The 72,089-nt window shown below is 41.0% G+C and overlaps 1 protein-coding gene across 3 annotated transcripts; it reads right to left on the minus strand.

Moving 5' to 3' along the window:
• Positions 1-29,523: 29,523 nt before the first annotated feature.
• Positions 29,524-53,565, minus strand: LOC147461007 (uncharacterized). 3 transcript variants are annotated; one of them, XM_086508669.1, is made up of 7 exons: positions 53,238-53,565; positions 51,724-51,878; positions 36,917-38,014; positions 35,768-35,816; positions 35,224-35,561; positions 31,888-33,006; positions 29,524-29,920 (listed from the first exon to the last, which is right to left on the minus strand). In XM_086508669.1, exons 3-5 carry the CDS (start codon positions 37,042-37,044, stop codon positions 35,472-35,474), a joined length of 267 nt encoding a protein of 88 aa, XP_086364795.1. In that variant the 5' UTR covers positions 37,045-38,014; positions 51,724-51,878; positions 53,238-53,565; the 3' UTR covers positions 29,524-29,920; positions 31,888-33,006; positions 35,224-35,471. The 3 variants fall into 3 exon arrangements, with proteins under 3 accessions (XP_086364795.1, XP_086364794.1, XP_086364793.1); XM_086508668.1 differs by lacking the exon at positions 51,724-51,878 and adding an exon at positions 48,754-48,972 and having other exon boundaries at positions 53,238-53,561; XM_086508667.1 differs by lacking the exon at positions 36,917-38,014 and adding an exon at positions 48,754-48,972 and having other exon boundaries at positions 29,528-29,920; positions 53,238-53,559.
• Between the last annotated feature and the right edge of the window lie 18,524 nt (positions 53,566-72,089).

Genomic DNA, 72,089 nt, shown 5'->3' on the forward strand with positions numbered 1-72,089 from the left:
TAGAGACTTTGAGTCTATGGAGGAAGTGTTTGACGAGTTTATCGAGGAATTCTCACAAAGGGGGATAGCTCATAATACCGTCTCACAAATCCATAAATTCAAATAGAAAGATGGGGAATCTGTACGAAAGGCAGCCCTAAGACTAAAAAGATATGTTAAGTTCTACCCTATGGAAGAACTGCCAACTCAGTCCAGACTTATACTTATATTCATCCAAGGACTAAGGAATGCAGATCTCCTGAAGGACTTACATATGAAGAGGAGCACGACGTTGAATGAGTTAACCAAGGAATCTCTTTACCTTGTGGACAATTGTGCGGTCTACAAAGAGGGGGAGTTCAAGGACCTTGACGTTGATTCATCTTCACAACAAAGTGGAAGCAAGTCTTCTAAGACAAAATCGAAAGGAGAAGTATCTGTAAACCAAGAGCAGCTAGTAGAGAAAGTGCTAAAAAATATTAACTTGTATGCCAAACCCCAGGCTAAACAGCCCAAGTGGTGTGCTATTGAACAAAAATGGACAAACCATGGGACAGAGGAATGTTATTATAACAAGGGATATGTGAGAGAGAGACCTTACACTCCCGAAGCTCAGATAGCTTCTCCTCAAGTTCCACCAATGCCTAGGTATCAAGCAGGCAACCTACCAGGACCTGGAGGTGTAGAAAGACCACAACTAGTGTTGGGCAACAACCACCCCTACCACGATTACGACCAGTCGGTATAAGATACACACCAACCGTAACCGAATCAGAGGAGAAGGCTTTGGTGCCTATGCATGCATATTATGAAGGTCCCAATGGATATGCGGAAAACTCTGTCTATTATCCACCGGAAGAACCCTTGACACTAGAACCATGGAGCATGATAGGAAGTAAAGGACCACCAACAGTTGCACAGGCAGGAGAAGAAGGAAGATATAGCTTAGATGAACGAACATTGTTGTTCATAGCCAACGGAGGCATGGGTGGACAGAGACATGCATACCAACAAAGGGGAGCTCAAGGAGCACCTCAATAACCCAAGGGACCCTGCTACAAGTGTGGTTGAGACCATTGGCTAAGAGACTGTCCTCATGATGAAATCATTAGAGTCAACGCATATTGCACCGAGTGTGGAGTTACTCATTTGATTCTTGATTGCCCTAAAAACCCGAGCAAAGGAGCAAAAACCACCTTGAACATGCTAGAAACAGCACCTTCCAGTGGAGGGTCAGAAAATGAAACAATCATACCTATTCAGGTGGTGACACGAGCCCAAGCTCAAAGAATGACGAACAAACCCATAATTGAAGAGACAAAAACCGATGCCCCAAGTTCAGAAACGAAAAATCAGAGAAGCACTTGGAAAGTTAGAAAGGCGCGTATGAAAGCCAGGAAAGAACGAGAGCAAACAGCTCTATCCGAGGAGTTAAAACATACAAAGGATAGATTAGAGCGGCTAGAGGATCTAGCTAGCTTAAGCTCACACACCACGGAAACCATAGCACCCAAGGAGATAGCAGGGCCCAAAAGTGCAAGATCAGGAAGATCAGTATTGGCAGACAAGGTAAATGAGCAGTTGGATATACTTCTAAAAGCTTATGAAGCCAGACTCAAAAAGAACCAAACCTAGGAGCAAAGATGGATGACTTACAGATATGCTGAAATAGAAAAACGAAGGCTGGAAATGTTTAGAAGGATGATTGAAACAACTCAATCATTGATGGAATGCCCGCATGGTAAACCTGCAAATTGGCATGAAGTACCAGCTCCAACCCCTATCCAACCAACTTTAGAGGAACAAGTAGAAACGAAGAAAGACTCACGAATGCCTATGAGTCTGGAGGGGAGCCTATCATAGTGCCAAATACAACACATGAGGGAAGTGACGGGTTCCAGCCTAAAACATTGACAGAAATGGGTAAGGACTGTAACGGTCTAGATGATCTGTGGAAGCAAATCCGTGAGGCCAACGAGGCTAACAGGGTGAGTAACCACATGAATAGCACAAGAAAAGAGAAGAATGAGATCTTACCTCCTATTGAAGAATTTGAGGCATGGTCACAAATGAACTTTGATATACATTCACAAGGAGGAGACCATGGATCAATTAGTTCGTGGCACAGCCAACCAGACTCGCTGAAAACTTTACCCTCTTACCTAGGAGATCAGTATGAAGCTAAGTCTGAAGTGAGAGCAATCCCATCTCAAAGACTTTCTTCTAACAAAGTGATGGATTCACAAGGATTGATTGAGTTATTGTCCCATTATTGTCCACCCCGGTGGCATGCACAATCACATTAGCCGAACTCCTAAGGTTACGACCAAACATGTGGACCACAGTAGGTAAATGCCTAGAAAAATTTGGAGTGAAAGACCCCACCTCAAAGCTTCAGGAAGGGATCAGAGAAGTGGATAGGCCTCAACTAAATACTAGGCCAGTACCATTAAACAAGGTTGGAGAGTATTGCGAGGGAGAAGATGGAAACACCACACTACCAGTAGAATTCCAAGGAGTAGTTTCCAAAGCTATTCTTGACAGTGGAGCGGGAGTTTCTATCGCCACCAAGGAAATATGGAAAAAATGGGGAAAACCATCTTTAAAAGCTACCAGAATGAATTTGCAATTGGCAGATGGGTTCAGGGAGAAGCCTCTAGGACTTTTAGAAAAAGTAAGTGTCACTTCGTGAGGAATCGAGTATGAGCATACATTTGCAATAGTTGATTTCGACAAAAAGAACAATTATGAGATCATCTTGGGAAGACCATTCATGCGACAATTGAAGATAGTCCAAGATTGGGGTTACGACCACATATACCTCACACATGGCGAGACAACAACTAAAATACACCTGAGAGACCATAGTTACAAGGATGTGAACCAGACACCACTGGAAGAATTTGATTCAGCTACATTAGCAGGATCGGAACTCCAAGCATGGCTAGGGAAACAAAAGAGCTATGGATGTGCGGAGCTTCACATTGTGGAAGCTTAAGAAGAGAGGAATGCATCTTAGAAAGAGCGATTGAGGACAAGGAGTATGTTCCGGAACCTTTCCCTGAAGATGCCTTGGAACCTCTAGAATGGGAACACATACTAGCAACATTGGATGTCTGTACCATTACAGATAGTCCAACAACAAAATTTTGCGATAAGGATGGCTATGATGTGCTATCCTACTACATGGTAAGCATTATACCAGGAGGAGATGAGACAATAGAACCACCAGAACAAGAAGAGTTTTATAACTCCTCTGAACATCTGGAAGTAAATAATGATGCAGATAATGAGTGCACAGACAACTCAAGTGAGCCTGGGGGGAAAACGAAGAATATCAAGTTTTATGATTTTGCTAATCAACACCCTAGACGCCAAGAACGCTATAGGAGAAAGCGAGCAGAAAACAAAGCGAGAGAGAACCTGATGCCCAGGATAAAAAGTAAAACTCACTATTTGATGCTTGTAAAAGCAGAGGATTGTGTAAAAGATCAAATATCAGGAACATTCTCAAAAGTTCGAAGGGAAAGAATGCGAGAGGAAATAAAACAAGTACAAAATGCTAAAATAGAAACAAAATCAAAAAAATCAAAAAAAGAAACAACAAAAGACCAAAAGTGGACCAAACTGGAGCGTAAATAGAAATACCAAGAACTGAAACGGTCTTTACGTGAGATATGGACTACTGAAGAAGATAGTGATGGTAAAGGGGAGTCAAAGAAGGGAAACATGAATGTATCATCACACTATCGAAAATTTACCATCCAGGACAGAAAAATCATCATGACACCACCAGTTAGAGAAAGAACCAACCAAGGATCTTACGATGGGCCAGAAAATGCAAAAAAGATAGACCTCACAGAACCAGGTGAAAAGCCTCAGTCGATCTATATAGCAACCGATTTAGAGCCTGAAGAAGAAGAACGGCTAACACAACTTCTCAAGAAGTATAAAGATTTGTTTGCATGGTCCTACAAAGACCTCAAAGGAGTTGATCCAGCGATATGCCAACATACAATTCCTTCGAAAGCAGATGCAAAACCTAGCAAACATCATCCTTATACATGTAATGACACATTTGCTAAACGAATCAAAGAGGAGATTGACAAGCTGATGGAAGCTGAATTCATATATGAAATAGAACATACAGATTCCGTGTCACCCATTGTGATAGTCCCCAAAAAGAATGGAAAATTGCGAGTGTGTGTAAACCTCAAAAAGGTAAATGTAGCCACCATAAGGGATAATTATCCCTTGCCAATCACAGAACATGTACTTGAGAGGGTGGCCGGAAAACGGGCTTATTCCTTTCTGGATGGGTTTTCAGGATACAACCAACTGGCAATTGCAATGGAGGATCAACACAAAACAGTGTTTGCCACAAAATGGGGAATATATGCGTATCGAGTTATGCCGTTTTGCTTAACTAATGCCCCAGCTACCTTCTAAGGGTTAATGACGCACGCGTTCAAAGAATACCTGAGAATATTCTTAGAAATATACATGGATGATCTTTGTGCACACTCTCTTCTATGAGAGGAACATATTGACCATTTGCAAAAGGTATTTGAAAAATACAGGACATATCGAATTTGTCTTAACCCGGAAAAGTGTATTTTTATGGTTAGGCAAGGCTGCATCTTAGGACACATTGTCTCAAGAAATGGCATAACCACTGACCTAGACAAAGTCAAAGTCATAATAGACCTACCTAGGTCTACTAATGCGAAACAAGTGCAATCCTTCATGGGACACTGCGGATATTATCGAAGATTCATATATATATGTATGCAGTCACTGCACAACCTCTGTATCATTTGCTAGTCAACTTCGATCGGACCGAGGAGTGTGAAACTTCATTCCAAAAGCTGAAGGAAAACCTTGTATCAGCACCTGTACTTAGAGCACCAGATTGGGAAAAGATATTTCATGTTCACATTGATGCTTCTGCATATGCAATCGGGAGTATTCTGGCTCAACCTGGAGACGGAACAATGGATTATGCAAGCCGATAGTTAAACAGTGCGGAAAAGAACTACATAACCACCGAAAGAGAGGGGTTAGGAATGATTTATGCACTATATGTAGTGCCAAACGACCAGTGGATCACGCAACATTGTTTAAGGTAAACATTGCACCTGCATGGAGTCAATATATCATTGATTTCTTAACCACCAGGACGTTTCCTGAAAACATAACAAGAGCACAGAAAAGGGCTATAGAGCTGGAGGATGGTGACTTTCAGTTAATTGGGAACCAACTCTATAAGCGAGGAAAGGACAATCAACTTAGAGTTTGTGCAAGTGAAAGTGAATACCTGCTGATTCTAGAACATGCACATAGAGGAATAAGTGGAGGCTATTTTTCGGGCGATAAGACGGCAAAAATTGTCTTAACCACAGGAATATGGTGGCCTACATTGCACATGGATGCTGAAGTGTTTGTAAAGCGTTGTGACGCATGTCAGCGCACCAAGGTGCCGATAAAGAGAGATGAGATGCCACTACGGCCAATGATGGGAGCAAGGGCATTTTCAAAATGGGGCATTAATTTTGTGGGACCTATTTCACCCTCTGCATATCGCACCCATACCCAATATATCATTGCGGCTACGGACTATCTCACAAAATGGGCGGAAGCCAAGGCAATGCAAAAAGAAGATGCACGGACCACTGCATAATTTTTGTATGAGAATGTTTTTGTACGATACGGTTTACCAATAGAAATTGTCAGTGATCGTGGAACACATTTTCTTAATGAAGTCACTGAATATCTGCTAGAGGAATTCATGGTCATACATAGGAAATCTGCTCCATACCATCCACAGGCAAATGGACAAGCTGAGGCCACAAATAAAACACTATGCATGGTTCTCACTAAAATTGTGTCAGAGTCAAGATCAGATTGGGATCAGCAGCTACACTCAACACTATGGGCATACAGGGTATCTTACAAAACATCGATAGGAACGACACCGTACAACATGGTGTTTGGCCTAAATACTATATTACCCATAGAGTTTTTAGTTCCAACTCTACGAGTAGGGAAACGCCTAGAATGGACAGGGCATGAGCTCTCTTCAGGAATAGATGATCTTGAAAAGCTAGATGAACTCCTCTTGAGAGCTGTAGCTTCGATCTATGCTAAAAAGAGAAGACAAAAAGAGTTTTTTGACAAGCATGTGCGCACGAAAGAGTTCAAAACAGGTGATTATGTACTTGTTTATACTTTAAGCAACATGCCAAGAAACTTAAAAAGCAAGGGATGGGACCCTTTGTGATTAGTGATCTATTGCAAAGCGGAGCTGTCAAGCTTGCTATATTAGCAGGTGAAGAGATGCCCAATTGGATTAGTGGGGTGTCGATTGAGGAAATATCATTTACCACTAGCACAAGATATGCTTCAATAAATCCATCAAGGAAAACAACGAATGAAGGAGAAACAAAGAGTACGAGAAGAAGCTCAAGCAGAAGCAAAAGAACGCATTGCAAAACGAAGACTTTTGCGACAACAACAACAAGGTGGAGCACCATTGTGAATCAATGCCATTCGACTAACGAAGTTGGATGAAGACACAGTGGAGCCAATAATTGTAGTCAAATTGGATAGCAATCAAGTTGAATCGACGGCATTGCTTGATTCTGGAGCTCAAGTAAATTTGATCTCTTACGGATTATACCAACAGCTCAAGTCCACAGGTCAACTTAATCCTACTCCTCAAGTGCTGGAAAGTAGTACATCACACTCGTTGAAAACATTGGGCTGGACTATATTGCATGTACAAATACATCAATATATTTACCCACACAAATTTTATGTAGTCAAAGATGAAAGCACACAACACCCAATGTTGTTGGGACAACCTTGGCAAAAAGAGTACAATGTGCAGATAGATTGGAATGCGAATGCAGTCAAAATTCAGCATGCACAAGAACAACAGGTACTCAATCGAAGCAGATAGTTCAGCCAAAAACCAAGGGCATAAAACAGATATGGATCCCAAAGAAAATGCTCAGCAATAACCCAAATGTTACTCGCATTTGGATACCGAAACAAAAGCAAAAGGAACTCCCTTCAGTACAAGCAACATTGAAAGGCAGACAATTGCATTTGCAACCGGCAAACAGACTTATGTGGATACCAATAAGCAACAAAACAGTGGCAACCAAGGAAGTAACAAGAAACCTACAAAAACCGGCAAAAACAAGCTACCAATGGAAAGCAAAAGAGATACGTTCCACGGCCATTCCGGCCAAGCCAATCCTCTCCAAAGAGACAACTACGGCCATATCAACAGTAGCGGCAAAGCGACTGCCTTTTGCAAGAAAGACAATTAAACAGAGAGCAGTAGAGTTACAGTTGTTACTTGCCAAGAAAACAGGAAACCTTGATGGCGAATGCCAATAAGCATCTTGCTTATACCCTCCTCTTGCACAACATTAATTTTTCCATGCATTGACCCAGTATGCATAAAATAGGGCCACATTAATCGGCCAAGCATTAGCACAAATTTTTCAACCTATGCACGACACATTCTCTGATTCAATACCTTGTCGTCTGGGAGGACTCCGGCTAGGAGGGGGGGAGGCATTCTCAAATGCGGAACCAATAGCAGAAAGAGCAAAAAAGGGCATGATTTTTGAGTAATTTTAAGGGTTGTTGTTTGATTGCGAAATTTTTTGGACTAACCCAAGTACACATGCCCTTATACAGCATGTATCTATAGGTATATGGGGCCAAAAGCCAAATCAAGCCCCTAGGTGTGTATATATAAGTAGAAATAACCATTTTTCGGACAAAAAATGGAGAAATCCGGACATAAAAATTGCATGTGAGTGTATATAATGTTTTGCGGTGATGTTTTTGATTTATTATGATTTTTGGGGATTTTCTGGGTTTGATTTGCTATTTTCCTGTTAATTTTGCTAATTTTTGGCACAAAAACTTCAAAAATACAAAAAGCAGGTGAAAAACGGTCGTAATGAAAAAAAAAATATGGGGATGATCAGTGACTATAGGAAAACCTATGGTACAGTGGGGGTGCAATTATGAGACTGGAGCGGAAAGCGTGTTTTTGCTAGATTTTGACCGAAATGCCAAATTTCTGGTAAACAGGGCAAATGGAGTCCAAATCAAGAAATTTTTGAGCCTAAACCGCATCTCGCAAAAAGTTGGGAGCACATGTCAAATTTCATGAAAAGTCGTTCAAGGACCTCCATTATAACAAATTTTCACCTCATTTTTAGCTCATTTACACTATTGTCCTTTGAGAGAGAGCTTCTGCCACCTAGAGCGAGCGGAACATCCAGCAGCGTCTACTATTCGCACGACTACCCGATGGGCTTCAGACATGAGAGGTAGGCTCACCACCTTGAGCTTTTCGCGCATGTTTGATGTTTTGTCGCGAAAACTAGCGTAGGGTTCACACACAAAGCGGGCAGTAGAGACCTACAAGTAGAAGCGGCCACCTAACGGCTAACCCAAAAGCAACGAGACTTCATCCGCAGCTTACCCTAGCATAGGAGACCAGTGTTGGATGTCCAAAGGCAGTAGAAAACCATCGGGAAAAACCCTAATTCCTAGAATCCCGCAAGAGGCCACCAAATGGAAAATCGGCGGAAAGGCGCCCAAATGCTACCAAAATTCATGGGTAAGAGCATCTCGACGCTCGACAAGTCCATGTAACCCACATGAACAAAAGGTAACCCGAAGTGGAACTAAACTTCAGAAACGGCATCAAACACACAAAGCGTCAAATAGCTCTCGCGGCCAAACCGCATGTCTGTTTGCCACCGAACTTCATGAGCGACTTTCCTAGACCATCAACAACCAAGTCCTATGGTGGTAGACCACTACAAATCATCGAAGACATGTAAATGCAACCACGAGTGCTTCTAGAGCAACAAATTGCCAAATGAAGCTCCGGTGAAGCCAAAGTTGACAAAAACCATACGGCAAGGATCCCCAAGGGATCAGGAAGCTATGGAGACCAATATCAAGAAATTTCATCGCCGAAAAGCACTCCAAAAGTCAGAAAACGGCTCAGAGGCCCTGAAATCCACACATGGAGTTACTTTCTATCCTTTTGACTTTTTTGTTGAAATTAGGCTTAAAAGGGACTCAGGGGGACTAAGGGCAGGCACTAGTGACAGATTCCATGAAAAACTCATCAGGCGCGTAGGATGTCTCAGGGGCATTTATGGGCACAGATCTCAACATTTCTCATCACACACCTTTTCTGAATGACCTTTACATGCTAACTACCAAGTTTCATCACATTTGGACCAAAATTGACCTCATATGCATGAAAAATCACAAAGTTAGGGCATAGAGGCAATAATGGGTCATAGAGCTACCAAAACTTGTCCAAATCATATGAAACTTGCACAACACATTCACAAGCACATAACCAACCAATCTGTGTGGTCACCTGTAAAAATTGATGGAGTAGACATCCTACGCGTAGGATGTCTATTTGACATTTTTGGCCTACAGAGGGTGTTTGTGCATTCCAGATCTAATCACATCATCTTCAAGAGTTCATATACCAAGTTTGAAGCCATTCTAATCATTTTTGACCCCCAACACCTTCAAGATACACTTTTTAAGCCCAAAAACACTATACAGGGTCTTATCAGCATCAATTCTTGTCCAAATCAAAATCCAAGAGCATGGCCATGTTCCACATGCCAAGGACTACCCACATAACAAATCCCAAGCCATTTTGATGAAATAGACATCGTACGCGTAGGATGTCTCCAACATATTTTTGACCCTCTGTGCAAAGAATGACATCATGGAAGCCAATACCATGGTGCAATGAGTCCATATATCAATTTTCAACCCATTTGGACATCACTTGCTACCTGTTATGGACTTTCTACCCAATTTGTGAACTAAAGCCTGAATCAACCCAAAAATCCGCTTTTTGATGCCCAAATCCAAATCCAAGCACATAGCCATGTTGTACAGGCCAAGGACCACCAACATGTCAAGTATCACCCAAATCTAATGAAAAAGACATCCTACGCGTAGGATGTCTAAATGAAATTTTTTTGGCCAGAATTTCACTGTGAGCACATGCACAATTTCACAAGTTCCTTTTAAGCTTTATTTTCAATTTTCAAGTCATTTGGATAGTTAAAACTCAGTTTCTCAGCTGATATGGAAAAAACGCTAACTTCGGACTACTGAGTGCAACAGGATCTATGGCAGCCGCAAAGTCACCGACAAAGAAGAAAAGGATGACCATAAAAGATTACCTAGAAGAGGTAGAGCCCTTCGTCATACCAGAAGGAACTCTAAAGCCAACAAGCACATGGATCCAAGAAGATCTTCTAGAGTCCAATGATCTAAAGATTTACCAAGGCGTGTTCAAAGACACCGAAGGAAACACGATAGAGCTACCAATGCTACCGCGGGAACTCAATGAGTTTGTCAGAAGCAAGATGGCAGAGTATCTGGAGAAGATTGATATCCACAATTACTTTGAAGCGGTGCCGGCAGGTATTGACATAAAAAGAGTCTGGGAATTTGTGACAACAATAAAAGAAGATGGAGTGGCCCGAGTTATAGATCTGCAGGGCAAGCTAGGCACTGAGATTCTAATCACAGAAAGAGTGGTGGCAGTTGTGCTAGACCTCTCCAAAAAGGGGGATAGTGTAACCAAAAGAAGAGACGAAGTAAAGGTGTACACTGAAAAGAAAGCTAACTATGGGCCTTTGAAGATATTGCCAACCCCAAAGTGGCAATCATGAGTCAACTGTACAATCAATATTTCCAATGTGTACAAAGTGGACACAAAAGTACAGGATGCCACCTACAGCAATTGCCACAACATTCACCTGGGCAATGCAAAAAAGCAAGCCAAAGATCATCAAGTATGCAGCTTATGTACATGATAATCTGGTAAATATGGGAAACAAGAACCCCACATACATTGTGCCGGGTGAGCTAAACATGAAGGTGATTTACGGAGCATTGTACACCAAGGGGAGATGGCTTGATCCTCCATCAAAAAACGATTGGTTGAGGCTCAAGGAAGATAAGGAAGACGAGCAACCAAGAGCACCAAGAGTGGAAACCCGTTTGAAACGCCGGTTAGAAACCGTGCAAGAAGAGCAGCCAGAGCTGAAAAAAGGAAAGAAAGATTCTGCCCAAGTGCCAGCAAAAGAGACAAGATCACAGAAAGTGGCACGTCTAGAGCAGCTGATGGAAAGCTTCAGGGCAGAAAGAGCCCTCAAAGGATATTTATACGAGCTATGGAAGCCGTCTCTAGAAGCAATGTTGGGATCATCCCGAAGGGTGCACAGAGACAGATTCGATGATTACATTAAGAATTTTGAGATTCTTGATGCCACCGCAGAGAATATCCCACATGTACCCTTTACAGAAGAGGAAGTGGAGCGAGTCCGACAAAAACTGCTAGAAGAGCAGGAGGGCCAAGAGAGAGAGAGGAAGACCAAGGCGGACAGATATTTCAAGAAAAAACCGAAAACTCCACCGCCTAGCCCTGAGTCCAGCCCACCGCCCTCACCACCTCCTCGTAGCCCTCCACAAGAAGACAAAGAGGAGCAAGACAAACCAAAAGACCAAGAAGAGTTCAAGCAAGAGCAAAGCCAGGAGCAAGAACCAAAGGAAGAGGCTAAGCCTAAAAGTGGGCAACCAGATCCAAATGAATCATACAACACATTTCTAGACCTGCTAGCTGCCGGATATACAAAAGACAAGGCTGCCACAGTCACATTCGACTTGGCAAGCACGGGGCCCAAAGAGCAAATGCAAAGCATATGGTTAGTAGTGCTAAAGGAGATGGCCACTGATATAGTGGACCTGCACCCGCCCACCAATGATTGGGATGTGGTGATGACAAAGCTAACCGGGCTAAGAGCACATTCAATGGCCTTAGAAAGTGAAATGGCAACTCTCAAAGCCACTGAAGTGTAGATAAAGCTGGAAGTTGACACTTTACAAAAGAAAAGCCAAAGGCAGATAGAGAGAGAAGCAGAGCTGCAAGCCAGTCTGGCAAAGGCATTGCAAAGATGCCAGGAAATGGAAAGAGAAAATCAAGTAGCAGCTCAAAGACTGCAAGGAGCTGAAGAGGAGTATAGACAACTCAGCAAGTCATTGACAGATGCGGAGAGGGAAAGGGATAACCTAACCATACAACTTGCTGAGAAGTCCAAGGAAGTTGAGGCCATGAGAAATGCCAAAGAAAAGGCAGAAATAGACCAGGAGGCTAGCCAGGATGAAGTCCTTGAGCTCAAGGACCAACTTAAAGTTAAAGATCAAACCATCCAGCGGCTACGGGCATCTCCTGCCAGAGTTAGAGCTACTAGCTTGACTCACACCACTACAGAAAGCCAGATCTATGAAGAACAGATTGTTGGAATTAGGGTTGCAGAGAAACACACACAGCTTGGAGAAGACGAAGGAAGCTCAAGGCACACAATTGTGAGTGTGTTACTTAGTGTGCAATGGAAAGATTGATAGCCCTAGAGTGATGGGCGTATATACAATGCACGGGGGAAAAAACCTCCTAGAGAGGGAAAAAATGCCCCGGCGGTCCTAGTGTGTTCACACACAGCATTACCACATGTATATGGTAACAAATCCCCCCTGGAGTGATGCGGTGAACTAGAGCTGGCACATGAGTAAAGGGAAGTGCCATGCCCTGAGGACATGATCAGTCCACAAAGGGGAGTAAGCCCAAAGCTTTGCGGAAAGCTTCAAGCTTTCACGAGACAATGCCTTTGTGAAAAGATCTGCAAGGTTGTCCTGTGTTGGCACATAAGCCAAGCTGATCTCTCCTGCTGAGAGCGGCCTATCCCTGACATAATGGTAATGCACCTCAATGTGCTTTGTGCGACATGAAAAGCAGGGTTCCTCACAACTGCCAATGCGCTCTGACTGTCAGTGTAGATAGTGTTGGCAGTGTCCTGTCCAACACCCAAATCAGCCATAAGGCGTCTGAGCCATACACACTCAACCGTATCTGTGAAGACTGCCCTGTACTCAGCCTCACAACTTGAAGTGGCCATAGTAGGTTGCTTTTTTCTCAACCATGATATACATGAACTGTCAAGCATGAAACAAAAACCACTTGTGGACACTCGCGTGTCAAAACAACCAACCCAATCTGAGTCCGAAAAAGCATGTAAGTCTGGCGGCAATGGGGATAACAATGTCTGATTGATGTACATCCCAACCAAAATAACCTGCCAATGCACATAGAAAACGCACAGTAGTCATACGAAAAGTGGGAGAAAAAGTCTCTTCATAATCTATGTCTTTTTGTTGTGCATAACCCTTTGCAAACAAGTCGAGCCTTATGGCGATCGATCTCACCATCCGGCTTGCGTTTCAACTTGTAAACCCACTTCGTACCAATAGCCTTTTTGCCAGGAGGCAAATCACATAAAGTCCATGTGTCATTTTCTATAAGTGCATCATATTTTGATTGCATGGCAGCCATCCAATTTTCTGAATTTTGTGCTTCATCAAACGACAGAGGCTCCTCAACATCATGTAAACTAGACACAGCCAAAGCATAACAATTTGATGCATAAGATGCATGGCGAGAGCCTGAACGAGTACGACTAGACAAAGGTGCATCCAATTTACTGTCACGCAAGGTGTGCACCGGCCATTTTGGCATACCTCTAGCCTGCTCATTTTCAGCCCTTTCCTCATCAAGTACATCATGTACATCTACATCAGTAATAGGCTGATCTAGAACATTTTCAGAAACCCCCATAGGTTGTACATTTACCTCATTGGAACTTACATTCGTATTTCCACCACTGAAAAGAGGCAACAAAGTGTCATAAATGTCTTGTAAGCTTACATTACTGTCTCTAGTACATGACAGCAAGAGAAACCAGAATACGTTCTGTTTGCGGATGATACAACCTGTAACCTTTGCTTTCAGCACTATAACCAACAAAAATACATTTGACAGCCTTATCATCCAATTTTTTGCGTTGCACTTGTGGCACCAAAGCATATGCCAAACAACCAAAAACATGCATGTGCTCAATAGAAGGCTTTCTATCATGCCATGCTTCAAATGGATTAATAGACTACAAAGCTTTCGTAGGACACCTGTTAAGTACATAAGTGGCACACATAATGGCCTCAAGCCAAAAAGAATGCGGCAAAGCTTGACTTTTGACCATACATCGTGCCATTTCCGTCAGTGACCTGTTTTTCCTCTCAACAACACCATTTTGCTGAGGTGTATAAGGCACTGTACATTGGTGTTTTATCCCACGACTAGCCAGAAATGCATTAAATTCATGAGACATATACTCCCCCCTCGATCAGAACGGAGGGTGCCCATAGTACATTTCGAGACATTTTCAGCCATAGCCAGAAATTGTTTGAAGCACATAAAAACTTCGAACTTCGCTTTAAGCGGAAATACCCATGCATGCCTGGAGTAATCATCAATGAAAGTCACGAAGTACAGGTAAATGCCCAAGGACGCAGAGTTTGCATGGGCCCACAAACATCACTATGCACAAGCTGCAACCTGCATGTGGCCCAAACTGAACCATCCTTTGGAAACTTAGAACGTTGCATCTTACCCAAAATACAACCTTCACAAACATGTTTGACAGGTGCTTCAAGAGGCGGCAAAGAAGCAACCATATCAGATTTCTGCAAACGCAGCAAACTGACAAAATTCAGACGACCAAAACGTGCATGCCAAAGTTTTGCATCTGAAATAGCCCTTGAATCTGCAAGAGCATTTGCAAAATTTTGTCCACACTTGTCATACAAAGTGAGCTTATACAACGCACACCACAAAAGACCAGATGTAACAATTTCATCACCAAAACTGAGATCATGAATTGTACATCTGTCATCCACAAATTTGACTACAAGTCCAAGTCTAGCAAGTGCGGATACAGACAAGAGATTCTTCTTGATCCCAGGTACATAAAGTGCATCAACAAGTGTGAAGGAACTGCCATGAACAGCAGTGAGCACAATCTTTCCAACTCCTTGAACTGGATAAGAGGCATTGTTGGCACAAGTGACTGAATTCCCATGAGGGACAGACTCGAGAGAGGTAAACAATTCACGATGTGAGGTAATGTGCTTTGTAGCACCACTGTCGAAATACCACACATGTGAATCTGCAGCAACTGACAAGCATGCATCATGGACAGCAGGATTGTAAGTGCACTTTGCGCTAAAAGCCCATTCTGCATCAACATCAGCATTACAGTCTCCTTTCACAGGAGACTCAACAATGGCTGCATTTGTAGTGGAACCAGCATTTGCAGTGGAACCACCCTCTTTCTTCTTAGCCTCTTTGGGCTTCAACTTAGGACACGACTTGACCAAGTGATCATTGGCTTTACAATAATTGCAACGCATCTTCTTTTTGCCCTTATCACCAGAATTGCCAGACGAAGTGCTGCTAGCAGAAGTATTAGGAAAAATTTTTTTGCCACTGGCAGCAGAACCATAAGAAGTGGCTGCATTACTGTTACCACCCTTTCTTTGAGAAGCAATAAAAGCCTGTTCAACTGCACGCTGCCTAGTCCTGTTTTTTCTGGAAAGTGACTCTTGCAACAACAATGTGCATAATGCATCAAACTTGACAACTTCAGGATTTCCTTGGGTCATAAGTCTCCAAGTACTAGCAAAATTCTGGTAGGAATCTGGTAAGGCATCAAGAACAGTCTGCACAAGGGAACTATCTGAAATGACTTCACTTGCAGAAATAAGCTGCTCATTAATATCCTTGACACTAGTAAGGAAAGTGTCCATATCATCTTCCTCATGCATAATCTTCGACTCCAACTCTTTACGCAGCAAAGCAATTCTAGCCTCATTGCGGCTTGCATAAAGACCTGCTAAAATATCCCAAGCCTGTTTTGCAGATTTTGCTGAACGGATGTGAGGAACAATGGTGCGCTTCACAGACAACGCAATCAATGCATGAGCTTGTGCATCCTTAACATCCCAACGAGCTTGTTCTGCCGTAGGCAAAACAACTCTAACAGCTGCAATCCTTGCAGCAAGACCTGCAACATCCTCAACATTGCCTACATCCTCAGAACCAGGACGTACATCAATGCCTTGCACAATGTTCCAGACACCCTTTGACACAAGAACATGTTGCATCATATAAGCCCACATAGGGTAGTTGTCCCCATCCAACCTGTCCTCAACAGCAAACATCTTGAACACATCTGTGTTGTTGTTGTCAACCATGGTAAATGTTGCACCTGATGTGAAAACTGCCCGAAAATAGGAGAAACGGAGCGGGAACAACCTGTGCTATATAGCACAAACCGTAGAAGACTATAAGGCACCTGTTATGCAGAAAACGGCACTGATAGAAATTCTGCACAAAATGATGAAATAGCCTGTGCAGTACTGCTTGTAGTGGAAACGGAGGCCGAAATGAGCCCAAATCAACATTCTGAGCAGACCAAACTCTTTGAGCTCTCCCAAGATTTTTGTCGACCTGCGATCGCTCGCCAAAGCTCACTGAAATCGGAGAAAGTGAGCAGGCGTGTGCTGGAGCAGCTGGCGACTAAGCCCGGGGGGACGTGACGTGCTCTGATACCAATTTTTGGAATTAGGGTTGCAGAGAAACACACACAGCTTGGAGAAGACGAAGGAAGCTCAAGGCACACAATAGAGAGTGTGTTACTTAGTGAGCAATGGAAAGATTGATAGCCCTAGAGTGATGGGCGTATATACAATGCACGGGGGAAAAAACCTCCTAAAGAGGAAAAAATGCCCCGGCGGTCCTAGTGTGTTCACACACATCACTACCACATGTATATGGTAACACAAAGGAAAGAGCTTCAGAAAGAGTTGACTGTAGAGAGAAAGCAAAGGTTGATGATGGCGGAAGGGTCGGTGGTTATGCAAACACGCATGGAAGAAGAGCAGAAAGCAATGCAAGATGAGCTAGAAATTATCAAGACAAAGCTCGAGGAGGCGTAGAAGGTAACGCTGAGTTGAACGACCTCCTCGTGAACATGGGAGAAGAAGCTGAAGCAGAAAAAAAGACACTCGTAAAGCAGATAGAAGAGCTGAGAGAATAGCAGGCAAAAGAGCAGGCAGGTACAGGGCCGACAGCCATGGAAGGCATAGACCTAGTCAATGTGGCAGATCCTGTGGACACACCCATGCAAGAGGAAATCCTAGTAGGACCCTCTCAAGAGCCACAAGATCTGACACAAGAAGAGGAAGAGAAGCTGCGCAAGGCCATAGAGGCAGAAATCAGAGAAACGGCTAAGGAAGCCTTGGAATGGGAGAAAAGGGTTTTTAAATCCATGACCATTCAGAAGATCGATGCCAGCAACCTCCGGCGTGAATGGCTACAGCCCTCTCTCCCATATCCTTTGCTAAAATATGAAGCCACCACCATCAAAAAGAGGATTAGAGAAGAGCCAATAGTGCCACTCTACACAGCAGATATCTCTCAGCTTGAAGGGGCAAAGTTGATAGTCGACTCCCAGCCTAGGTGGAGAAAGGCATGGTGGCTGACAAAGTATCCAGAGTACCTGGTAGAGGCACCCAAACTAATGAAAGATAACCTAAGCTTCTGCCCTCTACCAAGGATACGGATGTGGAAGGCCCAGGAGATACTACAAAGAAGCTAACCCACTTGGCTGAACTATCCGAAGCTGCGAGGCTTGAAGGCAGGTGAGAGAATAAGTGTTCAATACATGGTGAAAACCCCAACGGGCGCCATCAAATTGTTCACTGGCTCACCTGACTTTTCTTGCATAATGATGAGGAAGATCTGCAAAACCCTTTTGGCAGTCTTCGAGACGTTCAAACCTTGCCAGGTGACAGACAGTATCCTCTTCTTTCAAGATACTTACAGATGTGCATATGATCTATCTGGTCAGCTTTCCAAGGAGGTGATACATGCATTGTATCAACGGATAATGTTTCTACGATCCTATCACCTCTAGGCCTTTGAAGAAGTGTTCTACACCGGCTTCTTCACAATCAACACTACTGGATTTACATGCAAGATATGAGTCCTTGCTCAAGATGCGCGAAACCATAAGATGAAGAAGCAGCTCAACAACCATGTCGGGGACGACATGAGCAAGGAGGGGGGGAGTGTTAGAAACTGGACACACCCTATGGAAATTGACTACTCGGCAGATTATCATTTTTTGTAATTAATCATTTATTGAGAAAACTCGACATTTCACCTTGTAAATATTGAGGCTTACAGAAATTTCCAGATTGTATCCCAGTTTTGACAGTTAGATTGAGTAGATGGTTGATTTGGAACTTTAGGGTTTGAAAATTGTAAGGTATTTATACCCCTTTTTGACCTTAATGAAAAACCTTTTGTCATTTTTAAAAAAGTTTTGAAGTCTGTGAGTGAGCATACTGTGTACGAGAGAGAGCGTGAGATTCATCTTGACGCTACATGTGCACCGATGGTCAGAATCGAGTGAGGAGAAGTGCAACGTGTTGCCCCCGACGAGAGCTACGCGCCGATACCTATATTGCATGCGTACGGTCCGGATTTGCCAGCTCCATCTACGAGCTTCATCTGGTGATTCGGTGAGCATATATTGTGTGATTTTGCATTGCAGCATATCCATGCGTTCACATTGAGTAGAGCTACACATTAGGCACTTTAGATTTTGGAAACGAAGACCTGCAAATTTCAGCCAGACATCCTACGTGATTTTGCACCGGGTGTTTTGGGTTGGGGTTTTGGTTCAAGGACCTTAGGGAGAGCGACTTATTGGTGTTAGTAGGATCTCCTTCAAGTTCTGTGGTGTTTCGAGATTGTTTGATGGGTGTTCGGCTCTAGAAAGCGTTGTAGGAAGTTTCCTCTTATGCACTCTTGAAGGCTGTGACTTAGACATTGGGTAGAGACATCTGTAGGAATTAGTTAGGAGTCGGTCTAGTGTAGGTTGACACCTTATTCTTGCTTCCATGCGCTTGCGGGTCGAGCTTCATCCTTAGCTGACAAATCTTGTTAGGTGAGTTCTCGCTGTGCTGACGTCCGTCGCAGCATATCCGTCCAAACAGGTGGTAAGATCAAGCTTTTCCATCTTCACGTCACCTACAATAGTGCCATTAAGAGTCTCATTCTCCGTGGTTGAAACTACAAGCAACTTCGGCTTATCTTGAATCTTAATTCTGGGGTCTTCATTCTTAACCTGCACCTCTTTTGAAGGTTTCTTAGACTCTTTGCTTATCCCACCCTGGTTCCTCTCATTGTCACCAACCTCCTCTACAAGCTTGTGGGAGGTCATAGGAGGCAGGATATCCCTAGAAACATGTCTCCATGTCATCTTGCCCACCGATATATGGGCCACCTTAGCCTCAAGATGCTTCCTTGCATAGTGACCAGCTCTTTGATATTTATAGTAGGCATTAGGGAATTAGGGAACGAGGTGAAAGACACCTCACCTCTTGCCAAAAGGACCCATACTCTCCTATACTAAGATCCAGATATTTGGGGATTGGTCTACCCATGTCCCACAAGATGCACACTTTCACATCCAAGCCTAGCCTCACCTGTGCATCTTAGGACAAAATAGCAGTTGGCCCATAAGATTGGCAATAGTATCCACATGATCTCAGATCCAGAAAGGAAGGCTTTTGAGTGTAACCCATATTGGAAAAAAATTCATAAACTCTTCATCTAGGTAGAACTTAGGTGGCATAGCATAAGTAAGGAAAGAGGTTCCCCAAATACCTCCTCTAATGACTAGATTCTAAGCCGTATTCTCGGTCAAGCTCTCCACAACAAAGAACCCCTTGCCAACCAATTTGAAATGGAAGATTACGTTCATGTTGCTCGTCACTACTTCCATCGAGTCCCATAATGTAAGAAACCTTGGAGATTTCTTGGGAGATCCTCCTTCCTACCACCACCCTTAATATAGACCCTAAGACTCATAGTCCTTGTCCATGTGGATCCCCAGTCCTCCTTCCAAGATGTCTAGGCCCTTGGCCTTACATTACTCCCCCCCTTGGATAAGCGTGTTTTGTCCTCAAACTAAAAAATGGGAAACTTATTTATCAGAATACTAATGTTTTCCGAAGTGGCACCTTTCTTAGGTTGATTTTCCACTTAATTAAATCTAGTCGACATACATGATGGCAAGTTTGCAAATCATGGTAGCCTAAGATGCATTTAGGTTCATGCAGTTGGACTGGAGGTTCAATGAAATCAACCAACAATCTATTGGTCAATGACATTGTTGTCCCCATGCAAGCATTTGCATGAACGACTAACATGGAACACCAAATGGATACGAGAGTGCATAGGTAATGAGAGTTTGTAGGCACAACTTGATTGAGTATCTTGAAAAGACCAAAATATCTTGGAGATAATTTAGGTATTGGCCCTGTTGTCGCACTTTTTGAATTTTTTGGTACGCACAAAAAGACCTCTTCCCCTTTTGTGAAGGTAACCTGCTAACGTTTCTCATCATCATACTTCTTAAACCAATCCTGTGCTTACTGTACATTTTGACGAGCGATTTTTAGTGATTTTCAACATTTCCAAATGGTTGTGGAGAAAATCCTTGGCCTGTTGGAGCTTTTCAATTGCCAACTCCACTGTAACTAGTGACCGAAGCTCAAAATCATACATGATCATGAAAGGACTAAATCCAGTTGTTGCATGATTTGCACTATTGTAAGCAAACTTGAGAATAGGAAGATAATCTTGCCAATATGATTGCTTCTTGCTAACATATGCTTGTAGTATATCCTCTAATTATTGATTGATTCTTTCAGTCTGACCATCTATTTTAGGGTGATTTGCAGTACTTAGGTTGAGTTGTGTGTCCAATTGTTTAAACACAGCCCTCTAGAAGTGATTGTTAAACTTTAGATAATGATCACTCCACTATGTTACTTGTGGCAATCCATACAAATGGTACCGATTGTCCCAAATAACTTAGCTAACTCTGGAGTCTTAATGGTTGACTTAGTTGGAATAAACTTGTGTAGATTAGTCAACCAGTCTAGAACACCCATACTTGTCTTTGATGCAACCGGGCTTGTAGCACTGCTTTAACAAAGGCTCAATTGCATATGTTTTTGGCTCCTCAACAGGTAGCTTGTATGACCACTTGGCTAGGACGGTTGACCATGTTCTTGTCTTACTAGTGTGCTTGTGGGCTCAACAATCCTTTTCTGGGAGTGGAGGGATGTGGACGAATGCCAAGATTTGCTCTCATTTCCACTTGATGCACAAATTAGGCCACTATGATCTTCTCACATGTATGGAGTCCTTTTGAGGAGCTGTTGGGGATGTCAACCCCCTTCAAAGTCACCTCATGAACCATTTTGGGTCCGCAAGCTAAGGTTACATATTTTGCACATTATTTGTCTTCCAATGGAGAAAAATATTAAGTCCATAAGCCTCTTTCCCACAATATCCCTACGTCTTCACCTTTTGCTGCTTCTCTACCAAGATAATGATGAAGAGAATGTGAGAGCACTTGAATCACAATAGTTTGGCTTGGGGGGGTCACTAAAAGATATGTAGGACAACATGTGAGTTCTCAATATAAGCATTAATTGTTTCTTTAGATTTTTTAGAAATAAGAGGATTTTCTTTTGAAATAGTGACAATTTTGATACATGAGGGGTTCTTTATTATGAAAAGTGCTACATAAGAGGGATTTTCAAAACAAAACAATTTTATGGGTAAGAAGGTTTTTAAATATTCCCTTAGTGAAAGTGATATAAATGTTTTACATATAGTGACCCCTTCCCCGATGAAAAGATCAAGGCAAAAAGGGCTAAAAACCATATTTTGGCAAAAACGACCATAAATCAAAAATTCTAAAACTTTGATGGTAGAGGCGTGAAAGCTAATCAAAACTCAAAATTTGGTGCAAATGGGGACCACCAAACTCATAGGAAGCAAACTAAAAATTTTCACCCAGTTTTGTGGAGGAACATGGATCGCGATCCATGTAACTCTGAGGCTGTTTGACCAGAAACTGACACCAATTGACAGAGGGTGCTTCCAAGCAACAAAAACCAAAACTTGCAGTGAAATTGACACCAAAAATACACTCAAAACCAAGAGTTTGGACAAAGCATGCAAAACCTTGGAAAATTTGAAGTTTTTTAACTTTTAGTGATCCAAAATCAAAAAACGTTGGGCATTAGCATTTACAAGTCATAGAGAACCAAGTGACCGAGCTTCATGCCAAAATGTTGTCAAACAGGATCTTTATCCATGTACCTTTTCATGATTTTGAATAAAATTAATTAACGGAACACATTTTGCAAAATAAACACCATGTACACCTAAACCACATGATTATGAAGTAGCGATTGATTTGGAAAAAGGGAGAGAGTACCCAACCAATATAGCTTTGTAGTGATTTTCTAATGAAAAATTCCAATAGCAATGTAAATGAATCCTACCACTCTTAGTCAACTTTGACCTAGCTATGGAAGGTAGTGGATCAATTGCATTTCACCAAAAAATTTCCCTTACATAGTAAATCAAGGAATTGAGTAAAGAGTGAATGAACCTAATGGATCTAGTTTCATTACTAAAGTGCTATCACTATAAATATCTAATACAAGCTGCTAGGGTGATGGGGCATAACTAAAGTAACATTCATGGTGAATGAAGGAAAATACATCAATTGCCAACTTAAATATCATTGATCTAAAAACAATAGATGTCTTTGATACCAGCCTACAAACACACAGTGAGTATTCAACACAAATAGAAACTTACCATCCCCGCCCTTTACACCACTCACATTGTCATTCGGATGGTGAAGTTGAGGCACACATGGGAACCTAATGTGACACCAACTGGCATGGACACATCTAAAACAACATTGAGAAGGGAGCAAGCCTAGAACTAAAAATATACAATTACCAAATATAGATATTTTGAAAATCTACCAAAAATGGAAACAAAAATCCATAATTACTAGCAAATGGAAAGGGTGAACCCAAATGGATGTATACCTAGGTTCCAATAGTGGGTGTAGAGCTAGATTCCAATAAATATGTACATTCTTACACACCCACACCACCCATGTACACACATGCGAGCATACATCGATACAAAAAAATGTGTACTAATTTGTTTTCATAGTTCTAGAGATGGACGTCAGACTCAGCCATAATAAAGCCTATCATTGAAAGAAGCATTAAATAGGAAGTGTTGGTATAAAAATAAGGTAGTTGGTACAACATGCACACCACGGGAGGTTGAAATAATTAACTCAATAGTAGTCATTTGTAACTCAAGTAGAAACATCACAATGTGAATTCTACATGATCAAGAGTTATAGCTAGAGATTCCTAGATTCACCTTTAAAGGTAAGTCCAAGGTATAGAATCATGGTAGTCATCTGTATGTCTATACAAGAAGCACCCAATTCAATGGTTATGATCCAGAGGGCTGTCTAGAATGCTATGAGTTGGAACCAAGTTAAGAGGGATACGAGAAGAGTTAATGATTCTATCCTTTGAGCAGCTAGTGAGTTCAAATTTGAAGGAGCAGATTCAAGAGCTTACTAAAACTTGCAATGACAATTGGGAATATTTCAACAAGTAAGTGATGATCATGATGCAAGATATCAAGAACAGATTCCAAGTATACCAACTTATTCAGATATTCGAGAACAATTATGATCAAAATTAGAAGCTATGATTGATGAGTGTCTTCTACATGATGCTACTTTCTTACATGCTAACGATGAAGATATAGTTAAAACTGTGTTTTGAAAAGTTTCATTTTGCATATGCATTTCATGAAGTAGACATTTTTGAGGGTTAGGCTATATAGCCTCAAGATACACAAGGTGAAATTTGCAAGAACCTATACATGCAATACAAGGGTAAAAGAAATTAGGGGATCAAAATGACAAAGTGGTTAAAGCTCAGGATAAGATTGTGCAAGTGTATGAGTGCAATCATATTCAAGTAGACATGCATCACAATTTGGTTATAGCTGATGCTTTTGCTACTAAATTAGAATTAGAGCAAAATGTTTGTGGTGCAGATTCTACCCTAGGTCAAAGCAAGGCTGTTGTTGAGAGCCGCAGGACCATGGACTTGGGTATACAAGATTTACAAGGTTTGGATACATCAAATTTTGAAGGCTTGGATGTGCAAGAGTATGTGTTTGAAGATATGCAAAGTGGTGATTTAAAGGGGTTTCATACTCCTTATTTATCAAAATTTTGTGACATAGGGCTCACACTATGGGAGAACAATCATGAGTCTGATGATGCTTATTTAGAGGGGGTGTAGAATGCAGTGAAATCTCTTGGTGTTGCATATGATTGGTGGCATTGTACCGATGATATGAACAGGAAAGTAGATGCTATTTTCAATATGCATGCTGGATTTTGTGCAACAGAATTCCAAAGATATTTGAATGAGGGAGAGAAACTCGAAGAGCAATCTACAGCAGACGTGTCTAATATACATGCCATATGTGGGGAGGCTAGTTTGCAGCCTGAGTTTATGTGATCATTGGACAAAGCTTTGGAAGGATTTTCAAATCCAGATGCTAAGGGTATCAATATCTAGATGTGGTTGATACTGACCTTATGCAGTTATTAGATTAGGCTCTACTAGATTTTGAGCATGTGCAAGATAGGAAATGTTTTTTGAATCATCTTGGGAGCCCAATGAAGAGATTTTTGTCAGGGCACTCATCTACTCAGATATGAAATACCACAATTCCAATGCTAGAGGGGGTGAAGGTGCATTACAAATGCTCATACCCTTGATTGATGATCAACGATTGGATGAGCAAGTTGCACAAGGGATATGACAATAACTAATGACACCTGATGCTATATGGGATATGATGTTATCCTATGATGTAGGGGATTTGAGCTAACTTTTGATCCAGAAGGAGACAATTATATGCATGGTCTAGGGAAATTGATTGATTTACCATTTTTCCAGGCGATTTTCATGATAATGTATGGGCTAATTCATGCGTATGCTCTACTGATTAGAAAATATTTTGTTTTCCCTATGATCCTGGAGGAAGCCATATTCTAATAAGGCCAAAAGTTGGAAAAATTTTCAAAGCATGCTCACAGTGGGGCGGTGCTTATAGATTTTCAATTGAAGACTGAAGACTGGTTGGCACAGTCTGGAGGCTGTGCAAGTTCAGAGTGGTGGATGTCACGCCGCTCCACTTCCATGATGAGAAAAAGAGAAAAGGGATGCAAATAAAATATATTTGAGAACTATATGATTATTGATTAGTGATCAGGGCTTGATAACAAGTTAGCTCAACGCCAAATGTATGTCAGATGCGGCTTTAATGGGCCGAAAACTATCTTATTGATGCTGAAAGTGGAGATATTTGAAGTTATTGGAATTGGAAGTTTATGTACTAGAACAATAGTACTCAAAGTGATCTAGAGGCCAGTATTTACGGCTTGTCAACTAGAGGTATGGTGGGGAAGTTATGACAATTTGAAGCTCAAATGGATTTCAGATATGTATCGGATTGGGTAGCTGCTCATGAAGGGTCAAAGTTGGTATGACTGCATAGGCCTAAAAAGCTCATCTTGTGGAGCACCTAGGTTTTTTTAGATTGGAAATTGGAGTTTTGGTTGCCAAGATATTGCTAGTTGAAGTTTCCCTAGCGGGGGCCAATTCTATGCCAGGTTGGTTGCCTTGGTCAGTGTGCCATCTGGGAGTTTTTTGGTTTCTACCGAGTTCTATAATACAGTGCAATTATTAGGGCAATAAGTGCTCAAGGAGAATCTTGTCCAGGATGTCATCTTGTGCAGTGCATTGATAGTAGGGTATGCTGCTAGAGTTGTGCTCAACACTATGATGGTCGAGATATATGCCAAATGTGTTCTGTTTGACAGTGCTTGATTGATAAGTATGTCAAATGTGGTGTACTTCAAAAAGCCAAAGAGAGTTCAAGGATCTTCTTGTACGGAATGCTGACTCTTGCAATGCATTCGTTGTGAGAAATGCCCAACATGGTAGTGGCAAGAAGCAACAAGATGTGATTTTCTTAGAAATGCTTGGGTTGATGTATATGTTAAATGTTGGAAATGATTAGTCAACATGTAATGAAAATGTGGTGTCCATTGAGGGGATGGCCGCTCCTAAGCATCAAAGGCCACCCACGAGGATCCGACCGCCCATGATCTCAAGACCAATGGTTCCCCAAGGGGGGGGGCCAAGGCTTAATGTGTGTGGATGGGAAAAAAAAGGAAAAAAAAAAGGAGGCATGGTATTGGCGCGAACCAGAGGTGCAAGGAACAGAAGAAATGCTTGTAGCAAGCTGTACAAAGCTCGGGTGTTGACGAGCATGAAACAAAAATCACTAAGGATGGTATCGTGCCTCTATTTGGTATTGATCCCATGGGTTTTTGTGGAGTCGTCATGCCAGTGTTCCACATTAGCCACCCCCGTTCCCACACAACAACATCGTTGTCATTGTTAAATAAGGGAGGGGGGCTATTTTCAGAAGCTTATTTTTTGGCATGCGAGGGGGTCCAGGTAAGCCCATGATTAGGAAGTCAAGAAGGAATATCAATGAGGAGGAGAAAAATCCAATGGTTTTGTTGGGCATGAACGTAAAGAGGAAGTTTGAGGGTAAGCAAGAAAGGGATGAAGCCTGTGGTTTGAAGGAATGAAAGGAAGCGAGGAAGTAAGCTCGGGCTTGGTGAGAAATAGAAAAGGAAGGCAATTAGAGAATTTTTAGAGAGCTCTTGGTGATAATCAGAGGAGAGAGAGTCGGAAGATTCTTCTTCTTGGGGATTGAAGTGAAAAGCAGAACACAAAGAGAAGGACTTTTTGCATGAATATAGTAGGATATTTGAGAACTCTTGACAGAAATTGAAGGAAGCAAGAGCAAGGCAGTTTGCATTCCAACAACCACACGGAGAGGGAGCCTTAGAGAGTTCTTGAGGGCTATTGAAGCAAGGCAATTTGCATTCCAACAATTACAAAGAGGGAGCTTTAGAGAGTTCTTGAGGGCTATTGAAGCAGGAAAATAAGGACATGGAGGAGATCTCCATCACCATCATTAGTTTAAACTTTGTTAATCTTGTTGATAAGTTATGGTGCCATTGTTAACAGATTGCTTAATCTTTGTAAGGAGATTAAACTCCTTAGTCCTGATGTAAATCAACAGATGGTGCCGTTAACAGCCCACCTTGGCTAAGTTTATTGGTGTTAATGGTGATTGTCAAAGCTTCTTGTGTTTGTTGTTCTCTCTCTCACACACACACCTCTCATAGCTAGAGGCCCCACGCCTTCCTACGTTTCAAACACATATCCCCCGACATCTTTAGAAATTAATTTGTCAAAGTGTGCAGCTCTCAAGGGTTGAGTGGGAAAGCATCGGGCTTTTGGCTTTAGATGGATAATCAACCAAGGCACAAAAAAGTGAAACACGTACAACTAGGAGTGGTTTTGTGTTAGTAAGAGTATATAGTGACACTTAGAAAGAAATGGTGTAAGAAAATCGCAACTCGGAACAAAAATAATGGCTAAAAACAAATTGAGAGAAGTCAACGGAACTTAATTGATGCTAACAATCAACAGATGCTAGCAATTTTTTATCTCCAATATCCCTATTACAAGTGGGTTGCATACGCCATCATCAATATTCCTTTTGATTTGCAAATCCTAACTAGGACCCAATTTGATGGAAGCAACCTGTGTTCTCCAGGCAAAATCCCAACCTCTTTAGCTCCTTTGATTTTTAGTTTCCAAAATTTCCCCTTCTGTCTTATCCTTGATTAAGTTTTTATTACTCTCTAACTTGCAGGACAATCCCTTTGCACTACTTGATTTTCTCCATTATGGCCGCTGGGAGGTCTCCAAGTCGGCTAAGAGAGATCCCCTCTTGTTGTTTCTTGCTTTGCCGGTGGGTTCCAAGCAACAAAGAGATAGATAATTGCCAATCCTTTGTTGAAGTCGAGAGAGAGAGAAAGTCTGACTTTATTATAAGGCTTTCTTCCCAACACCAAGAGTGAGAGAGTATATATCTGCTTGAATCCAAGATCTCCCCTCCCATGCTGCTCAGCACCACAATTTTTGAATCTCATTGATGCTTCTTTCCGACCATGCCCTCTCATTTTTTCCCTCCTCTTTTAATAAGAGTTGAGAGATAGTTTGAGCCTTTCTTGATACCCTTTCCTTCTCCTCCCTTTGATATCTTCTCCTTCCCTTGAACTTCCTCCCCTTAAATGCCAAAAAAACCCATTCTTTTCTCCCTAAAATAGCCCCTCATTTTTTTTGGTTTAATCCCCTTCAGCAACGACGATGTCGTCATTGCTATTGTGGGAAGGAGGGTTTTTGATGACGTGGTAGGTCGACCTTTGCAGTGGCACCAAGTGCAGCAAAAATAGGCCCAAAAAGCAACGTCATGGCCTGCTATGTAGTTTTCAATTCATGGGCGAGCCCATCCAAGCAACACACAGGCCGACACGAGTCCACCTCTCCCTCTTTAGCGTTGTCGTTTGCTACCCATTCACATTATGAAAAAAATAACCCTAAACATTTTGATCAAATGGGCGGACATAATCCTTGTGCTTTTGGGCAATCGGACGCCCCTCTTGGGTGGATGCACCCTCAATGGACACCACATTTAGCATGCACAATGACCAAGGCATCACCAACACTACATTCCAGTCACATGTTGGGAATTTCCCACAATCAATGATCTCCATGAGATGATATCTTGCAGTGAAACCTCATCAAGGACTTTATGCTTTCATAAGGGCACTACATGTGACTACATATCAATCAAAGCAATGCCAAGCATAGCATTCAACTCCGACGGCTTCTAGCATTGGTGTTAGAAAATCTGAACCTACCTTGCCCTATTTTGGCATAATCTTGCAATCAATAGCTCCTCAAGCTCTTACTGATCTCTTGATTGCAACATATTTGATATACCGACCAGCCTAGTATCGAGCTCAATTATTTCCAATCGAGCATACCCAGCTATCAATGCAGCTCGACTTGCACGTAGGAAATTCATTTCTAGGACCAAAGCCCACATTTAGCTTACATTCTAGCCATCCTGGTGTCATATTAGATCCAAGCATAAATCATAATTTTGGAAAAGTTTGAAAATGCATGTAGCTACTCATCTTTCACCCATGGCCGCAATTTGATGTCATAGTTGTAGAGTTGGAGGTCAGACTTGGCCAGAGTGAAGCCTAGCATTGAAAGAAGCATTAAAGGGGAAATTTTGACATAAAAATAAGGTAGTGGTACGGCATGCACACCATGTGAACTCAACAGAAATTGGTTGTAACTCGAGCAAAAACTTCACAATGTGAAGCCTATATGACAAAGAATTATAGCTAGATATGCCTAGATTCACCTTTAAAGGGAAGTGCAAGGTATTGAGTCATGGTATTCATCCGTATGTTGATATAAACATCACCCAATTCACTAAATATATCATGCTTAGTGTTTACTAAAAATACTATTAACATCGCAGCTTTTCGAATAGTGGGTGTAAATCTAGGTTCAAATATATGCTTTCACACAGCCAAACCACTGCGTGCACACACACATAGGCATACATAAATACAAGGTTTGAGAACATAAACGAAGAATAAAATTATAAAAACAACAAAGTCACATAAAGATTTTTAGAGGACTTTACATGCTTCTCATAGCCTTCATCAATTTGATTTTGCATGCAAGCAAGGCGTTTCTTGATGATTGAATGACAGGCTTCCATGCTCTTCTTCACAATCTTGTTGACAGGTTCATCCCTAGGCATTATTCTAAACTTGAGATTCAAATTATCTCATTTCTCCTCCACTCGCCGACGATTGAGGTTCTTTGTCTTTCTCACATTCAATGACCATTTTCTTTCTTTTGTTTGCAAAACGTGCCTCCATGTGCCTCCTACAGTCCAAGAAGCCTTGCATCCTTGTTTACATAGAGGGAAAACAAGGACCAGTGATACCTACAACAAGTTGGAATGGTTAGTTGCACCGCTTTGCAACTGGTAAAATAGAGGAAAGCACACAAATATGTACACACAACCGACTAGAAGGAGAAGATGAGCCCAGACATGCGGATGCCTGTAAATTGTTTCTAGAGAAATTGGTTGAGCACATTGGTGTCCATGGTATACCATAGTAAATCAATGATGCAAACCTTCTTTAGGATGGGTGCTAGTAATCTATGCTCAACCCATGTGCAAGCAAGTGCAGAACACACACCAAGTTAACATAAAAGATCTTCGAGCAAGACTCAAGAAGAAGTGACAATACATCAAAGCAAGACATTATCCATACTATGAGAATAGATTCAAGGCTTGGGATGATGCATCCCAATGTAGTATACTTGATAGCAACACCTGGTCCATATCAACTACCAACTTAAATCTAATTGATCTGAAAACAATAGATGTCATGGTTGCTAGCCTAGAAACACACAATGAGGTCTCCCCACAAAGATAGCGATATATGGACAACAAGCATATACAAAGAGAAACAATGTCCACTTGGGGTACAAAAATGGCAAGGGAAATGTTTTCCTGTGTGGTAGTAAACCTACCATCCCCGCCCTCTACAACACTCCTATTGTCATTTTGAATGGTGAGATTGAGGCACACATGGGACCCTAATGCAACAACACGTGGTGTGGACACATCTATAACAACATTGGGCTTTTTATTGGTTCAAATAGGTAGCTTTTTGCGGCATCTTAGTGAAACCATGTGCATCAAAATGAGCAATGGAATTTGCAAGAGAGAAAGGTTCAACTTTAAAGGGAAGTGCAAGGTATAGAGCCAGGGTAATCATTTTTATGTTGATATAAGCATCAGCCAATTTACTAATGATATCTTGCATAGTGTTTAGTAAATACTATATCCCCACTAATATTGCCAATTTCCCAATAGTGGGTGTAAAACTAGGTTCAAATATATGCTTTCACACAACCAAACCATGTACATGTATGCACACACAGACATAGGTATACATAAATACAAAGATTTGCAAGCATAAACAAAGAATATAATCAGCAAAACCACAAAGCCACAGAAAGAGTTTTAGAGCACTTTACATGCTTCTTGCGGTGTCTTGGTGACACAACCTTCATCAAAATGAGGAGTACAATAAGCAAGAAAGCAAGTCCATAACTAAAAATTTGCCAATAACAAGAAATTTTTTTGGAAATCTAAAATTTGAAAATCTACGATCAACTGGAAATAAAAAATTTGTAATTACTAGCAAATGGAAAAGGTGAACACATAGTGGGTGTAGAACTATGTTCTAATATACGTACATTCTCACACACCGACACCACACATGTACACACACATGAGCATACATCAATACAAAAGTTTGTGTATTGATTTGTTGTGATAGTTTTAGAGATGGAGGTGAGACTCAGCCACAATGAAGCCTAGCATCGAAAGAAGCATCAAACAGGAAATGTTGGCACACAAATGAGGAAGTTGGTATGGCATGTGCACCATGGAAGGTCGAACAAATTAATTCAGTACCAGTTGATTGTAACTTGAGAAGAAAATTCACAATTTGAAACCTACATGACCAAGAAATATAGCTATATATGCATAGATTCATGCTTAAAGGGAAGTGCAAAGTATAGATTCATGGTAGTCATCAGTATGTCTATATAAGCATCAATCAATTTATTAAATATATCATGCTGCAGTGTTTACTGGTTACTATATTCCCACTAGCATCTCCACTTTCCCAATAGTGGGTGTAAAACTAGGTTCAAATATATGCTTTCACATGCCCAAACCACCCGCATGCATGCACACACACACACACACACACACACACACACACACACACACACACACAAGAATACATAAATACAAAGATTTACAAACATAAACAATGAATATAAACAACAAAACAACAAAGTTAGAGAGAGATTTTTAGAGCACTATACATGATTCTCATAGCCATTGTCGATTTGCTTTTGGATGTGGGCAAGGCGTTGCTCTGTGGTTGAATGATATGCCCCCATGCGCTCCTTCACAATCTTGTTGAAAAATTCATCCTTAGGCATTGTTCTAAACTCGGGATTTGACTTGTTCCATTCATCCTCTGCTTGCCAACGGTTGAAGCTCTCAGTCTTTCTGACATTCAATGACTATTCTCTTTCTTTGTTTGCAAAATGTGCCTTCATGTACTTTTTCCATAGAGAGTGAAAGTATAGAGAGTAACTCGTCTTTCATGGTAGTCCAAGAAGCCTCAAACCCTTGTTTACATAGAGGGAAAACAAGGACCAATGGTCCATGTAACAAGCTGGAATGGTTAGCTGCATTGCTTTACAATTTGAGAAATAGCAAAAAGCAAATGATAAAGCAAACAAAAAAATGCACACAACCGGCGAGAAAGAGAAGACAAGCTCGTATATTTTGATGTGCGTAAAATGTTGTGAGACAAATTGGCTGAGCACATTGGTTTCCATGGTATACCACAATGAATCAATGATGTGAACCTTCTTTAGGATCGGTGTTGCTAATCTATGCCTAACCCACCTGCAAGAAAGCCAAGAATACACAGCAAGTTAAAATGAAAATCTTCCAACTAGACTTAGCACAGAGTGACCATACATCAAAGAAAGACATTATCCATGGTGTGCATATAGATTCAGGGCCTGGGAGAATGCCTCCCCATGTAGAGTACTTGATAGCAATGCCTGGTCCACATCAACTACCAACTTAAATCTAATCAATCTGAAAACAATAATGTCGTCGATGCTAGCCTAGAGACACACAATGAGGACTCAACACAAATATAGTGATAGATAGACAACAAGAAGATATAAAGAGCAACAATGTCTACTTGGGTTACAAACTTGACAGCAGCAATATCTCCATAGGATGGTAGTAACCCTAGCACCCCCGTCGTCTATAACACTCACATTTCCATTTTGAATGGTGAAGTTGAGGCACAATGGGGTCCCTGATGCAACACCAGGTAGTGTGGACACATCTAAAACAACATGGGTCTATTTGTTGGTTCAACTAAGGAGATTTTCATGATGTCTTTGTCAAACCACCTACATCAAAATGAGGAATTCGAATTAGCAAGGGAGAAAGCCCAGAATGGAAAATCTACAAATACCAAAAATAAAAAAATTGAATAACTAAAATTTGAAAATCTACCAGCTAATGAAGACAAAAAATCTATAATTACTAGCCAATGGAATGGGTAAACCTATCGTCAATGTAAAACTAGGTTCTAATACTGGTTGTAGAACTAGTTTCCACTATATGTGCATTCACACACACACATACACCACATGAGCATACATCAATACAAAAATTTGTGTAGATTGTTGGCATAGTTCTATACATGGAGTCAACAGACTTAGCCACAATCAAGGCTAGCATTGAAAGAACCATTAACACTAGAATGGTAACCTAACAGGACATAAAAGCGTCCTTTCAGGATTTTGGGAAAAATTTCCAAAACCATAGTAGATCCACTCATTTTGAAAAATCCTTTCATGAGCTTATAGTTCAATAACTACTACATATAGAAAAAATGAGAAACTTGTAATTTTTCTCATCCCTTGGTCACTACAAGCCTCCAAAGTTGATGGACCAGTGCATTTTGCCCAAAACACCAATTTCTTATGGTTGATTGCATATAAATAAGAGTGGGGATTTTTGTAGAACATGAGATAAAATGCCCCGTTAACTTCAATGGGTTGGTGACCAAAACATATGGTTGCTTTTACCTCACTAATTTTTTTTTGGGCAAAAAAATAGGTACAAAAAAGTTGCATTTTTGCCATTCTGCGGACCTATCATCAAAGTTTCTATAGTCACGCTCAATATAGATACTATATACATGTTTTCTTAGTTCCCTTTGGGCCGTTGGACTCAAAAGGAGCCATGGAGCATGTCAAAAGGATAATGTATCTCTTACAATTGGAACTTTGGGGGCAATGATAAAGTGCTAAATACAGCAAACATGAAAAAACTAGGTTTAGCATTATCACCTCTAGAAACCCATAGAAACTACTCAATATCTAGCCAAGTTTGTAGTCTATGATTAGATATAGTTACTACCTACAAAATACACACAATTGGCCTAAGAAACTAGCAATATTGAGAAAGTTATACTTGCTACTCTAAAATGTATCGTATTCTTCAGCAAAATCAAAAAACTCAACCATCATCATATACTATGCTATATAGCATATTAGGTCCCCCAAAACTCAAGGAAGATTAGCTTTATGTTATACATTACACTTACACAATAAAAATTGAATTTGGATATCAAGAAAGCCACCAAAAAATTCATAAAAGTGCTAATTTTGGCCAAAAAACAGGATTATGCAATTCTTGTAAATTGGTCATAACTTTCAATTTTAACACTTAGCTCTCCGTAAAAGCATCAAAACATGTTGAGAACTATGAAGGCCTAACCTCTAGCCATCTAAACCTCAAAAACATGAAGTTTAGAGTGGTATAGTTGCCAAAAATTGAAAAAAAAGCCAAAAACAGGACCCGTTTTTGCACACAGTTTAGGTTCAAAAATGTTGTGCAAGAGTAAGGTTAATGGTGAGATCGATACTCCAAAAAAAAAATGCTAAGTTTTTTTCAGCTCATAAGGCAACTTTGTGGATATATAGCACCTAGAAATTCATTTTCATACTCTTCAAATAATTCAAGCAAAATGGTCACTTAACAGGACACAAAAGTGTCCAAGGACATAAAAGTGTCATGTTACCATTCTAGTGTTAAATTTGTGTAGATTGTTGTCATAAGAGATGGAGTCAGACTTAGCCACAATGAAGGCTAGCATTGAAAGAACCATTAAATAGGAAATGTTGGCACACAAATTAGGTAGTTTGTAAGGCATGCACACCAGATCAGGTTGAAAGAATTAACTCAATAGTAGTTGGTTGTAGCTCAATCAAAAACTTCACAATGTAAAGCCTACATGACCAAGAAATATAGCTAGATATGCCTAGATTCACCTTTAAAAGGAAGTGCAAGGTATAAAATCATGGTATTCATCCGTATGTTGATATAAGCATCATCTAATTTACTAAATATATCATGCATAGTGTTTACTAAATACTATATCCCCACTAACATCCCCAATTTCCAAATAGCACAACCAAACCACGTGCATGCACACACACACACACACACACATAAGCATACATTATTACAAAGGTTTGCAAACATAAAAAAAGGATATAAGGAGCAAAACAACAAAGTTAGAGAAAGAGTTTTAGAGAAATTTGCATGCTTCTTACATCCTTTGTCTATTCACTTTGTGGGTGTGTGCAAGGTGTTGCTCAACGATTGAATGATGGGCTTCCATGCGGTCCTTCACAATCTTGTTCACAAATTCATCCCTAGGCATTGTTCTAAACTCAAAACTCAAGTTATCCCATTTATCCTCCACTCATTGATGATTGAGGTTCTTAACCTTTCTTGCACTCAATAACATCTTCTTTATTTGTTTGCAAAACATGCATCCTTGTGCTTTTTCCATAGAGAGTCAAAGTACAAAGAGGAACTCTTCTTTCCTGGTAGTCCAAGAAGCCTCACATCCTTGTTTAAATTGAGGGAAAACAAGGAAAAGTGGTGCCTGCAACAAGATTGAATGGTTAGTTGCACCGCTTTACAATTGGTAAAATAGTGGAATGCACATGATAAAGCACAAAAATACGTGCACACAGTCAGCCAAAATTAGAAGATGAGCTCAGACATGCTAATGCCTGTAAATTTTTGCGAGAGAAATCCGTTAAACACATTGTTTTTCATGGTATACCACAATAAATCAATGATGCAAACCTTCTTTAGGATGGATGTTGGTAATCGATGCTCAACCCACCAAGTAATCCTAGAACACACACCAAGTTAGCATCACATATCTTCCAATTGGACTCAACACAAATTGTCCACACATCAAAGCAAGACACTATCCATACTATGAAAATAGATTCAAGTTCTGGGATGATGCCTCCCCATGTAGTATACTTGATAACAATGCCTAGTCCACATCAACTTCTACCACTTAAATCTAATGGATTTGAAAAAAATAGATGTTTTCGATGCTAGCCTAGAAACACACAATGAGGATTCAACACAAAGATAGCGGTAGGTGGACAACAATAACATACAAAGAGCAGTAATGTCTACTTGGGGTACAAACGTGGTAGCGGTAATGTTTCTAGGCATGGTAGTAACCCTACCATCTCCACCCTCTACAACACTCACACTATCATTTTCAATAGTGAAGTTAAGGCACACATAGGACCCTAATGCAACACCATGTAGTGTGAACACATCTATAACAACATGGGTATTTTTGTTGGTTTGAATAAGGATAATTTTGTGGAGTCTTGGTGAAACCACCTACATCAAAATGAGGAGTAGAATTAGTATTGATTTGCTGTCATAGATCTAGATATGGAGGTCAGACTCAGCCACAATGAAGCCTATCATTGAAGGAAGCATTGAATAGGAAATGTCGGCATGAGAGGTTCAAAGAATTTGCTCAATAGCAGCTGGTTGTAAGTCAAGAAAAAACTTAAGAATCTAAAGCCTACATGACCAAGAAATATAGCTAGATATTCTAGATTCACCTTTAAGGCCGGGGAAGTGCAAAATATAGAGTCATGGTAGTCATCTATATGTCGATATAAGAATCGATCAATTTACTAAATATATCATGCATAGTTTTACTAAATACTATATCCCCACTAGCATTGCCACTAGGTTCAAATATATGCTTTCATGAACACACCCAAACCACACGCACATGCATGAACACACACGCATATGTATGCATAAATACAAAGGTTTGCAAACATAAACAAAGAATATAAGTAGCAAAACAACTAATTTAGAGAGAGAGTTTTAGAGCACATGGTGTGATGTCTTCTTTTGATCTTCTTCAGTGATGCTAATTTGGATGTAGCCTGAGTAGCCATTACATACCGTGTTACATGCTTCTCGTAGCCTTCATCAATTTTATTTTGGATGGGGGCAAGGCGTTGCATGACAGTTGAATGATAGGCTTCCATGTGCTCCTTCACAATCTTGTTGACAAATTCATCCCTAGGCATTGTTCAAAACCACGTTCTAAACTCGAAGATCAACTTATCCCATTTCTCCTCCGCTTGTCAACAATTGAGGCTCTCATCCTTTCTCATATTCAATGACCATTCTCTTTCTTTTTTTGCAAAACATACATCCATGTGCTTTTGCAATAGTAGAGAGTCAAAGTATAGAGAGGCTCTCAGCCTTTCTCATATTCAATGACCATTCTCTTTCTTTTTTTGCAAAACATACATCCATGTGCTTTTGCAATAGTAGAGAGTCAAAGTATAGAGAGTAACTCATCTTTACTTGTAGTGCAAGAAGCCTCACACCCTTGTTTACATATAGGGGACAATGACTAGTGGTGCTTGCAACAAGCTGGGATGGTATGCTGCATCACTTTACAATTGGTGAAATAGCAAAAAGCACATAATAAAGCACACAAATAGGTGCACACAACCGGCTAGAAGGAGAAGATGATCTCACACATTTGGATATTGGTAAACTATTGCGAGAGAAATTGGCTAAGCACATTGGTGTCCATGGTATACCATAATAAGCCAATGAAGCGAACCTTCTTTAGGATGGGTGCTAGTAGTCTATGCTCAACCCACCTGCAAGAAAGCCTAGAACACAGACTAAGTTAACATCACAAATCTTTCAACTAGACACAGCACAAAGTGACCAGACATCAAAGCAAGTCATTATCCATATTGTGCAAATAGACTCAAGGCCTGAGATGATGCCTCCCCATGTAGTATACTTGATAGCAATGTGTGGTCCGCATCATTTTCCAACTTAAGTGTAATGGATCTAAAAAAATAGATGTCGTTGATTCTATCAAGAAAAAGATAGTGATACATTGTCATTTTGAATGATGAAGTTGCAGAACGCATGGGACCTTGATGCAATACCACGTGGTGTGGACACATCTATAACATGGGTCTTTTTGCTGGTTCAAATAAAGAGATTTTTGTGGCATCCCAGTGAGACCACCTACATCAAAATGAGCAGTACATTTAGCAAGGGGGAAAGCCCAAAATTGAAATTCTATAGTTACCAAAAATATAAATTTTGAAAATAAAAAAGGTTAAAATATACCATCAAATGGAAAGGGTGAACATGTTGTGGGTGTAGAACTAGATTCCAATATATGTGCATTCTCACATACCCACACCACACATGTACACACATGCACAAGAATACACTAATACAAAATCTATGTACTGATTTGTTGTCATGGTTCTAGATATGGAGGTCACACTCAGCCACAATGAAGCCTAGCATTGAAAGAAGCATTAAATAGGAAATGTTAGCACAAATATAAGGCAGTTGGTACGACATGTACACCATGGGAGGTTGAAATAATTAACTCAATAGTAGCTGGTTGTAAATTGAGCAAAAACTTCACAATGTGAAGCCTACATGACCAATAGCTAGATATGCAAAGTGCAAGGTATAGATTCATGGTATTCATCCATATGTCAATATAAGCATCAACCAATTTACTACATACACCATGCAATGTGTTTACTAGATAGTATATCCCCTATAACATTGCCAATTTCTCAATAGGTGTAAAACTAGGTTTGAAAATATGGTTTCACACACCCAAACCACCTGCATGCATGCATGCACACACACACACACACATAAGCATACATAAATACAAAGGTTTGCAAACATAAACACAGAATATAAACAACAAAACAACAAAGTGAAAGAAAGAGTTTTAGAGAACTATACATGCTTCGCATAGCCTTCATTGATTCTCTTTTGGATGCGGGAAAGGCATTGCTTGATGGTGAATGATAGGCTTACATGCAATTCTTCACAATCGTGTTGACAAATTCATCCCTAGGAATTTTTCTAAACTCAAGATTCAACTTATCCCATTTCACCTCCACTCACCGACGATTGAGGTTCTCTACCTTTCTCACATTTAATGACCATTTTCCTCTTTGTTTGCAAAACGTGGCTTCATGTGCTCTTGTCATAGAGAGTCAAAGTATAAAGAGTAACTCTTCTTTTTTGGAAGTCCAAGAAGCCTTGCACCATTGTTTACATAGAGGGAAAACAAGGACCAGAGGATCCTCCAACAAGCCGGAATGTCTAGTTCATTGCTTTACAATTGGCAAAGTAGCAGAAAGCACATGATAAAGCACACAAATACCTGCAGACAGCTGACCAGAAGGAGAAGACAAGCTCAGGCATATTGATGCTCATAAATTTTTGCGAGAGAACTTGCCTAAGAGCATTGGTGTCAGTGGTATACCACAATGAATCAATGATGTGAATCTTCTTTAGGACGGGTGCTAGTTATCTATGCTCAATCCAATTGCAAGCAAGCCCATAACACCAAGTAAACATCGCAAATCTTTAAACTAGACTCAACACAAAGTGACCATACATCAAAGCAAGACATTATTTATACTATAGAAAATAGATTCAAGGCTTGGGACAATGCCTCCCCATGTACTATACTTGATAGCAATGTCTGGTCCACATCAAGTGCCAACTTAAATCTCATCAATCTGAAAAAAAAGATGTCCTCGATGCTAGCCAGGAAACACACAATGAGGACTCAACACAAATATAGTGATAGATCGACAACAAGAAGATATAAAGAGCAGCACTGTCTACTTGGGGTACTATTTTGGCAGCAATAATGTTTCCCCATGTGGTAGTAACCCTACAATCCCCACCCTCTACAACACTCACATAATCATTTTAAATGGTTAGGTTGAGGCACACATGGGACCCAGACACAACACCAGCTGGTGTGGACACATATATAACAACATTGATCTTTTTTATGGTTCAAATAGGAAGCTTTTTGTGGCGCTTCATTTAAACCACTTGCATCAAATTGACCAGTAGAATTAGGAAGGGAGCAAGCCCAGAACTAAAATTCTACAATTACCAAATATAGATATTTTGAAAATCTAAAATTTGAAAATCTACCACAAAATGGAAACAAAAAATTTGTAATTACTAGCAAATGGAAATGGTGAACCCATAGTGAATGTAGACCTAGGTTCCAATAGTGGGTGTATAACTATTCCGATAAATATGTACATTTTCACACACCAACACCACACATGTACACACACAAGCATACATCAATACAAAAACTTGTGTATTGATTTGTTGTCATAGTTCTAGAGATGGAGGTCAGACTCAACCACAATGAAGCCTAGCATTGAAAGAAGCATTAAATAGGAAATGTCGGCACAAAAATGAGGCCTTTGATATGGCATGTGCACCAAGGGAGGTTGCAAGAATTAACTCAAAAGAAGCTGGTTGTAATTCGAGCAAAAAATTCACAATGTGAAACCTACATGACCAAGAAGTATAGCTAGATATGCCTAGATTCACCTCTAAATAGAAGTGCAGGTTATAAAGTCATGGTACTCATCCATATGTCAATAGAAGCATCAATCAGTTTACTAAATAAATTATGCATAGTGTTTACTGAATATTATATCCCCACTAACGTCATCAATTTCCCAATAATGGGTGTAAAACTAGGTTCGAACCCAGGTTCGAACCCAAACCACCCACATGCATGGATACACACACATAAGCATACATAAGTACAAAGGTTTGCAAACATAAACAACAAAACAAAAAAAAGTTTTATAGTACGGTTTTCCAGTAGCTCAAAATTGAATTTTGAAGTTAGAGGTGTGTTAGTAAGCCTAAGAGCAACCCCTCCCTTGATTTTAGTCATCATTGGATGCCCCGACCCAGTGTAGGGATCATTTTTGTGTGCAAGCCAACCTAGGTCCAACCTGTCAGAGTCCATGATGCGGAAGCATAGAGACCAAGGAGAGAGAGAGAGAGAGAGAGAGAGAGAGAGAGAGAGAGAGAGAGAGAGAGAGAGAGAGAGAGAGAGAGAAAGAGAGAGAGAGAGAGAGAGAGAGAGAGAGAGAGAGACAGAGAGAGAGAGAGAGAGAATCTCCTGAACCAATCAATCTTGGCAAAATATTTGAAATGTGTATACAATGGAGGCAGGGGGTTGCTTATATAGCAACCTCAAGAAATTTCCCTACTTAAACATTGACAAATAAGTAGAATAAATACCTAAAATCCAAATAAATAATGGGATCACATTGGGCAGTTCACTCGAGATGCCAAAACACTAACACCCTCTCTATAGCTCATAGTGGACATCAATAGTGAGACCAAGTCAATGAAGAAGCTACCATGCTTGGGGGGTGCACTATGTAATCATGTTAATGTATAACATGAGTTTAAAAGGAGGGGTTTTAAAATACAAAAAATTTAGGCAATTTAACAGAGATACATTAAAATAAGGGGTTCTTATATTCAATTTTGGAAAAAATCATAAAATAAGAGGTCATTTTATTCATTTAGACATGTTAAAAGAGGGGTTTTTCTAATACCCCACTAACGCACATTATATACGGGGGTACTAAATGGTGAACCCCTTGAGCTACCATGGATACCCCAGCAGTGGCCACCAACTAGATAAACCTTGGTTTTGCTAACCTCAACTTTGTACTTGATAATAATGCCATCTTCAGCATCGGTTGCCTTTTTAGAAGATTTGCACTATAGACCACAATACATCCAAAATCCCCATTCGTGAACTATGAACACATCACGTTCAAAATATAATACTCCAAGATAATGAATTGTGTAGCACATATGTGCATGATTTGACTAGCAACAATGTATTGGTGCACTCATCCATAGTGTTTTAGATATGTTTGATTGGTTCCCTACCAAATTTGCCTACCCATACTTTGACAAATAAGTAAAATAAATACCTAAAATCCAAAATAAATAATGGGATCACATTGGACTGTTCACTCGAGATGCCAAAACTCTAACATAACCAAGCTTTCCCATTATTGATTTTGACATGCATTTGCATCAAATGATTGTGTACTAGGCAGAGAACCTACCTCTCATGTCTGATGTCAAAGCTAAGCATGTAGGGCATGGGAATTGCGAGAAAATCAGCTCCAAAGTAGCTTTCTCTCTCTCACACACACACAAACTCACAACTAGAAATGATAATTCAAATGCGGCTAGACTATACATACCTAGGGCCCTCGAGTCATTTTTTGTCCCCACCTCACAGTTAGTCCTACCTCATGTGTTTGATGAGTATCGTGTCAAAAATTTCCATAATCGGACACCATATGACCCCAATCCGTCCATTTTGCCCGACCAAGCTTTTTCAGTTTAAAAGCATTTTTAGCAACTTATCTGAATTCAACCATAACTTGATCGTTGTTACCCCATGTCTCTTTCTGAAGTCCATGTACTTGAATCTCTTGTTTTTGGTAATTTCTTGCTTTTGTCATCATTTATTGCTTAGAAAAGAAATAAAAGCAATAAAAAATAAAGAAAAATATCAAATTTGACCAAAAGGCTAAAAAATATCTAGATAATTAAGTAAGGTCAACTCTTAAAGAAAGTCTTTATTTGCAACTTTTTGGTGGATTGCTCCACTTCTTATTATTATTTTTAGCAAAGAACCTTATTATTTGCGTATTTACACACACCTAAGGGCTCATTTTTAATGTTTGACCTTTGCTCTTGAATCTCTTCATCTTTCCAAATACAAAATCAATAATTGTAGCAAAAAACAAGAAATCCACTGTGAATTATAACACAAAAGTCAAGGAAACAGTGCTCTTTTCTTTCTAATATCAAGATTTGCATTCAGAATGCTTTAGAATGCCTCCCCCTCCTAGTCGGAGTACTTCCGGTCGATAATGTGTCATCTATGTTGAGTTGTGCATGGGATGTAAAGTGGTGCCTTATGCAAGGCCATGTAAGGGGCCCTACATATGCACACTCAGCTAATGCATGGAAATTTTGATGATGTGCAAGATGCAGGTCTTAAGCAAATTACTTAAGGGCATTCGATGGTGAAGTTCACATGTGTAGATGTTAATGAGTGTTTACCATGTAGTAAGCATTGTACCTCAATAGCTTGTTGATGAATTAATGAATGGTTGTTTCTAAAATTGTGGTTGAGGGATAGGCCGCCATACCTTGATAGTGGTTGTAGATTTGGAAGAGTGTTCGGGTGGTTGTGGCACATCTGAATTGGATGTTTCTTTTGGCAATTCTTGTTGCTTTGGAATCCACTTTTATTTTGATGATTGTAGAATGTGCTTGGGTTGTGGTATCCACTTTGTTTTGTCTTGGAATATCCGTGGCTTTGGAAGTGAAGTAGTCCACCTAACATTTTGGTTTTTCGTAGTTATAATTGTTGCCACAAGTTTTGAAGCTGTAGTTAAACCTTTGGGATCCAAACAAAGTTTCCTTGGACATGTGGGTTCCTTTAGGTATCCAATTCTGCTTTGTAGTTTGTGGTCTGGTTGACTTTGTCTTTACTAGAGCACCTTGCCATTTAGGTATCCACATTTACTTCAATTTTTTGTTGTGCAAATAAGTAGGCTATTTTTGAGGTGCACTTGATGATAGGTGGGTGTGCATTCATGATTTTTACTAAAGAGAGGGGACAATTGGAAGATGTAGTTTCAAGGCTATCACTAGACCCGATAGCTATAGTGGCTTGAATTGGTTGTTGTGTCTCTAATGCGGTCACACTATTGGATTCATTTTTGTTTTTGACGCAGACCTTCTCGAAAAGATACTTGTTCTCTTCCATGGAAGCAAAATTGGCATACATTACTTGGTTCCTATTGTAAAATGCACCTGATTCTTGGACCATTGTATATACACGTAGTATTTGCGTTGCCATGGTGTGCCCAGTATTAACTGATTATTGGAGGCATCTGGTGGTAGTACAAAAAAGATATGGGGAAATTCATATCCATTGATGTGTATTGTGAGCTCCACAAAACCTGTAGCAATACTGGTAGCTCCATTGAATCCTATAGATGTTCGTTTCAAAGGCTGCATGACCAATTATGGAATTTTTTGGTACAGATTCCAACTGATTATATTCAAATGAGCATCAGATTCAACCAACACATGAATAGGTACTCGTTTTGCTCCTAGATTTGCAAAAATATATGGCTCCATATTTTCTTCATCCTCCCCGATGCTTGTAATCTAATGCATCCGCATAGTATTATGAGTCTCAAGCTGTCCTTTTCTTTGCTTCCTTTTCGTTGCGTGCTCTTTTGGCTTCTTATTGTGCCTATTGAATCTCAAGCATTTGCTTTTCTTTCTTGCTTCTAGCTGCATGTGCCCTTTCACGCATCTCTTGCGTCAATGGCAAGTGATACTTTTAAGCATGCAACCACTTATCCATTTTAGCATTTCATGTCAATCCAATGTCACAAGATTAATGGCCCCAATCGATGATATAGAATGAATCATGAATGGTTCCATTCCTCGCTTTCTAAATTTCTTTTTTTCTTCCTTAAGAGTATAGACAAGAACATAATCCCATGGTGCAAAGTCTTTGGATTTTATATTCTTGTCACGAAACTCTTTCATGTGTTGTTTTTGGACATATATTGTGATTATTGTCTTTAATCTAATTTCATCCAACTTTTTGTCATCCAGGCGGTCAGATCATTCATGTCCAATCCATTCCATTTTGTTGGCTATCTGCATGGTTAAAATTAAAAACTCTATGTGTAATATTGCATTAACACTAGAATGGTAACCTAACAGGACATAAAAGTGTCCTTTCAGGGTTTTGGGAGAAATTTCCAAAACCATAGTAGATCCACTCATTTTGAAAAATCCTTTCATGAGCTTATAGTTCAATAACTACTACATATGGAAAAAATGAGAAACTTGTAATTTTTCTCATCCCTTGGTCACTACAAGCCTCCAAAGTTGATGGACCATTGCATTTTGCCCAAAACAGCAATTTCTTACGGTTGATTGCATATAAATAAGAGTGGAGATTTTTGTAGGACATGAGATAAAATGAGGACATGAGATAAAATGCCCCGTTAACTTCAATGGGTTGGTGACCAAAACATTTGGTTGCTTTTACCTCACTAATTGTTTTTTGGGCAAAAAAATAGGTACAAAAAAGTTGCATTTTTGCTATTCTGCGGACCTATCATCAAAGTTTCTATAGTCACGCTCAATACAGATACTATATACATGTTTTCTTAGTTCCCTTTGGGCCTCTGGATTCAAAAGGAGCCATGGAGCATGTCAAAAGGATAATGGATCTCTTACAATTGGAACCTTGGGGGCAATGATAAAGTGCTAAATACAACAAACATGAAAAAACTAGGTTTAGCATTATCACCTCTAGAAACCCATAGAAACTACTCAATATCTAGCCAAGTTTGTAGTCTTTGATTAGATATGGTTACTACCTACAAAATACACACAATTGGCCTAAGAAACTAGCAATATTGAGAAAGTTATACTTGCTACTCTAAAATGTATTGTATTCTTCAGCAAAATCAAAAACTCAACCATCATCATATACTATGCTATATAGCATATTAGGTCCCCCAAAACTCAAGGAAGATTAGCTTTATGTTATACATTACACTTACACAATCAAAATTGAATTTGAATATCAAGAAAGCCACCAAAAAATTCATAAAAGTGCTAATTTTGGCCAAAAAACAGGATTATGCAATTCTTATAAATTGGTCATAACTTTCAATTTTAACACTTAGCTCTCTCTAAAAGCATCAAAACATGTTGAGAACTATGAAGGCCTAACCTCTAGCCATCTAAACCTCACAAACATGAAGTTTAGAGTGGTATAGTTGCCAAAAATTGAAAAAAAAGCCAAAAACAGGACCCGTTTTTTCACACAGTTTAGGTTCAAAAATGTTGTGCAAGAGTAAGGTTAATGGTGAGATCGATACTCCAAAAAAAAAATGCTAAGTTTTTTTTCAGCTCATAAGGCAACTTTGTGGATATATAGCACCTAGAAATTCATTTTCATACTCTTCAAATAATTCAAGCAAAATGGTCACTTAACAGGACACAAAAGTGTCGAAGGACATAAAAGTGTCTTGTTACCATTCTAGTGTTAAGTCCAAACACCCTCTTATAAGGTGTAGTCCCTAAAACAGTTTTGTATGCAACTCTATAAGCCCAACAATAGAGTGCAACTTTTGATAATCCGATCTATTTTCCTTCACAATTTAGCGAGAACTGTGCACAAGACTTTGTTGGTGCTCTTGGCTTGATCATTAGCTCGTGGATGATACATGGCCAATTTTCTATGTAAGACCATGAATTCATCAAGCAAGTACTCAATTACTTTGTTAACAAAATGTGTCCCTTGATCACCTAACAATCTTGATAGGCAAATTGTACCGTGTGAGAACATTTTCATACAAGAATTATGTCATGGTGCACGCATCAAATTTTTTTGTGGCTTTAACTTCAACCCACTTGGTCAAATAGTATGTAGCTACTGTGATATACTCTACATGAGTTTTTTAAGAGAACGGTGCTATGGGGCCCACAAAATCTAGACCCCACTTGGCAAATGTTTGTGCTCCTATCATTGGTCTTATCGGCATTTCCTCCTTTGTTATTGGAACTTTTATCCTTTGATACTCATCACACTGCTTCACAAATGCTTCAACATCCATAAAGAGTGTAGGCCATCTTTCAGCTAAAAATTGCCTTCTTCTTGCCTTGAGTGTGCTTCCTACAAGATCGGTATGTGATCACTTTTTGATGCACAAAGTTTAAGTTGATTATCTTTGCAGGATTTTTACAGCTGGTTGATAATTAATTCATATGATTGTGCTTCAGTTTTAATTTCTTTCATCCTTGTTTTGGACATGTTTGCAAGGAAAGGAACCTGGTTCAAAAAATCCACAATATACTTAGTTCAATGTGGTGCTATATTCACCTGGAAATTATTGTGTACTCCTTAGGGGTGTTGCATGTACATGATTTGCAATTCTTAACACAAATGTGTGCATCAAACTTCATACTAGGCTAGAAAACTCCCATCTTTGTCAAATTTTGATATGTTTTGGTTTTCCCATGATGAATAAAGTCCATTATGACATGTGCTTCCTTTAGGTACAAAGGAATGTCAGAGGCTTCTATGCATAATTTCAAGATGCCATCTAAACCCCTATAATAAAGTCGTTTGCTAAGCAGATGAAAAGGAATGATTTGCTCGATCAAGCTCCTATCAACTAACTTTCCCAATCTATCAACAATTGTCCTGTAGACAAAAGTGGAATTATAATCTCACTCCATCGAGGGATCCTTTCTAGGTTAAATAGGTATGCATCTAGCAAATCATTTTCAACTCTATCTAGGCTCTTTCTGTTTAGTAACCTAGAAAGGTGATCAGCTTGTTGATGAGTTGTACCCTTTTTTACCACAACTATGAAATCAAATTCAAGGAAGATGATGAACCATCTAACTATTCGACTCGTGTTGTGTGACTTGTTGATGAGATACAATAGTGCTTGGTGATCCATAAAGAAAATGAAGTGGTGTTCTAGGAGATAATGCCTGAATTTCTTCACGTCATAAGTAGTTGTGTAGTTTTGTTCAGCACTGTTTAGTTGACGACTGACATAGCATATCAAAAGGTCCATAGTGCCTTCACCAGGTTGTGCCATGACATATCCAATGGCAAAAGAAAAGGCATCTAAATGAACATGAAAGATTTTGATCCAATCTAGTGCTTTGAGGATTGGTGTTGATACCAATGTGTATCAATACTTGCTTCAACATTTGCAATGCTTCCTCACAATTTTTTGTCCACCCAAAGGTTACAATCAGACCATAGAGAGGCTTAGCTATGATTGTGAACATGTAGATAAATTTTTTGTAGTATCCACAATGTCTCATGAATGATTGAACCTCTGTTATTGTTTTTGGACGTGGCATGTCCGCAATCACCTTGATTTTATCCATATCCGTGGATATTCCATTCGCAAACACAATATGACCAAAGATCTTGCCTTGTCTAACCATGAAAACACTTTCTTTTTTAATCCAGGTAGATTCGATAGGTGCAGAATTTCCAAAAAACTTTTTTTAGAGGCTCTATACGGTCTCCCCGTAATATGGAGTGCACACATAAGTCGCCCATAGGATCTCTTTTCACATGATTTTGCACTATAGGGTTCAACATCATGAGCTACTACTCAAGAGGGAGCGCATAGCTAGGTGCGACAAGCATTTTCCTACTTCTAATCGCACTTAGTAAGGTATGCACTTTCTCCATCGCAACAGCTCATGATATTGTCGTAGATTGCAATGTGGAAATTTTAGTCACAAGTTCTTTAAAACTTATTGTAATAAGCATTGAGAGTTATTAAAGCTCTCTTGAAGTAGAGATGTAAAGTGGTCTTGCCTCCCCTCAATAGTATCTAACATAGGGTATTGAATGAAGTATAAGTGGTGGGATCTAGGGCGCTGAGGTGAAGCACATTCAAGGGGGTCACTATGTATAAATTGTGTATATCGCGTGCATTCAAGGACCATTTTTAATACTCTTTATATTCGTGAATTTTTTGTGAATAAAATACATCCTTTTTTTATTCAATTTGTAATTTTTTTTCCAATTCTATCTTATAGTACCCTTCTTATGTGAAAATGTGAGAAAAAATGAAATTTAATAACCCCTTTTACTGCACTCACGCGATAGTCACATAATTATTGAGTGACCCCCTCGAGGAAGCACATTTCTCGCAAAGCATAAACATTGTCTGATTTTTTCTTGTTTACTTTTTTGTCCATGTTTACTTTTTTGGTCCGTGTTTACTTTTGGCCCTGTCCAAGTTCACTTTATGAGACAATGGCTTCACCTTGGGGACAAGCAAACCCACGCGGGCGTGTGATTAGGGCGTTGGGATGCCAACAAGGAGGTCTTGGGTTCGAGTCGTAGACGTGGGGGGTTGTGGATCAATGCGTTGATGTTTTTTCCTCCGTCCATTCTCCTCAAGATCTCTGCAGCCCGTCCACAATCGCTGATTTCACCGCCTTGGGGTCTTAATGACCCAGTGTTAGATAGTTCTAAGTTCAGTCTGCACCCAGAAATAGAGCTTCAGAATTGCAATGAGTATATCAATTTAGACATTGTGATTATGCATGTGCATAGCTGTCAAATGACATATTACTGATGCCAATAATATTGGCATAATTACAAACCCACTTGCATAAATTCATATAAGACAAATAGCTACATGCATGAGACCATGCAAGAGAATAGTTTCAGAAAGTGATTAGTAACTTTATATCGTTTGACATTGTCTTAGACGACCAAACATGGTCGCACACAGCAGATATATTTCGTGTGTTCTTGAGGCCAATAATCTCTTTAAAGAGAGTGAATGAAGGTAGCAACAAGGTCTCTATTTGCACCGGCTCGTCCTCATACATCCTTGGTGCATGGCGTCAACAGGCAAAATCTCTCTCTCTCTCCTCCATGTGCCTTGTCCACTCATGGCCAAATGGAGCAACTCAAGAACACACACACTTCACTAGGTCATTTCATCTACTAGACGACTTGCTCTTAACGCAACAAGCCATCACTACTGCAATTTCCCATTGCGTCGCCAACATCTCACACCTCGTGTTGTGAGAACCCACAAAGAAAGCCTTATTCAGTCAGTCTCTCTCTCTCTCAAGAAGATGAGATAGAGAGAGAGTGTTGCCCACCTACAGACCCTCTTCCTTCCCTTGGTAGCCACATCTCTCCTGCTTGCATACTCACATAGCACCCTACCCTGCGCTTGTCATTGCTCCCTTTGCATCGCCCATTAGCAGCCCTCGAGCACCTCCCTTCGCAACTCCGATTTCTGGTACAATAGAGAGAGAGAGAGAGAGAGAGAGAGAGAGAGAGCTAGGGAAGACCTCGCGATGCTCAGATAGAGAGAGTATTGGAGCGCGAAGAGAGCGTGCCTTGCATCGCAATGCCTTACCAGACATAGAGAGAGGGAAAGATTGTATTGTGTTTCCAACCAAGATCATGACACGAAGAGAGAGAGAGAGAGAGAGAGAGAGAGAGAGGCTTGCCAACGAGGTTCCAAATCATCAAAAATAGAAAAAACCTAACCATCCCCCCTCGCGCATCAGTCTGCGTCAATATAGGAAAGTACTAGTACGGCCGTCGGCGGCTTCTTTATCGTGCCCAGAGAACTTTTGGACTGCAGCCTTCAACTCGCAGCTCTCGACAATGTCTTTATAAAATACATATAGAATTGATCTCTAAAGTTAAGGTAGGATTCAAGCTTTTTCCTTTTCTTTCTCCAAAGCGAGGTATCTTGTGAGATGCCAATTAATGAAAACGTTTGGCTCCCCTACTTAGAGGAATTAGTCCACTCTAGTAGTAGAAATGAAAATTTTACGCCTTATATTCATGAAAGTTTTTAGTCCGAACTTTAAAGCATAGATGTAAGCACTCGTGCATAAGCTACATCTGTGACTAGAAGTAATGTAGGTTTTGAGATTTGCCAAGTAATGCACGCCTCAATGATACTTTCTTGACCTACAAGAGTTCACTCACTAATTTTACGATCACTTTCCAAATCAATCTTGTGAAGTAGGAAAATACACCATGGGCATATACTTTGCTAATTTGTTACACTCATGAGAGCCTTTTTTGTGCATACATAGTTTCTTCGATTCACACAATGAGAATAGCAAAGTGGGATATTAAGAGAAAAAATTGTTTTCTATTATTAGTCCCTGATTAGCACTAGTTTGTTAATCTAATAGGACATAAAAATGTCTTTTTAGTTAGGGTTTAGGAAAATATAGCAAATACTCTTATCATATATATGTGTTTGTAGAAGCCCTTACTTCAGCTCAAAGCTACAAACACACTCTATGTGGGAAAATAAGAAACACTTACAAATCTTGAGTGTATGGTCATGAGGAGCTCTCAAAGCGAGAGGAGTGCTCCATTTGACTAGAAACAACATACTTGCTCGGTGAACCCCATTTCACACGAGGTACAAAAATTTGGAGGCAATGAGCTGATTTTTCTCATAAAAATCAATTGAGTTCTTGATCAAAATCTATGGTCGCTGTAGGCCCAAAAAAAAAAATCGACCATAAAATTAAGTATAAAACTGCACATTCTTTGCATTCCACTCACTTATCATCAATGTTTCTATGTTTACACCTATCATCACCTTTGTATTGCATTCTACTAACCTATCATCAATGTTTTTATGTTTACACCTATCATTACCTTTATAAATTCTTACACTTTACACACTTCCGTCCTTTACTTTCAAGTCCAAGCTTGGGCCATAGCATCCAATAGGTAATTTTTCCATTTTTAAAAGCATAATATCAGCTTTAGAATTACCTATGCTATCTATGTAGCACTTTAGAGCTGGTCAATTACCTATGCCAGCTACACAGCACTTTAGAGGTCCACTAAGCTATGTTTTAGGGTGATCTAATGCCCAATTCATGAACATTGACAAAAAAATAGTACACATTTTTGGATAGTTAGTCTGGATAGTTAGACTTAAAAATGTTATTCAAACCCAACTCTAAAGGAGAAATTGATAGCTAAGAAAATTCCAAGTTTTTTTCGCGTCACAAGCTAGCTTTGTGGATATAGTGCACTTAAGAACCTCCTTGGTCTATCAAGAAAAAGTTGTTAAGAGAACACAAAAGTTTCCAAGGACATAAGTGTTCTGCTATCAATCTCATGCTAAGACCGTGTGTGTGTGTGTGTGTGTGTGTGTGTGTGTGTGTGTGTGTGTGAGAGAGAGAGAGAGAGAGAGAGAGAGAGAGAGAGAGAGAACGCCAATTAAAACCTTTCGATCGTCTTCATCAATGTATGAACCATGTAGCAATTCCTAGTTTAGAGATAGCCTTATCAAACCTCTCTATTGTCGGAGGTGTTTCTAAGAAATATTAGGTGTCTCTAAGAACACAAGATAATGCTCATCATCTTTGAGTTGAGTACCGTCTACAAGCAAGAAAAAGAGAGTTTATGAATAAGGCAGAATCTCATTAAAAAAAAACGTCATGATTAGCTAGAACTATTTGTAAAGTATACACGTGCCCTTATTCACAAGGCATGTATGCACACATTAGCATACATGCGATTATGTTTAAGAAATGTTCTTGGTACATAGATTGGACTATGGTTTACAAATAAGGAATCAATACGAGTTGGTTCACAAGTGTTCAAGTGGTACGATGGTTAGCACATTACAAACATTCACCTACAGGAGAGTAAGGTTACAAGTGCGTGAAGGTCTTTACTTATAGCCTTAGGTGGTATTTTGTGACCTACATCATTACACAACAAGTTTGTGACATTTTCCAATGTGAGAAAGGAGCTCTTTTCACATGATCTTTCACTATAGGGTTCAACATCATGAGCTACTACTCAAGAGTGAGTGCATAGCTAAGTGTGGTTGGGAGCAGAAGAGTGCGGGCCCTCACCCATGACGTGCATTCCCCTACTCCTAGTCGCACTTAGTTAGTGCATGCGCTTCCTCCCTCTCAACACCTCATGATATTGTAATAGGCTACAATGTGGGAATTATAATCAGAATTTCTATAAAAATTATTGTAATAAACATTGAGAATTATTAAAGCTCTCTTGAAGTAGAGAAGTAAAGTGCGCCAGCTCCACCCAAAAAAAAAAGCTTGAGAATTGCAATGAACACATCAATTAAGACATTGTGGTTATGCATGTGCATCAGCTGTCAATGCAAATAATATTGGCATAATTACAAACCCACTTGCATAGATTCATATAAGACAAATAGCTACATGCATGAGACCATGCAGCAGGCACAACTAAATAGTTTCAGAAAGTGATTAGCAACTATGTATCGCTTGACCGCTGTCTTAGACGACCAAACATGGCCGCACACAACCACAAGAAGTTTTGGACAAATTCTCACAATAATTCCCACATTGCGACTAACCTCAACATCATGAGCTTTTGTGAGGGAGGCACCGAATACCTAGCTAGGTACAATTACCGCTGGCCCGGTGGGGGGGCCGGGGTCCCCTGCCCCCAATCATACCTAGCTAGGTATGAGGAGCCTCTATCGCAGAAGCTCATGATGTTATGCATTGTATTAAAACACTAAAAAAGACTCCGTTTCCCTACATGAGAAAATTTCCAAATCTTCTTGTGAACAGATCCAGTGCGCTTGGCCATATCTTGTGCGTTCTAGAGGCCAGTAAGCTCTTTGAAGAGAGTGAACGAAGGTAGCAACAAGATATAACAGTGTGGAAAGGAAAGAACCATTTTTACGGCAAATGAAGGCTTTAGAAAGAAAGGGATTCATGGAGTAGATTTTGATACCTTGTTAGACGTACGAGGTAAGTGGCCTGGTTCGTTAGGTTGAGCTCAGAGCATGGGTGATATCGCCATGCACGTACAGACCCATCTTCTGGATGACGAAGAAGAGCGCATCGACCCTTAGTGTTGGGCCACTGGGTGCATGCAGCTCGGCACAGCCCTGAGAGAGAGAGAGAGAGAGAGAGAGAGAGAGAGAGAGGGTTGTGCCGTGGCCACATGGCACCAAGTGGGCAGAACCGTACGATTAGGGTGCCGCAGTGGTGCGGAGTGGAGAGTGGAGGTGAGTGAGCACGACGTTGTTGTTGTTGTTGATGATAGCTGGTACCGCGTATGGACACTCTTATATATAAAGAGGTCAGTGGCACGTCCCTCCATCCTTATCCTCTTCAGATTGAAACATGGGTCCTCCAAAAGAGAGAGAGAGAGAGAGAGAGAGAGAGAGTACGTGTCATGTGTGAGTACGAGAGAGAGAGAGGGAGAGAGAGTCCATACAGGCCCGGCCAAATCATGCAACCCTTTTTTGGAGCTGAGTGCGAAGCCCCTTTTTCCACCTTTGACTCATGATCTCCTTCTCACCACCATGAAATGTTCACGTCCTTTCCCACCATCCCATCCCTTGGCCCTTTCGCCTTGGCCAACAGCCACACCTTTTACCCCCTATATCTTCAACATCTCCATAGCCTTTTTCCTTGTAAAAATCTTGATAGCATATCATCCTCTACTTTCAATTGTGTCGCCTCTCTTCCTTCTCAGAGTGACCAACCATCATTATTCTGAATCTTACTACATTGTTCTCGATCTTTCTCCCCTCAAAGTGACAACAAAAGCTTCTCTTATTCACAATATTCAAAAGCGCAAACCTCTGATTTGACTTGTTCCATGTCCAAGGATAGACTAGACTCGAAGAGATAAACTCATTCACTGAGTGTTGCACTACAAGTTTTCGATCTTTTCACAAGTTGTAGTGTTGTGTGCTCAACAATAATGGACATCTGTCGGGAAGTCTTTCTCCTCACCAAAATTTTGACCAAGAATCAACACTCTACATGGCTATAAACATGATCAATCCATCACATAACGACAAAAACGTTTTATCGAGTACATAGTCTATGCTCACATGACTTCATCTTCAAACCTCAATCACTGTGGAAGTTATAAACAATTTATCAATTCTTTGCATCAGGATAAGTAATAAACTATCTCAAGGTCTTTTGCATCACCAAATTTAACCTAAAAGAAGTCTTTTACTCATTTATGAAGATTCAAAACATTGTAAGGTATACTAACTACACATTGGCCAATTGATAGTGTTTTTTTCTTTCACGATTGAAACGCTAAATGAATTATTACAAAACCATAAGTAATGTAGTTTCTTGATCAAAACATCATTTGATTATTGATTCAATTAACTTACAATGAAACTTTGTGGTCTAAATAACAAACTTTACTATAATCAAATGATATCCAACCAAAGAATCAATTTTAGACTAGTAATTACTAGCATCAAGGGGACGTGATTATCATCAAAGTCTATGGAATGATTATAATTTATATGAGATAGTAACTTTATGGATAGTCGTTGTGATTGATGACCATCATACGAAACTGTTGGAATTAGGGTTGCAGAGAAACACACACAGCTTGGAGAAGACGAAGGAAGCTCAAGGCACACAATAGAGAGTGTGTTACTTAGTGTGCAATGGAAAGATAGATAGCCCTAGAGTGATGGGCGTATATACAATGCACGGGGAAAAAACCTCCTAAAGAGGGAAAAAATGCCCCGGCGGTCCTAGTGTGTTCACATACATCACTACTACATGTATATGGTAACAAATCCCCCCTGGAGTGATGCGGTGAACGAGAGTTGGCACATGAGTAAAGGGAAGTGCCATGCCCTGAGGAGAGGATCAATCCACAAAGGGGAGTAAGCCCAAAGCTTTGCGGAAAGCTTCAAGCTTCTCACGAGACAATGCCTTTGTGAAAAGATCTGCAAGGTTGTCCTGTGTTGGCACATAAGCCAAGCCGATCTCTCCTGCTGAGAGCCTCTCCCTGACATAGTGGTAATGCACCTCAATGTGCTTTGTGCGAGCATGAAAAACTGGGTTCCTCGCAACTGCCAATGCGCTCTAACTGTCAGTGTCGATAGTGTTGGCAATGTCCTGTCCAACACCCAAATCAGCCATAAGGCGTCTGAGCCATACACACTCAACCGTTGCTGTGAAGACTGCCCTGTACTCAGCCTCACAACTCGAAGTGGCCACAGTAGGTTGCTTCTTGCTCAACCATGATATACATGAACTGCCAAGCATGAAACAAAAACCACTTGTGGACACTCGTGTGTCAAAACAACCAGCCCAATCTGAGTCCGAAAAAGCATGTAAGTGTGGCGGCAATGATCCCCCCCTTGGGATAAAACAACACTATGAGAGATCGTGGTGTTTACCGCGGACCATTACCGCAAAACAAGAGAGAGGAATTCAAAATGAGGAGAGAGAATCGTTTTGATGCAAAAGCGGCACTTTACCGCACATATTACCGCGCAAATATCCGCGATTATTGCCGCAAACAGTACCGCTAAGACAAGCTGGACCCCCTTCCCCCTTCCTCTCCCGCCGGTTTCCATTTAAATCCAATACAACTCCTACACTCTCCAGAATGCTTGCTCACTTCACTTAATCTCTCTTTCACTCTAAAATTCTATACATAAATCATTGAACTCACAACAAAACCATTACAAACACTATTCCTAAGCACATAACGAAACATTTGCAAATTAATCATATACTACACCAAGTGAAAGAATGGAGAGTTTTTTTAATTCTCATCTTGTATAAGATCTCTACAAGCACTAGGATCCATATTTAGACCCATAGTATTCAAATCAATAAACAAATTTAGAGATTCTTCCTCCTCTCCATCACCTCCTGTAGAATCATCATCGCTTTCTTCCTCTTCCTCCTCCTCAAGATGACTATTTGCAAGGCTTGGATGACCTTCTTCAACTTCTACTACATCTTCCTCTGCATCTTGTGGTGATGGTATGATGGGATCAATTACTGGCTCAATGTCCGTCTCTGCAAAGATAGATCTACCCCGCAGCGTGACTGGAATGACATACCAAAGTCTTCTTTGAAATATACATGGCACGTAAAAGACCTGTACGTCACACACTAAGAATAAGCTGATATATATAACTTAAATGTTTAATTTAAGTTAATTGCACATAGCCTAAATTACTTGCTCGCAACTACTAGGATACACCAAGTTGTCAGTTTTTCCCCGATGGAATTGGGCGGAATCCACCATAATGAGCCCATTTTCATGTCTTTTGACCTCACCCGCAAACCATCGACACTCAAAGAGGATTTTGTGAAAAGATCTGAAATCCACTTTGATTATTCTCTCTATAGTACCACAATATCTGACCTCATCTGTTGTTGTGTCAAAGTTTCCCATCACGCCACAATCATTAGTGGTCCGACGCTCATCTATCTTGCGGGTGCGAAAATGTCGGCCTTCGGACCAAATGGAGTTGAAAATGAGACCCTACAATCACAATGCATAAGAGGTTACATCGCATTTCATCAAGTGATTTGCATACATGCATACATAACATATACACACTCACCTTGCGCAAGCATCCTCACGCATACTCCCATTCTTTAGGGCTTATTTGTTCTCCTTGTGCTTTGGCATTGGTCATGGCATTATGGATCCACTCTACTTGAATCAAGTCAGGATATTTTGCAAGCTCTTTAGGAAAAGGAGGTGCACGTCTACCTCCATGGGACCTCTTCCATGCATCTCTATCCCTTTCTCTAGCTGCGCGGGCTTCCAAGTACATATTGACCCATTTGGTCATGATAGTGGCATTGAGTAAAGAGTAGTTGTTGACTATGGCATGAAACTCTCTATCCATGACCAAGAGTGAGCCTTTTCCACTGGGAATGGTTGAGTGCTTCCTAGGATCCTCTTCTTCACTCCACAAACGAGGCAATGATGGATCCACTGTGATGAGATACTGTGAGACATACACAAATGCCTCTTGCATCACCCAACCTTCTGCCATGATCGCCTGAAAACATTAAAACCACATATTTTTATTAGTAACTCCATAGCGTTTAAATGCTATCTATATTGTATTTATTTTGCATACCTCTAGTTGTGACCTCAATCTAACAAAATCCTTTAAATTCTTCAAGAATCTCTCCAAGAAGAACATCCATCTAGAGTGAACCACCCCACAAATGGCAATCTCCTCAACAAGGTGAAGCAATAGGTGTATTTGGCTAACAAGGATTGTACGTGGGAATGCATCCTCAATAGCACACACTACCTCTACTGCTAGCTGATGGGCTACTGGTATGGCTTCTACTTCTATCTCCTTGGAGCTCACAAATCTACAGGGCAAACGTTATATAGTAGATGAAAAAAAATTCCAAAGTTCATGCATGCACAACATGATATAGTACTTGAAAAAAACCCATTACCTCACAATCTCACCCACTTTGAATATTGTAGCCTTCACCTTAGTGTCCCCATAACCACTAATAGTTATGGGAAGTACAAACTACAAGCAATAAAACATCTTAGTGAATGTCAACCTATATATAAGGACACATAGACACCACAAATTTTTCTACTCTTACCTGAAGGATTTTATGCCAATCATGGGATTTCAATCCATACAATTGAGTGGAGCCACCCTTTTTGGTTTTTGTGAAAGCACCTTTGAGTGACCGCATATATCCCGTTGGAGTTCTGATGGATGCAATAACTTGCTTCGTCCGCTCTTGGTCTGCCTTTGACATTATCCATGGTGCTTTTGGAAGAATCATCTTTCCCCGCTTCCCCATGCGGGGCGTGGCTGAAGGGGGGAGATGTCTAATGGCTCTTAAATCTTCCCTAGCACCCAATGAATCCTTCTTGCCAATTATGTGATCCCATATAGCTTGCCCAACATTTTTGAATACATGCATAGGATCCAATAAGTGCTGAATTTTCAACGAAGCCCAATAGGGGAGCGACAAGAAGATTGAGTACCTCGACATACCCTTTGGCAACCCATTGGGAGGCGGTGAGGTACCATGATGCTCCTCCCAATGCTTCGCCCAATCAGTCATGTTCCAATGGAACGGCTGTACTCCATTGATAGGGGGAGCATATCTACGATGTGAAGGAGGTAGGAAGCGATGGTTGTTGGGATAGATCACCTTCCCAAGAAGAGGAGGTCTCTCTGTCACAAGGGAAGGGCCACAAGTGGGACACGCACTATGTCCAGATGTTGCCAATCCTGCCAAGAGGTAAACAAACGTTACACATGAGACGATAAACCTAAAGCAAAGAGTACAATTAACATGTGCATACTTACCAATTACCTCTCCAAATCCTGGGTAATCATGCATGGTCCACATGAGGATGCACTTGATGACGGCATTGCGGTCTCGTGGTGGCCATGAAATGTCAATGACATCTATGCCTCTCCATAGTTCTTGAAGCTCATCAATAAGAGGCTGCAGATATACATCCATGATTTTTACCTTGTGCTTTCCGGGAATGAGAAGTGATAGTAAAATGTTTCCCTTTTTTATTGCCTCCCAAGGCGGAATATTGTAGTTTACAACAACCACCGGCCAAGTGCTCCATGAAGTAGAGCGGTGCCCAAATGCATTCACTCCATCACTAGCTAACCCAATCCTCAAGTGACGAGGCTCATCCCTGAACTCTGGCCATGTGTCCTCTATGTGCTTCCACGCTAGTGAGTCAGCTGGCACTCTCATAATACCATCTGTGGAGCGGTTTTTTGCATGCCAACTCAAAAGCTCGCTCGTACCCTTCGATCTAAACATGTGTTGGATGCGAGGGATGAGTGGAAAATGCCTCAAAACTTTACGTGGAATTCTGTTGCTCTGCATTCCTTCTGTGAACCTAGGCTCCCCGCACGATGGACATGTGTCACAATCGGCATGCTCATTACGAAAGAGCACACAATCGTTCACGCAAGCATAAATGTGATCATAATCCATCCCTAATGCAGTCACCACTTCGCGGGCTTTTCGTCTGTTCTCTGGCATGTGATTGCCAGCTGGCAGCATCTTTCCTAGCAACCTATCACAAGAAGAAAGTACATTAGAAGCTAATTTATGCACTCCACAAGCATCCTTCACAATCTGTAAACATACCTCAAAAGTGCGTCGATACTAGCATTGCTCCATCCAAACATCGCCTGAAGGTTAAAGACTTCGAGAGAAGCCGTTAAAATGGAGGAAGAGCATCTATCATATAGTGCGGTGTGTGCCGAATCGAGTAGCTCACTCCTCGTTCGCTCGGAAACTTCTTCGCATGCACACTCTGGTTCATGCTCCTCCTCTCGTGCAAAGAGATCCTCAACCATTCTATGCAAATGGTCGTCTTCTGCATCCACGTAAGGAGATGGGATGTGGTCACTCGGATAAGAGGGAGCAACAGTACTTGGCTGATTTGATGTGCTTCCTCCCTCTCTAATGGATTCCTGGCGCATGCGCTCTTCCACCCTCCTTTCCCCTCCTCCACCAACCACACGCCAATTTGGGGTGACGTTAATGGCCGCAACAATTCGTTGATCGTTTGTTTACATCCGTGCACGCTTGCGAGGATCGTCCCATAGTCCATAATCTTCTACATGGCTCAAGCATATCCGTCGAAGTCGAGCAATGGCGCATTTGCACCACACGCATGGGCATGGTAATCGCTCGGCCAACCACCGTGATCTATCCGGTTCAGTGGACGGGCCAAAATCATCCCAAGCAACTTACATTAATAAATTACATACACTAATTAAAATCAAATTACCAAAGAATGTTAATAAAATATTAGTAAAAAGTAAAAATTAACCATTTAGGTAAAAATGTCAATTTCAAAGTACTAGAAATACTTTCATTTTATATATATTTTATAAATAACATAGTACCAATAGATTGTGAGGATCAATAGTAATAATGTCAGAACGTGGCCATCTGTTTATTTGGCCCGAATTTACGCCGCGATAATATACGCGGTAATGTTTGCGGTAAGAGACGCGGTAATGCTCGCGGTAATAGGAGCGGAAAATCAAATTTCAAATTTTTTTATAAATAGGGGCACCCGCGTGCCCCGCGAAGTTCAAAGCCCTAAAATTCGAATTTCATCGTCTTCTCCACAGAAGCCGAGAGCGCGAACCTCACAACCTTGAGCTCTACCTCCATCTCTACTCTTCTACTCTCCACCATCTCTACTCTTCCACTCTCCTACCCTCTCCCAACAAGCGCTTCAATTCCATGTAAGTTTTGTTGTTATGTTTTTTGATTTTTTCACACGCATACACACACATGCATATACACACACGTATACACACATGCATACACTCATACACACGCATGCACACTGTTAACCCTCACGGCACACGGACACCCATCACCTACGATGGACGCGTATTATGTATTTGGTAGAGTCAGGTACCGGGCTTGTCGGACCAATAGGGAAAGGTAGAGTGATCGCCGATGAGAGGCGCACTTTAACTTGGACATTCAAGGGATTAGTTGGTTAAGCATGGGCGCCCAAGTGTGAATGGGGTGAGCTCCTATAAAAGCCAACTAAACCTAATTTTTACTCATTCTCTCATTTGTGCAATTGAAGAGTGCTCTTGCTCCATCTCCATCTTCTTCTTCTTCACCTCCTTGTGTGTGTGTGTGTAAGAGAGAGAGAGAGAGGGAGAGTGTGTGTGCGATCGAGCATTACGAAGGCACGACGGCGGCGAAGCGGTTGAGCGCGGCACGACTGCAGCTTCTTCTTCATCGCGGCGAGGAATCCACCACGAAGGCGAGCGTAGAGCGGTGAGTGACACACCCTTTGTTTTCTTGAGCTTGCTAGTTTAGGCTTGTTGTGTGCTTGGAGCCGTTTGTGGCTCGCATACGGTGTATTGGCAAGTCCCTTGCTTCGACAGTGCGGCAAGGAGCGCACATTTTTGGCGCCGTTGCCGGGGATATGCCCTACACTAAGCTCGGTTAGCACTTTACGCTTCCTTGTGGTGCAATTTCTATCATAGGAAAGGCAGGGAAGGAGTGTGTGGAAGATTTCTGTTTTTTGCGTTTTCTACAATTGTTGTCAAGTTTCAATTTCTGCTATTGTCTGCGTTTTTCCAATTTCTGCAATTTCTGCGTTTTCAAGATCGGCGTTTTCAATTTCTGCAATTTTCCGTGTTTCTGTCAATTTTTTGCAATTTCTGCGTTTTTTCTGCATTTTCTACAATTTCTGCGTTTTTTTTGCATTTTCTGCAATCTTCTGCAATTTTCTGCGTTTTTCCTGCATTTTCTGCATTTTCTGCGTTTTTTCTGCAATTTCTGCGTTTTTCTACGTTTTCTGCATTTTCTGCGTTTTTCTGCATTTTTTTCAATTCCTGTATTTTATGCATCAACAAAAAAAAAAAAAAGTTAAAAAAATTTTTTGAAAAAAAAAAGTTTTTTGAAAAAAAATAAAATAAAATATTTTGAAAAAAAAAAAATTTAAAAGAAAAAAATTCGGAAATTAAAAACGCGAGCGAGCGGGCGGCGAAATTTTTTCGAAAATAAAAAACGTGACTCTTAAAACGGACGGTTTGGTTTGTATAAAAGGTAGATCAGGATCGGGATCATTTTCCCAAGCCCAAGCCCAAGCCCAAGCCCAGGCCTCAGTCCTATGATATATACTACACTCACTCTTATATATATACCCTACTCCCTCAAGAGAGAATGAGAGCATGTGGGACAAGTCCTCCACTCTCCTCCTTTCTCTTCCCACTTGCACCCTTAGACTTTCTAGTTTGGGCCTAGTTCCCTACTGGAAATTGACAGTTTTAGGGATTTCGAGGGCATAGAGTGACCAAACGGAGGGCTGTAAAGCACGGCACGACCCTCTGACCGATACGCTCGTTTCGAGCTATCACACGGCCCATTCCACGACACGCTCTAAAAAATCTAGCAAAAAAACAAACAAAAACACGCTAAAAACTAGTCACAAGGCCTCCTAGAGCAGCTTTTTGACACCTTAGGGTATCAAAAGCACATGCACTTACGCTCTGGGCGGGTGCTAGAACACGAGCATATTGAGGGTGCCTCTGTTCATACGGACACCCATTACCCATCCACGATAAGCTCTAGACCCTCATCGGGGACACAAGGTAGCACCACCCAAGACCCTAAAATAGCCGCTAGTGATTCCTCCTCCGACTCAGAAATCATGGAAGCATACCCTAACCAAAACACTGAGAGAGAAGGCCATGCACCTCCCGAAGCTCCACAGCCTAGTACTAGTATGTTTAGCCGTTTCATGGAAACATTAGGTAGAGCTACTCGCTCGGAACCTGATGCAAATGAAGCACACGAAGGGGGTGGGGAAGTGGACTCTCCTTTCACATCGCACGTGGACCCCGCACCCCCAAAGAGTGTCCATGTGGATATCCTGCCAACTTCTTACCAAGAAGGCCCTGTTGAGCTGCCTCCTTCAGAAGTTCCCTCTAGAGTACCGTTGGTGGCAAGTAAAACCACGGGGAGCAACATTGCTTCTACCTCACAAGAAACCGTTAACACGTCGACTCTAGAAGGATTGTTCATTAATGATCATTGGACATACGACCTCCACACTGAGGTGTTGACGGATCTACACTCTGGCCACGCCTACCATGTAGGATGGATAAAGATTGTACAATCCACCTCTAGTGCCACGAGCATCGAAGATCAACAGAAAATGATCTGTAATGTTATCCATGGCATTATTCAATCAGAAAGGCAAAACCGAGGGGTAAATATACTCTCAACTGGCCCCATGAGATTTTTGGATACGAGCAAGGCTCAACAGCCTACTCTATCTCAAATGGAGACTCCTCTAATGAGCCCCATGGACCCATCTTACGTCATTTCACCTGGGGTCTCTATGCAATCTGAGCCTCCGAGCGAAAACTTTAGCTTCCCTAACTTGGCTCAACCCTCTATCAAGGAAAACACAGTGCTCACTCCAGGGATAAGCCTGACAGAGAATGTACCGATGACATCTACGGTTAGCGCAGTGCCACTACCTAGTGTCGTAGTACCTAATATGGGGCCTCGACCATATGTGCCTCTAGCCCCTTATGCACACATGGCCCCCACAGCTCCAATTGTACCACTTGCTTATGCTCCTCGAGTGCCGCTCCCTAGCCCTTATCCGAGTGGACCTATGCCCGGTTATGTTCCATATCCTGCATCATCTACACATATGCCAAGACCGGTACCCGTTCCTCTCCCACATATGATTCCAAGAGTACCTCCACCGGCCCTGCCTCCTCACATAGGTGACTTGGCAGCGTTTGCTCAAACCATAGGTCGATCTATCGCGGAAAATATGCGTCATGCATCTGATAGAGAGCCTAGAAGTACGGCAGTACAAATTGCCAAACTCACGCAAAAATTCAATGGGGATGAAGATGCTAGGAAACACATTGAAGTGTTTGAACAAGTATGTGATTCCTTAGGGGAACGCAACGAACTACATAAGTGCAATGCCTTAAGCTTGACATTAAGTGGGAAGGCTGGAGATTGGTATAGAACCCTAAGGGTGGACGAGAAAACAATCTACCCTACCCTTCGAAGGTTGTTTCTAAAGGAGTACATACGAGAAGGTGTGCTTTGGGGTGTAGCATCTCAGCTACAGAAGGCCGAACGTAAGGAAGGAGAGTCAGTAAGGGACTTCATTAGTCGTCTAAAGCACTTAAACTCTCGTTGCCCTGTAAATGAGCGCTTCAACAATAACCAACTGCTTGATCGATTTATTCGAGGGTTGAGGAATGAAGGAATCTATAATGGACTAGTGATTAGAGGTATCACAACCTGGGAAGATGTCACTGCCAATGCAATCCAACTAGAGGACAACTTGATGATAGCAGGCATGAGGGTGTCTACTGACACGAGATCCACTAGCTCACAAGCCATTGAGTATGAACCCATGACTGCAAAGCCCATTGCCAATGAGCCAAAGGTATTTGAGACATTCTTGACAGACCTCACCAAGGCAATCCAAGAGTCTCTTAAGGATAATCGACCCCCTCAAAATAGTCAAGAAGGGAGCAACAATGGTGTTCCATTTGCTTAGGTCCACATAGCACTAGTGAGTGCCCTACGTTTAGAGTAAAATTTAATGGAACTTGCAACGCATGTGGTAGGTATGGTCACCAAGCTAAGGATTGTTTAATGATCAAACGTATGATGGCAAATAGACCACCTGTAGCCTGGACGGATGCGCCTCGAGCTCCTGTATTGATGCCTACTCCACCTGTTGAGCAACTACCGCAACACATGGTCCCTAGATCTCAAAATGTTGTACAAGCTACACCGCTACCACCTCCTGTGCTAGGACCGCAGCCCCCGCATCCAAGAGTCGCCCCTATGAACCAAGTGGGTTGCGAGCCATCAAATGCTTATCCAGATAGCTGTGAGGAGGAAATAGACACTAGTATTGCCTACGGACTTGATACATTGGAAGAATGTCCTATATACTACATGGAAGATTGTTGGGGACAAGTCAAGCCGGTTTATCAAGCTGCTGCTCTCGCATCCAGAGGTCAAAATATGAACACCCAGGCTAGGAGGCCACCTCTTCAATGCTACGAGTGTGGTGGACCACATCGAGTAGCGGAGTGCCCTATTAGGCTGCAAAAGAATGCGGCACAGATGCAGGTGAATCAAGGGAGCACGTCTGCAATGCCAATACTCACATGTAATCGTTGTGGCATAGATCACTTGATTGCCCAATGCCCCTATAACCCAAATGCGCCTAAAATCACACCCCTGAATTTGGTCGAAATTGCTAGTGTGACATCGCCAATACCACCCGTCGCACCCGCTTATGCGATTACACGGTCCATGCTTCAAGGGCCAGGACATATCCTCGAAGAGAGAGATACCGCGTCAGTTATCCAAGCAAAGAAAAAGAACACACGAAGGAAGAAGTCGCAGAATACGGAAAATTCAAAGCCAAGTTCCAAAACAAACATAGGAACAGGAGATGACCCCGTGTATATGAATGACCTCGAGGATGATTCAGATTCAGTCGAGACAATGGAGACTAGAACAAATACCACAAAGGGAAAGACCGACAAAGAAAACCGTAACATGGAACCAAATGAAAACCGAATGAGAGAAAACCATAAAGAGCCTCTGAAAACACCACAAGTGTTTCCAAATCCAATCCAAGACCCCCAAGATAAACCGCAGGGGCAAAAAGGGAAGAATCGTAAAAAGAAGATTGGGACGTACCCAAACCCAGTAGATGAGATTAAGCAGGTGAAACATCTAAGAGGTTTAGTGGAGGAGACTCAAAGGAAACTAGAACCAGAACCCATGCATGTAAAAATTCATGACACAGTGTTTCCCACGCAAGTTCATCCACCCCACATGAACCATAGACCGTTAGCCATATCTAGTATCATCCAAGAAGGGAGTGAGGACAGGACATCAGAAAGTGAGCATACACCCTTCTTGTTGGAAAGGATGTTTAACGAAGGAATACCTGATCCCATTGAGGAATATGAGATTCCATCCTCACCAGTTCCTAGTCAAGGACCTACACCCTGCAAAACGCCAATGAATGTTGCCAAACTAGTGGACTTCATGTCTTCTGAGGTCCGAACCACGATCATAGCAAAGCTGTATGGAGATCCTGAGTTATTCCTTGCACTTCGAGCATTCCTTAACGGAGAGCTACGAACGGGATTACCGCAGTTTGCGCAACCAAATAGGCCTGACTCGATTATGATTGATGAGGAAAATCATGTGCAATCACTTGACTTAGATGGACACGAGTCTGTGATCGAGGTACCCATTAACGAATTAGGGCAGTATTTTGAAGGCGACGAGTCTAATGCGACCCTACCCATCACTACCAAGGGATTAACTATAAAGGGAATTCTTGATGGTGGTGCGGGAGTTAGCATCGTTACAAAAGATTGTTGGGAATCCATGGGAAAACCCCGCCTCAGTGTTACTAACATTGTGGTAAAGATGGCAAATGGTACCATAGCCAAACCTATGGGGATGCTCAAGGATCTTAAGATCAAAGTTCTAGGACACAAGGTACGACATACGTTCATTGTAATGGATTTCTCTAAACACCTTATGTCATATGAAATGATTTTAGGACGACCATTCATGAGGGAAGCACAAATGGTTCACGATTGGTCTAAAAATCATGTCTATTTGCAATTCCAAGACTCTGTCCTTAGAGTGGATTTGGTGACTGGTAAGGTACACCCCTTAGGGAGTAAAACCATTATTGATCATCGCTCTGACACCACAGTTCACTCGGCCCCACTACAATATTGTTACACTTGTAAGAAGGATACAGACATTGGCCAAGATTCTCCTTACATGGATGTGTTACCGGGTATGACGGAATCAGACAATGTAGACTGGGTCCACCTAGCATCAACCATAGACACTTGGGGAAATAGAGGGACGACCTGGGTAACACCTGAGGGGGATGAAATGCCTATACCCTTAAATATGCTACAAGCAATGCATATCGCTTCCGACAAGACTCATCCTAATGTCACGAAAAAAACATACAAGTGGGTCCCTAAAGCTTCTTTAGTGACCATAGCTAGTGCTAAAAAACAGAAGCCTTGTAAGAAACGTACCACTCGCTCCATGAAAAGTAAGAAAATGTTGCGATGGATCCCTAAACGACTATTGGAAGCCCAAGGCTACTATCAAGGAAATGATCAAATCTGGGTGCCAAAACGTAGATTGTGCTCTTACCTGTCACCTGGCCCATGTAAACCCAATCCTGTGGCTCCAAAACAAATTGAAAATCGCGGAAAGGAAAAAATCATGGAATGTTACACACCCGTTCTAGAGCTAGTTTGGGTACCAAAGAAAGAACGATTTGTTCCACCTAGCTCAGGAACAGGGAAATCAAATGAAGCTTCTTGCTCTTCATGTAGTTCCTATATGCAAATCGAAGCTTCAACACAACCTCCACCTACCACTGTACATATCCATCCAAGCACGAAAGAGTTTGCACCTTCCGGGGTAAGTTCACCACCTACAACAACGTTGCAAATAAAATCCTGGGAGAGTACCTTACCACCCTTACAACTTGACGAGGCACCTAGGGTAATAGAAAACTACTGGCAAAAATCCTCACCTATTACCAACTGGAACAATTGGTTTCAAAGGGTGGCAAGCTCATTTCAAACGGTATGATCTACCCAAGGAAGGGGGGAGTGTTTGCTGACAGTCATCATTCATTTGTTTCCCTCTCAACCTTTTTCCCTGACCTCTCAATCTCCAATCTTAGGGAATGTACATATAAAGCTTTATACTCAAAAAAAAAAGAAAAAAGAGCAAGAGCAATTAGCAAACGAGTATGCACATTAAAAGTCAAAACATTGACTCAGACCTACACATGTCACATTTGGTACAGTGAAACAGAAACCTATGCCATGAAACACCTTCGATCCTCATCACTTGAGTGATGGAGGGTAGGTAAGATTAGTACGATAGGAGTGTTTCTGTTTTAGAGTTGAGTGATTAGAAAAGTTCTCTTTTCCCACTGATGTGCCTCCTAGAGGTATTGTTTGTGTTTCATAGTGTGTACAGGAGCGTGTTGCTATTGATAGGATTTGGACCTTCATGGAACCTTTCTCTCGTTCACACTTCAAATCAAGCGCGACCATCAACACAAACAGGTGTTTCTTGTCCATTAGCATTGCCCTTATCTTTTTGCATCTATGATTGTCTGCTTTGATTGTGATTGGTAGCATAATATTCAGCGCATTGGCTTAGTATCAAACATTTAATTCAATGTAATGTTTTGTCATAATCACTTGTCTAGGTTTAAAAATCAAGCAGTCCGACTAAGCTAGTTTGACCAAGCTAGGTATTAGAAATCTTCTCTTAATACCATGGGGAATGCCTTCCTAATAATCAATGGTTACTTAGGTTCTTAATCCGATTTAGGCAGCATTGTATGAAATGTACTAGGGCTTTCTAGTGGGCTTAACCCTATCGACCTTTAGCTTAAGTATTATAAAGGGAGTTTACTAATGTGATGAGCCTGGGGAATGTAACAGTGTTATATGACCTCCCAAAGTTACAAAATTTAAATGTTGAAAATGAACAAGCAAAAAATCAAAGTGCCACAATGTAAAATTTTAAGCTGGAAGAGAAATCTCAGCTTGATTTGGTACTTCACTCACATGTATCGCCTATGGTACTAGAGCCCTAGAGGTTCCCAGTGTGGGCGCTTTTCCTTGAAAAGCAAAAAACCCAAGGCATACAAAATAAGCACACACATCAAAATTGAATCAGTGTGAAAAGACTTGGGGGGTCAAAGAAAAAGTAATCAGTCAGGCGATGATTTCATGAGAAATTCCTTTTATGGTAGCTTAACTACAAGGTTTTCTAGATATAGCCTCTAGTCAGCCCTTGAACATGAATACTTGGCTCTCGCGATTAAACAACTTAATTGACCACTGAAAATTAAGAAGCTTACCCATGGTATTAATATTCGATCTCTAGTGCTTTTCGACCGTCAAATTAGCGACCCCAGACTTGTTTAATTTTTTGCCTTTACATCTGTTTATGCATTTGATTACATTGCAATTTAATGTTCATTGCTACCAAATTGTTTGAAATTCTTTGACCAATCAATTTTTCTACCTAAAACTGCATATGCTTTTTAAGAGAATGCAATTACTGTGCCAATGTTGTTTGATTTTGTAGTGACTGAAGAAGGCTAAGGACATTCATCTCAAATGCTCTTCCACCTCGACGACCCAGCTTCAACTCAATAGCTTCCGAGGACGGAATCTACATCAGGAAGGGGGGCATGTTAACCCTCACGGCACACGGACACCCATCACCTACGATGGACGCGTATTATGTATTTGGTAGAGTCAGGTACCGGGCTTGTTGGACCAATAGGGAAAGGTAGAGTGATCGCCGATGAGAGGCGCACTTTAACTTGGACATTCAAGGGATTAGTTGGTTAAGCATGGGCGCCCAAGTGTGAATGGGGTGAGCTCCTATAAAAGCCAACTAAACCTAATTTTTACTCATTCTCTCATTTGTGCAATTGAAGAGTGCTCTTGCTCCATCTCCATCTTCTTCTTCTTCACCTCCTTGTGTGTGTGTGTGAGAGAGAGAGAGAGAGAGGGAGAGTGTGTGTGCGATCGAGCATTACGAAGGCACGACGGCGGCGAAGCGGTTGAGCGCGGCACGACTGCAGCTTCTTCTTCATCGCGGCGAGGAATCCACCACGAAGGCGAGCGTAGAGCGGTGAGTGACACACCCTTTGTTTTCTTGAGCTTGCTAGTTTAGGCTTGTTGTGTGCTTGGAGCCGTTTGTGGCTCGCATACGGTGTATTGGCAAGTCCCTTGCTTCGACAGTGCGGCAAGGAGCGCACACACACACATGCATACACATGCATACACACACACTAATTACACACACTAATTAGTGCATGTGTTCTTTACACACACTAATTAGTGTGTGCATTATTCTAATGCACACACTAATTAGTGTAAGTAAAGACACACCAAAACTTAAATTTGTTAATTATTAGTTACTTGCAAAATCTAAACTTGTTAGATTTTATTACTTGCACAACCTAATATGTTAAATTTGGGATTGGCCATGCACACACTAATTAGTGTGTGATTAGTGTGTTATTAGTGTGTGCATTGGCCAATGTGATTGGTCAATGCACACACTAATTAGTGTGTTATTAGTGTGTGCATTGGCCAATGTGATTGGTCAATGCACACACTAATTAGTGCTCATGAACACACACTAATTTGTGTGTGATTAGTGTGTGCATTGACCAATGTGATTGGTCAATGTACACACTAATTAGTGTGCTATTAGTGTGTGCATTGGCCAATGTGATTGGTCAATGCACACACTAATTAGTGTGCTATTAGTGTGTGCATTGGCCAATGTGTAAATTTTTAATCATATATTCAAATTTTATACCCTAGTTTAATCTTTGTCGTAATAAATGCAGACCATGTCTTCTTCTTCCACACCACGCTTTCGCAGCATTGAGGATTTCATGCCAGACGGGATGTCATATCCCGACGCTCTCTCTGCCTATCATTCACAGCCGTCGCCTCAGCAGTCATCATCAGGGTTCGGCTAGTTTCGGGACGCTCTAGGTGGGTCCACTGCCGTACCTGTGACCGATCCAGATGTGGAGAGGGCATTGCGTCTTTGGGCTGAGTGGTTAGGTTCACAGCAGACCCTTACACAGCGCTATTCACCGGCGCAGCTAGCAGCTTTTGGATTATCAGAGGTCTCTACTCCAACTGGTGGCACTCCATACCTGCAGAGTTTTCCAGCTACAGCTCCACGTTCAACTTTTCCTTCACAGGGTCCAATGCCCCAGGGTCCGACGCCATTGGGTGCGACGCCACGGGCGTCCACCTATCCATCACCTATCCCACCTCCTGTCCCAGATTCACGTCGGCGCTCTTCTGGCAGTCAACGTCAGGGCAGCTCGCACGCTAGCGCCGGTCGATCTCGACGAGGGAGCGGAGCTAGTTGTTGTTTTGGGGGGAAAGGGGGGGGGGGGGGGGGGGGAGTACTACAGATTCTCCTCCACAGTCACTGCTCCCTGCTCCAGCAGAAGATGAGGACCATGACATGCCTTCACCAGATGCTCGCGGGTTATACTACCAGGTTCATAGAGGAGGTATGGTGGATCTCGGGACAGCACAGGGCAGGAGATTCCGCACACACGTCAACCAATTAATCCACTCCACATATATCAATTGTTTTCTCAAATTTGATCAGCAAGATCCCTACAACCTCACATATATAGAGACAACCATGCACATGCGTTTTCCCAACCCTGAGGGGAAAGAATTCTCAAGGCAATGGTTGCAAGAGCATGTCAAAACATTTCTGAAGAACAAAAAATCTAGTGTGAGGAGAGCGGCAAAGAAGACAATGGAGTCTCCAGAGCATAGCTATCGGCCAGGAAATGTCCATGATGTGGAGTGGGAGACCGCTATGGGCGAGAAAGAGGACGAAAGGGCAACCGGTGTGAGGATGTATACGCGGCAAGTTGAGGCCAGATCCCATCAGACTCCTACGTATTATGGTTCGGGAGGAAAAACGGCTTGGAAAGACAAATATGTAAGTAAAAATATTAGTTTTATTGTAAAAAATCTAATGTTTTTCATTTAATTAATTGGTTGCTATTTTTTGTCAGTATAACATTACCATGAGTCGCCCGACCAGAGAAGTGCAGAGATATAGAGAGAACCATACCAAGTATCAAACTTGGTGTTGGTTGTCTGAAAATCAAATGATCTCTCGAGAGGAGTTCGAAAATGCGTGCAGAAGTCTGCAACATGTAAGTTTAATCTTATCTAAATAATCAAATTGTTGATTTTATATCAAATATTAAATAACAAAGTGTTAATTGTTTCTTTTTTATGGTTTTGCAGAGTCAAGGAGTTCCACGTGAAATGCCGCCAACTCCTCCATGAGCATCCTCTATTTTGTATACGCGGGCCCCGTTTTCCCGATCCCACATGACCATACTCTATTTTGTACACTCGGGCTTTTTTTGCCCTTTATGTAAATGCAATACCTATCATTTTTTGGCTCAATACCTCCCCCAATTGTAATTCCACTTATGTAAATGAAATTATCAATCTTCTTTTGGCTCAACGTATTTTTCGATTGTGATATTTTGTTGTAATTAATAATAATTTTATAAAATAACTAAAATAAATAAAAAAATAGATGACCTTTTGGATGGTCCTAGAAAGGACAATCCAAACGGTCATCTGTTTTTTTATAATAAATCCCTTCGCCGTAA

The sequence above is a fragment of the Adiantum capillus-veneris genome, chromosome 3 (assembly GCF_014529385.1).
Source record: "Adiantum capillus-veneris isolate H3 chromosome 3, ASM1452938v2, whole genome shotgun sequence".
NCBI classification, from domain to species: domain Eukaryota; kingdom Viridiplantae; phylum Streptophyta; class Polypodiopsida; order Polypodiales; family Pteridaceae; genus Adiantum; species Adiantum capillus-veneris.

Bases quoted from the DNA above. Each gene is read 5' to 3' on its own strand.
- LOC147461007 (XM_086508667.1), bottom strand. From the start codon at position 51,755: ATGGTTCATACATTGATGAAGACGATCGAAAG. The intron at 35,817-48,753 runs GTGAAGCCATTG...TGTGTGTTCTAG, and splicing joins TGGGTTTGCTTGTCCCCAAG to GATTACTTGGTGGGTTGAGC. The intron at 35,562-35,767 runs GTTTGCATCATT...ATCTTGTTGCAG, and splicing joins CAACATCCATCCTAAAGAAG to GCACCACTTTTCCTTGTTTT.